The sequence below is a fragment of the Nicotiana tomentosiformis genome, chromosome 5, assembly GCF_000390325.3.
Source record: "Nicotiana tomentosiformis chromosome 5, ASM39032v3, whole genome shotgun sequence".
Taxonomy (NCBI): Eukaryota; Viridiplantae; Streptophyta; class Magnoliopsida; order Solanales; family Solanaceae; genus Nicotiana; species Nicotiana tomentosiformis.
The window spans coordinates 118,537,784-118,609,872 of NC_090816.1; the positions used below are offsets into that span (position 1 = coordinate 118,537,784).

Consider the following 72,089-nt stretch of genomic DNA (forward strand, 5'->3'; position numbering starts at 1 on the left):
CAAGTCCGATGGACCTCAAATTTTGCACACAAGTCATAAATGACATAACGGAGCTATGAAAACTTTCAGAACTGGTTTCCAAATCCGATATCAAAAAGTCAACCCCGTGGTCAAACTTGAAAATCTTTAGCCTTTAAATTACTAGTTTCCGTTAAATGGTCATAACTTGAGCTAAAGACCTTCAAATTAAATTCCGGGCATACGCCCAAGTCCCAAATCACGATACGGACATACTGAAACTGTTAAAATAATAATCTGGGTCTGTTTTCTTAAAATGTTGACCAAAGTCAACTCAGTTGAGTTTTAAGGCTTTAGTTCACATTTTAATCTATTTTTTCACATAAAAAATTCCGAAATTTTTTACGAACTTTGCACGTAATTCGAGGAGTGATAAATAGTGCTTTCGAGGTCTTAAAACATAGAATTAATTATTAGATTTAAAGATGATATTTTGGGTCATCACATTCTCCACCTCTAAAACAAACGTTCGTCCTCGAACGAAGTTAGAAAAAGTACCTGAGCTGATGAATAAGTTTGGATATTTACTCCGCATGTACGACTCAGACTCCCAGGTAGCTACCTCAATTGGCTAACCTCTCCATTGTACCCGAAGTGAAGGATAACTCTTAGACCTCAACTGACAGACCTGCCGGGCTAGAATAGCCATCGGCTTCTCCTCGTAAGTCAAATCTTTGTCCAATTGAACTGAGCTGAAGTCTAACACATGGGACGGATCACCATGATATTTCTGGAGCATAGACACATGGAACACCGGATGAACCGCTGATAAATTAGGTGGTAATGCCAGCATGTAGGCTACTTCACCCACCCTTTCAAGAATTTAAAAGGGCCCGATATACCTAGGGCTCAACTTGCCCTTATTTCCGGACCTCATTACACCTTTCATAGGTGAAACCCGGAGAAATATTCTTTCTCCAACCATGAATGCAATATCACGAACCTTACGGTCAGCATAACTCTTTTGCCTAGACTGAGTTGTGCAAAGTCGATCCTCAATAATCTTGACCTTATCCAAGGCATCTTGTACCAAATCATTACTTAACAACCAAGCCTCTCCTGGTTCAAACCAGCCAACTGGAGTACAACACCGTCTCCCGTATAATGCTTCATATGGATCCATCTAAATGCTCGATTGGTAGCTGTTATTATAGGCAAACTCCGCAAGTGGAAAGAACTGATCCCAAGAACCTCCAAAGTCTATAACACAAACGCGAGGCATATCTTCCAATATCTGAATAGTGCGTTCTGACTGTCCGTCTGTCTGTGGATGAAATGTTGTACTCAACTCAACCCGCGTGCCTAACTCACGTTGTACATCCCTCCAAAAGTGTGAGGTGAACTGTGTACCTCGATCAAAAATGATAGACACGGGCACACCGTGAAGGCGGACAATCTCGCAGATGTAAATCTTCGCTAACCGCTCTGAAGAATTGGTAACTGCTATCGGAATGAAATGTGCTGACTTGGTCAACCTGTCCACAATGACCCATACTGCGTCGAACTTTCTGAGTCCGTGGGAGCCCAACAACAAAATCCATAGTGATACGCTCCCGCTTCCACTCAGGAATTTCTAACTTCTGAAGCAAACCACCAGGTATCTCATGCTCGTACTTAACTTGCTGACAATTTAGATACTGAGCTATATATGCAACTATATCCTTTTTCATTCTCCTCCGCCAATAATGTTGTCGCAAATCTTGATATATTTTGGTGGCACCCGGATGAATAGAATACCGATAATTGTGGGCCTCTTCAAGAATTAATTCATGAAGCCCTTCAACCTTAGGAACACAAATACGACCATGCATCCGAAGAACTCCATCATCTCCCACATCAACCTGCTTGGCACCACGTGCCACACCGTGTCGTTAAGGACAAGCAAATGAGGATCATCATGTTGTCGCCCTCTGATGCGCTCATATAAAAAAGAACGAGCGACTGTGTAGACTAGAACCCGACTGGATTCTGAAACATCTAACCTCACGAACTGATTGGCCAAAGTTTGAACATCTGCAACTAATGGCCTTTCACCAACCGGAATATACGCAAGGCTGCCCATACTCACAACCTTACTACTCAAAGCATCGACCACCACATTGGCCTTTCTGGGGTGATACAAAATGGTGATATTTCTCTGCCTTAAATTGAGATCTTTTTGTTTGAACAAATATTGTAGACTACGCTGATCAGTAAATACATCACACGAGATACCGTAAAGGTAATGCCTCCAAATCTTTATCGCATGAACAATGGCTGCTAATTCTAAGTCATGAACATGATAATTCTTCTTGTGAACTTTCATCTGCCGCGACGCATATGCAATCACCTTACCATCCTGCATCAATACTATACCAAGCCTAACGCGAGATGCATCACAATACACCGTATAAGATCCTGAACCTGTGGGTAATACCAATATTGGCGTCGTAGTCAAAGCAGTCTTGAGCTTCTGAAAGTTCAACTCACACTCGTATGACCATCTAGATAGAGCATCCATCTAGTTCAATATGGTCAATGGGTTTGCTATAGATGAAAACCCTTCCACGAACCGGTGATAATAACATGCCAAACCCAGGAAACTCTGGATCTCCGTAATTGAAGTAGGTCTAGGACAATTCTGAACAACCTCAATCTTCTTAGGATCCACTTTTATGTCTTCTGCCGATACAACATGCTTCAAAAGGCAACTAAGTCTAACCAAAATTCATATTTTGAAAATTTGGCATATAACTAATTATTCTTCAAAGTCTAAAGCACACTCCAAAGATGCTTCTCATGCTCCTCTCGATTGCTGGAGTAAATTAAGATATCATCAATGAATACAACCACCAAAAGAATCTCAATAGGGCTTGAACTCGCGATTCATCAAATCCATAAGTGTTGTTGGGGCGTTGGTAAGCCCAAATGATATGACTAGGAATTCGTAATGCCCATACCGAGTTTGAAAAGCTGTCTTAGGGACATCAGATGCCTTAATCTTCGATTGATAGTAACCAGACCTCATAATTATTTACCCGAATTAACGAGTCGCATTTAACGCCACCTGGGCGGGCACCTACCTCGTAGGTTAAAACTCAATAATTACAACACGAATTTGGCAAGTATGCACATAGAATTTCATACAAGAATTTTCAAATAAGCCTAACAGGCATGACTCCCTATTATTGCTATAGTAAAAATTTAATTTCACAAGGGAGAACTTAAACACAAGAATTTTCCTAACAAAGATCTCGTCCTTATATAACTTCCACCGCAGCTCGTAGCCCGGTTTAAACATATTATTTTATATTAAAATACGAGGATCTCGTCCTCAGCTTTGAATCACAAGTAATATGCACATCGTGCCAATCAAAAATTTCCATTTTCTCCTTTTAAATAATTTTGGTTACACAAAATCACAACACAAAATGAACCCCACATTGGTAAGGCATATAATTTACGATTTGTAATTAATTATCCGAAAATTACATCAAAACTTTTCGATATAAGTAATAGAAAGCCACCTTTAGCCTCACAACTCTTATTAGTGGCCAACATGGATTGATAGGCGTAGTTATCTCCATATAATCTCCCAACATGAGTAAACACATAAGTAGATTATAGAATAACCAAGCTCACTCGTAAGTGGAGCATAATAGGAGGACTCATCTCGATACTCAGAACCGAATCAAGTTAGGGAAATTATTCCTTTATATTAAATCGAGGTCGTACCTATAACAACACCATCTGATGTAGCGACCTCTGCCATATCATAAAATGAATATATCAACGGCTGGGCCTCCACCTCTAGGATGCCTTCTAGCCGTTTGTCCTTCACCCCTAACTGGTCGTGTGGGTGGTGTAGTAACTGTAATGGGGCACATAGCCTGAGTGCTTTGATGAAATATGTCTCTCCCAAGTCTGGGACAATTTTCTCATGATGTGCCTAGTATCACCGCATTCATAATAACCCATTTGCGGGTTTGGCTATTCATATTGAGTCTGTGCCAGATAACTGGAATAACTATTATAGGACACTTATGTTAGTGGTGCATTAAAGGAACTTACTGGAGCACCTCGATTAATCCGATGTGTGAACTGGGCTAGCCGACTGCCCGAGCCCCCACCATAATGATTTATACTCGCATAGTAGAATCCACTGAATCCCCTAGAACCTCGAGATGTATTGGTCTCCTTAGTTTCCTTTTTTTCTCACCCCAAACACGTTATGATATCTTGGCAATTTCCACCACTAGTGGAAATGAAGTATCAGCCCGTAGCTCCCGAGTCATACAAAATTTTACGATCATAATTGAGTCCTTTAATGAGTGTGTGGACTCGCTCTCTGGATGTAGGAAGCAAAGTAGGAATATGACATGCTAACTTATTAAATCCGATGGCATATTATGACACCGTCATGGTGACTTGACGCAACCATTCAAACCCTATGCGCCACGCGTTACAGAGAGTACAGGAAACAAACTCTTTCAATAGCGTTATGAGAACTGAGCCAAGTGGGCGGTGTTGCATTGGCTGGTCTACCCTCTTCATAGGCTTGCCACGGACACCTGTGGAGAATTATCTCTCCCAAGGGCAATTTCTTCTTTTGTTATGCTGACTCATCAGTGTTGAGCTGACACATTTCTTAACATACTCTTCGTATCTTCTTTGGGGCAACCCTTACCCCTATTTATAAACAACGATCACAAAAGTAGAGCTCCATACATGCAAAACTTGGCACGAACCACATAGTCCAGAATCTCGTCAACCACTATACTTCCTCCGAAGCACCCCAAAATCCGCAACCATGACGTCCACGTTGAGTAGACATTATCTAAATTTAAAGTTATTTCTCTAACTCCTTTGATACTAAAGTATAAGATTATTAAGTAGGAGGACATACCGCAAGTCCCAACCTTATCCTATACAAAACTTCAGGCCTTAAACATGTGTAAATTTTTGGGAACCTTTCAGTACCACATATATACATTTTAGGCCAAAACTGATATAACACATGACCCCATAATCCATCCATTGATAGTGGACTCCCCCCACTCGGTGCGAAGTCATAGTTCACCACGTCCGATGATCGACAATAATAACCTTCACAGCTCGTATAAATCAACGAGATGCCAAGGTCCGTTGCACCTCCCACGCGATTCACTGGGTGATCTCTCAATACGTCCGCATCTTCAGTCGGAACCACACGTTGAGGAAATGATTGAGCATATGTGGCTCCCGCGCAGTCCATCTATGGTATCACGAACCGTCGACGCACAACTAATACCGAGTGCGCAATGTCATACATGAATGGATACAAAGGAATATGAGATATATTTTTCAAGCTAAATCAATGTCGCACGATAAGGAACGAAAGAAGTGGAATTATTTCAAAACTCTGTAGCCTCTGAAAAGATTAGTACATACGTCTCCGTACCGATCCTTCAGACTCTACTAAGCTTGCTCGTGACTCGTGAGACCTATGTAACCTAGTGCTCTGATACCAACTGTCATGACCTGAAATTCCCACCTTCGGACCGTGATGGCGCCTAACATTTCACTTTCTAGGCAAGCCAACGTTAGAATAATATTATCCATTTTAAAATAATTTTTAAATTTATTAATAACAAAGAAACAAATGCGGAAGTAAAATATGAAATGTAGTGAATAATCCATAAAAAAAATGGTGTCTAAATACCATCCCAGAATTGGTGTCACAAGTGCACGAGCTTCTAAAATAATACAAATACAGGTCTAAATAAAATATGCTGTCTGGAAATAAATACACAGTTAAAGTAAAGTAGACGGGAACTTCATAACTGCAAATGCCATGCAGTTATACCTCAAGTCTCCTCTGAGTAGCTGAAATCCGAGCAAGTCTATGGTACGCCGCAGGGACCAACTCCAAAATCTGTACAAGAAGTGCAGAGTGTAGTATCAGTACAATCGACCCCATGTACTGGTAAGTGCTGAGTCTAATCTCGATGAAGTAGTGACGGGGCTAAGGCGGGTCACTTACATTAACTTGTACGCAATATTAGTAACAACAATAAATAATAGAAATAATTAGTTAACTCATTTATAATAATTGAAGCCAACTCAACAGTCATAACCAATTATCATTTCCATCAATTTCTGTTGCAGTGTGCAACGCACTCTAACAATATATTCACATTCAATTCTATTGGGGCGTGCAACACGCTTCCAATATATTCATTTTAATCAAGTCTGTTGCGGCGTGCAACCCGATCTTTCAATATAGACTTTTAATATGTCTGTTGCGGCGTGCAACCCGATCCTCCAATATGGACTTTTAATAAGTCTATTGCGGCGTGCAACCCGATCCTCCAATATGGACTTTTAATAAGTATGTTGCGGCATGCAACTCGATTCTCCAATATGGACTTTTAAATAAATCTGTTGCGGCGTGCAACCTGATCCTCCAATATATCTATTTCAATCAATTCTGTTGCGGCGTGCAACCCGTTCCTCCAATATTTTTATTTACCAATTCTTATAGAAGAAATTTCCCCAATAAATACAACAAATAATATAAAATTATAAGACCACTAGCATACAATAATTATGATTTAATTATGAAACAAACAATGACAAATAGTAAATTATTATGGAAATCAGGGAGAAAATAGGCAGTTTAATATTTAATATGCTAAATGTCAAATAACAATTAAGACACGTAAGTCAAATAGCAATGTAACAATTAATGCTGGAATTCAAGAATTAATATTTGACAAAGACTAGGAGAGAAACAATTATTATAATAATTAATTCATGATTTAAAATGATTTATGATTTTCAAGTAATTATGCAAAGAATTAATTTGACGACGTATAAACACTCGTCACCTCGCCTATATGTCATTCACATGCATTTCACATAACAAATAGTTTAAGGGTTCTATTCCCTCAAGTCAAGGTTAACCACGACACTCACCTCGCTTTGCAAATTCCAATCAATTACTCGACCACAACCTTTCCTTTTAAATTTGTCTCCAAAAGCTTTAAATCTATTCATAAACAATTCGATATACTCAATATGAATCATATGAATTAATTCCATATGAATTTACTAAATTTTCCGGATAAAAATTCAAAATTTATTTAAGTATTCGATAGTGTGACCCGCATCTCAAATCCCGAAAAAAACTCACAAAATCCGAACACTCGTTCCGCTACGAGTTCAACCATACAAAAATTATCCAATTCCGATATCAAATGGACCTTCAAATCTTAAATTTTCGTTTTTGGAAGATTTTATAAAAGTCTATTTTTTCTTCCCTAAATTCACGGATTCATGATGTAAAATGAGTATGGAATCATGAAATATAATCAATATAGGATAAGGAACACTTACCCCAAGAATCATACTCTTAATCACCCATCATTACCGAAACTCGAAATTGAAGATTAGGGGTTAGAACCTTACCTCTTTGATGAAGAACTTGAATGATTTCTTGTTGGATTTCAAGACTTGAACAAGAATTTGATGAACAAAATACTTTATCTACTTCCTATATCTAGAACACTCCCACTTTTCTCTAAACAACCTTAGATAATTGCTCCAAAATAAACCCCAAAGCCTATTTATCAAAATAGGGGCGGGTTATGAAAATAGAAAAATTAACCCTCCGAACTCAGTTATGCGGTCGCACAATGAACTGCACAATTGGTGTGCGGGTCGCACAAATCGGTGCCCAGAACTGGGCTGTTCTGGACCATTTGCGATCATTTTGCGATCGCATAATGGTCGCATAATTGGTCGCAGAATCGCATTTTGACAGCCTTTGGTAATTTGATCACAACTTCTTGTAGGAATGTCCAAATGATGAATGATTTGAAGAGTTAGAAATTAGACACATAGATCTTTCTTTTGATAGTTAATACACCATATAACTCTTTATATCAAGAGAGGTATACTCGTTTGAAGTTAGGTCTTGTGCAAACTCACTTGAAACCTTAGTCTATTATGAAATTTTTAATTTCTACATTCGATGCCGAAACCTATCGAATTAAGTCCGATTAACCTCAAACTTTGCACACAAGTCATATATGACATAACGGAGCTATAAAAATTTTTGGAACTGGATTCCGACTCCGATATCAAAAAGTCAACCCCGTGGTCAAACTTGGAAATCTTTAGCATTTAAATTACTAGTTTCCGTTAAATGGTCATAACTTGAGTTAGGGACCTTCAAATTAAATACCGGGCATACGCCCAGGTCCCAATTCACGATATGGACCTACAAAAACTGTCAAAATACTGATCCGAATCTGTTTGCTTAAAATATTGACCAAAATCAACTCAGTTGAGTTTTAAGGCTCTAGTTCACAATTTAATCTATTTTTCACATAAAAATATTCCAATTTTTTTACGGACTTTGCACGCAAGTCGAGGAATGACAAATAATACTTTTTGAGATCTTAGAACACATAATTAATTATTAAATTTAAAGATGACATTTTGAGTCATCACAAAATGAGAAGAAATAATTGCATATTGTTATACAGATTGAGTAGCTTATGCTCATTCAAGAAAATCAATGACAGGGTATCTTATCAAATTAGGTGATTCTCTAGTCTCATGGAAATCGAAAAAATAAACTACTATATCCAGAAGTTCTGCTGAAGCAGAATATAGAAGTATGGCATCAACTGTTGCAGAACTAGTTTGGATACTAGGACTCATGGAAGAGTTAAAAGCTTAAGTTACCGGTTGTGATTTACAGTGACAACAAATATGCAATACATATTGCAACCAATCTAGTCTACCACGAAAGGACAAAATATGTAGATATAGATTACCATTTTATAAGGAAAAAAATAGTTCAAGGCCTTGTTTCAACTCAATATCTTTCTACAAGAGAATAACCTGCACACATTCTAACTAAGGAATTAAACAAGGTGCAACATGATATCTTACATCCAAGTTAGGAGTTCTGAACATCTTCACTAAATCCTAGCTTGAGGGGGAGTGTTGAAGACTGAAGCTGCACTATATGAAATTTAGGGACTAAACCGTACATAAAAGAACTTGTAACATAAATTAGGAAGTTAGTTACTTACCTACCCTAAGTTAGTTAAAGAGAAAGGTCACTCTACATGGTAATTGCTCGTGTATATATGCTGGCGATCAGCACATTTTGTAAGTAAGAAAATATAAGAATAATACACACTATCTCTCCTCTCAAGATCATCTTATTCTCTCTTCTTTTCTTCTTTATCCCTGCATTCTATATCGACCTTATTTCTGTATCTATGTTCTTCTAAAGTTCACATTGTGAACCTAAATCAGTTCAAGAAGGATACCTAAGTTCACTCCCCCCCCCCCAAAATAGATTGGAAGAACTGAAATGAATGTCTGAAACGAGCTTGAGTGCTTGAACATTTATTTGACTAGTAATTATGAATTTTTCATCTTTACCTTTGGAATTAGGAAATGGTGCCCCTTTCATATTTTGAATTAACTCACTTGGTTGTTGGCAGGGATGAAGAGAGGATATGAGACAAATGATGCTAAAATATTTGGAAATCAAAATCATGACCTAAAATATATTTTGAACATCTTTATCACTATGATATAAACTTTAATTCTGTTAATATAATTCAACAACTAATATATATACATCAATTTGAGAAGGCAGATTGTATATCACCTCAAAATTGAAAGTGGAAGTTAATAGAAGCAGATTGTTTGAAACATTTAAATGCATATCCCAAACAAGAATGTAAATTTATAAAGTGGAACATATATAAACCAACTATAAAAAACACAGTTGATGAGGTTTCACTTTTTAGTTTTCAAGTTTCCTCCCTACATTCTCTAGGTACTATTATAGGTCTGGAGGGTGCATTCTTAAAGTTTCTTTGATCTTCAACTAACTATCCATAATAAGTGGGAATTAGTAACATAAAGAATAAGATTGATAACCTGCTATAACATATTAAAATACATTAAAGGCATAAGAATTCTTTACACTCAATATATAATACTCCTACAAATTGAATCCTTTTTCTAATTTATTTCCTCTCCCATGCTTTAATATAGAAGAATATTTCACTTCATGGAATATGTTGGCCCATTTTTTTGAACTCAAACAAATACTTTTATTGGGTTGAATCAATAACCAATAAATTTATAATAAAACCAGGAGAATACTCCCAATAGGAAGGACTGACATAACTTTTAGATTCTTCCCGAGCAATGGACAACTAGATTTGCTTGTTTCTTAACCCAAACCAGAGAAATATTAGGATTTCTCCTTAACAAGAAACGACAATCCTATAAAAGAACTCCAAACTCTGTAAAATCTTCAGCTGAGGAGTTACAAGAAAGCACAATTTCCTGGGCATCGCATGCAACTATACTTGAGACACTAAAATATTAAATTAACCAGATGAGAGCAAAATGTGAACCCATAATTTCAGCATATGCCTAGCATTGATACAACTCGAAAAAACGAACAAGTTGCAGCTATAACTTGACCTGCTTAATTATGCACATAGTCCATGCTCCGCTATAGCCCGAAGTAAGGAAGACATTTATATCTATGTTGCATTTTTAGAGCCAATGTGGAGGCCTAGACCAAGACGGGGCCGCAACCCGAGTTGAAGCACTCACTAGACCTCTCAATCGCTTTTCACTCATGGCAATCTCCCATTCGCTTAAAAATTATAGAGCTTCGGATAGACATAAGTAGGAGAAAGAACTTTACCACACAAATTCGTTTCTCTAGCCCAAATTTTCTAAATTACTGAATTTAAGGAATTTGAGTCATTAACAACACGATTAAAGAATTATGTTATACTAGTGCGTATATGTCTAGTTCATACTGTCATGCCACCCAAACTTCTCTTGCCTTCTCCCAATCAAGAAATATATATTCAGGAGCCTCAACATGAGAAATATCACTTTTTTTCCGGGTCAAATTCCTTTAAAAGAAAATTCAACTAAAACTTCATTATCGTTAGCTAAATAGAAAAAGATTTAGTTAAAATAATAGAGTCTCTGACCAAAGATTGTATATGAATTTTTCCCGAAAAATGTTGAACCAAAATTTAATAGATTTAAAAAATCATGTATCTTAGAACATGTGAAAAAAGGAACGAATGTAATTATTAGGTGACAATAATAAGTTTTTATACGTGAAAAAAAAAATTGTCTAACCTTTTAAAGGTAAATGCTTCAATAAAATTCATCACCTATCAATTTTTGTGTAGCAATTAACTTCATTTATAATTTTATATTACACACGTTATCATGAATTTCATGTAACTTGAGACGTGTTATCATATAAGAAACAAACTAAAATACTTAAATACAACATAAAAGAACTCATCGAATATTTATGTTGAGGCAGTAAAATTTATGTTTAAAATAATTCAAGTAGCAGCAGATAAAAAAGTAATTCAATTAGTAACTAAAAGATGCATTTTTTCGATATTTGGAGTTTTGATCAACTCCAACTTGTCTGTGGAGCCATGAATAAATACCCCAAAAAGGTAAAAAAATTCCTTATTCTTTCAATTTAACTTATAAATATACATTGATAACATATAACAACAACAACAATAAATCTATATAACAACAACAATAACAAACCTAGTATAAATAACCTTACCCTTACCTTTTAAAGGTAAAATAATTATTTTCAATAGATACTCGGTTTAGAAAAAGCATATTGATAACATAATTTTTTTATATTATTCGATTTAAATAATTTACAGAATAGATAATGCATATAAATATATGGAGTAATTGATTAATCTAGAAAATAAAGCTATAACATAGTGTAATAGGTAAAAATACTAAATAGGACTATAATTTTCTAACACTGCAACATACTTAAGTGCCATTTTAATCCCTTTAAGTGACATATAAGTAACATAGATTTTCAAAGTTGACCATTTTGACAACACAAAGAAGAAAGGAGGATCCATAACCCAACCAAGGCACACCCTGTCACAGGCAATACATTTGTCCACCGTTGTCAACTACCATTAACCCTTTTTTTGTTCTCCCTATTATTCATTTATTACTTTCATTCCTTTCCTTACACAAATCTTTTTCATTTCCCCTCAATTTCTTTGCCTATTCTTTCTTCTTCTTGCAAAAGTTGAACAAGTCTTCACACCAAAAGAGAGGAAAAAAAGAAGATGGGTATGCCAAGAAACACAGGCGGGGGAGGAATAGCAGTAGTAGGTATTGATATGTTAAGTGAAAGAGCAGCAAATATGAGAGAAGCAGTACACAAGAGTCAGTCCATTACAGATAACATGGTTTCTATTTTGGGTTCTTTTGACCATCGTCTTTCTGCTCTTGAAACTGCTATGCGTCCAACCCAGGTAGCCCTTTTATTTTTCCTCAAAGGTTTGTTCTTTGTTTTTTATACTTATGTTTGTCTACTTTTGTATGTGATCAAGAAATAGTTGCAAAGTTTTAATCTATTTGTTTCTTTCAAATTGAAGATCCCTTGTTTTTGAAATTTGGATCTAGTTTCTGCTACCAAATATATTTGGTGCCAACCACCAATTACTAACTAATGTTCTTAATGGAGAAAAAGGGAAATAAAACAAAATGGAAAATCCCTTTTTATTTCAAATTTGGAAATAAAGGAGTATGATTTTTATGTTTTTTGGGGGGTGGGGTAGGGGGGTTTTACTTGCCTGGGAGCTAAAGTGATTTTTGCTTTAGAGGATCTGAATGTGGAAAAAGATGAGATTTTGGGTTGTGTTTCATTTCAAGATTCCATTTTGAGCTAACTGAGCTGATTGAAATTCTTACAACTGCTCTAATTTTGAATATGTAAAACAAAGTATCATATTTTTTTTTTTTTGGTGTTGGTTTTGTTGTTTTTTTCCCTCTTTTGGGTGGTGGTATATTTGCCGGGAATCAAGGTCATTTTTGGTTGAGAGGATTGGAATCTTGAAAAAGATGAGAGTTTGGGTTGTGTTTCATTTCAAGATTTCCATTTTGGGTCAACTGGGCTGATTGGAATTCTTACAGCTGTTCTAATTTTTGGTCAAGACATTAACATTTTTGGTCATTTTCAGTTTTGCCATTTATTGATTGGTACTCAATATGCTCTATGTAGATTAGGACTCATGCTATTCGGAAGGCTCATGTGAACATTGATAAGACTTTGAAGGCCGCGGATGTTATCCTGTCCCAATTTGATCTTTCTCGTCAGGTTTGCTTTAACTTCTGATTTTTGTCATTGATGGCGCTTTGTTGTTAGAGTTTTGTTGAATATTTTGGGATTTCACAATTAATGGTTCACTTGCAGTATCGAAATTAGTTAGTAAAAATAGCTAATCTTTCAGATGCTCAACAATTTGATTCCTAACTGACATTTTATATGGAGATGATATGGGTAGTGCCTAATTTTACAATAAATTTCAAATTTCACCAGTAGGAATTATCCATATGTATCCCAGAATAAAAAAAGAGAGTAGACCCCAATTGACTTTAGCTTTAACTTGTAAAAGATGTTAGCAAAAGAACAGAAAAAGAGTTTAGGATTTTCACTTATAAAAGTTGCCTTCTGTAGAATATTTTCGCTGGATAAATAGTTGCAGTCCTTTGTTCGATTGAATTTGTCCAAACTTTGTGGTTCACTTCTACTGTCAATGTAGTAGTATTGCTTTTAATTTTGGGATCTTTACATAAATAACCGGCCGGATTCATTGTTTACTTTTCTTCGCTGATATACGTAGATTATGCATTGATTATACACGGTTATACACATTATATATGGATTATATATATATTATACATCCACATGCTATTTTTAGTTTAAGGGCTTGGGTGAGCGCCTATTTGGATTAATTCTTCTTTGTTTTTTGATGACCAAGAAATCCCCGAGGTACAATGGTCACATAGTTTGAAATAAAGGATTTAGATGTATTGTTCTCCTTCATGAAGGCCTAAAAAGAGCACTTTCCCATTTCCAAAAGGGGTACCTCATCACCCTCACCTTCTTGACGTGCACCTCACTTTTATTTTTTTGGAGGGTTTATTCTCAAGGACACTTGTATGAGTTGGTCATTAATTCTTGTTGCCTGTACTGCTTGGAATAGAAAATATAGTTACTCGATACATTTGGGTCAAAGGAATTATTGTCACCATAAAAAAGGTAATCATGACTCCAACAGTTGCTATAGAACCCATATGAATTTCGTTTCACCGCTAGCATTATAATTTGGGCATTTAAGAACCCTGCCTCATCCTATTTTTTCAACGACGATCCTTTAGCAGTTTTTAGTAATTGCACTCGACATTATGGAATTGGAATCTCTACGGACAGCAATGAAAGAGGGAATCATGGGTGCTATTGCTACCTTTGACTAGTAAACACTACAGCTTTTTCCAGAGTCAAATGAGTTTCACTGGAACGTGGTTTCAAAATGGGGTTTTTTCTTTGTGCTAGAGATGTAGGGTAAACACAATCTTCTCTGGCGGTTAAAATGGAAAAAGGGAAAAAAAGAAAGATCCACCGTCGAAATGTAGTCCTTCCTTTCTAGTCTGATGCAAAGTTGGGTTACTTTTGAAATATTCTTTTTCAACTTGGAGCTGCTCAATTCATGGTTCCATCACATGTAGGCGGAGGCGAAAATACTTAAAGGCCCACACGAGGACCTAGAAAGTTACCTTGAAGCAATTGAACAATTGAGAAACAACATTCGCTTCTTCAACAACAACAAAAGCTTCAAGAGTAGTGATGGAGTGCTCAACAACGCAAATAGCTTACTTGCTAAGGCTATTTCAAAGCTTGAAGAGGAGTTTAAGCAGCTGTTGTCATCTTACAGGTTTGCTGGCATTCTTAACATTCAAAGTATCATTATTATTCTTTTTATAGAAAGTAAACCATTCAAAGTATTATTCTTTCTCATCCAAACAGAAAGAGTATATGTTTCATAATTTTATCTCGACACCTTCTCCTATTCTTCAATTTATTCCTTTTGTTTGTTCTCTCCATTCATAATTTCTTTGTCCTTATTTGTGAGGTTATCTATTTTTCAATATTCAATTATCAATGGTCATAGTGATTATAGTTTACTTCTTACCTTTCATGTAAATTATAGCTGTAACAATATATGGAAATAAGTATTCAGTTACTCTTCAAGTTGACCTTTATGCGGGCTATTATTGTGGCCTAATAGCATTTTTGGGTTTGAGACTCGAGCATTTTCTTACTAGTCTTCTCATAAAGATGTAACTGTCTGTTTCACAATCCTATTTTTGGGCTTATGTTCTCGATCTTCAGTCTGGTCAATGGATATACACTGAATATGTTTGGCCAATGAAGGTCTGTTCTAGTGGTAAAAGTTAAGCCCCAAAGACCTCAAGTTCATAGGCTGCGTTCTCCCTAAAAGTAGGGTAAGTTGTGTTGTGTATCATAGTAAGTTCTAACAGAAGTGTGGGCGGCTTTATATTTGTCTTGGCCATGCTGTTATTCATCACTTGCTTTGCAATAGTTTTGCATTGTACTCCGCTGCTCGCTGAGCAGTGGTGAAATGTGGAAGGCTTTATACTTGTCGGGGTGTATGCTGTTATTTCATTACTCGCCATGCTATTGTTTTGCTTTTCAATTGAGCTTTGACTAAATCTGAGTTCTGCTTTTTCAGCAAACTATTGTTTTGTGCTGTACTCCGCTGCTAACTGAGCAGTGGTGAAATGTGGATTGTGGGGGGCTTTATAGCTGTCTGTGTGTATACTGTTTCATTACTTGCGTGCCATTGTTTTACATTTCAATTGAGCTTTGACTAAATCTGGGTTCTGCTTTTTCAGCAAACCTGTTGAACCAGAACGTCTTTTTGAATGCCTTCCAAATTCAATGCGACCATCATCTGGATCACCAGGAGAATCTAACGGTAAGAACCATTTGTCAAGTAGTCATGCTGAGCATAATAACGGAACAGATAATACCGTCTATACACCACCAACTCTTATTCCTCCAAGGATCCTGCCACTACTGCATGATCTAGTCCAACAGATGGTTCAAGCTGGTCATCAACAACAGCTGGTAAAAATATACAGGTAAATATCTGTTATTTAACGATAGAAATATTGAACTATATGTGATCTTGAACAATCAGAATTTTATGTTAGATGATAGATCCACCCACTGCTGTGAAAAAGCTGAATCATTTCTTTATTAAGCCAGAATAAGGTTACTCGTAAACCTTGGGAAATTTAAAGAAACAAAGAAAAGGAACAAAATAATTGCTTTGGCTGTGATTCTAGAAATCAATGTTATATTTAAGAGATACAGCCTACTCATGAACCTAGTTTCAACGTACAAATTGGAACCCCTAGTCATGGAATGACATGATTCTTTTTTTGTGTGTTGGTGGAGGGGGGGGGGATGCAGGGTTGTAGTCTCTTTAGTGGAGTCATATAATGGGATACCGTTGTTGGATTGGTAGAATATGCCCTTTTCTGAGTTGATGGGAAGCATTTCGGTTCTGCCAATGTTCTTATATTGTGATTGACCTGAGATTGGAAGATTGAGTTGGAAAAAATAAGGGTGAGGTGTAAGTATCATTATCTTGAATTAACTCTTGTCAATGGACATGGTGCTTCCTTTTGCTATTGCTGTCTGTGTAAACAGTTTCTTGTGTTTTTGTTGATGAACTTCAATGTATTATTATGAAGATTCTTATATACATCTCGCATCAATTTTCTGTCAAAGCAAATTCTTCCTTTAGTTCCTCTGTTGCCTTCTTTTCTCATTCTTTCAATTTATAAATTGCTGCCATAGGGATACCCGTTCTCCTGTTCTGGAAGAAAGTCTTCGCAAGTTGGGAGTGGAAAAACTTAGCAAAGATGATGTCCAGAAGATGCAATGGGAAGTTCTGGAATTTAAAATTGGGAATTGGATTCATTTTATGCGGATTGCTGTAAGTTTTCTCTAACAACCTCAGTAAGTTGGGAAAAAATCAGCATTTGACTATCTTATGATAATAGGTCAAATTGTTATTTGCTGCGGAGAGAAATGTTTGTGATCAGATGTTTGAAGGATTTGAGCACCTCAAAGATCAATGTTTTGCTGAAGTTACTACTGGGAGTGTTGCTGTGCTGCTTAGTTTTGGTGATGCAATTGCCAAAAGCAAAAGATCACCTGAGAAGTTGTTTGTGCTTCTAGATATGTATGAAATAATGCGGGAACTTCATTCAGAGGTATGCACATTAGCGACAAGCTTTGATATATTAAATTGTGGTAAAGTGGAAAAGGTCAAGAGTAAAATATGGACTAAAATTTTCGTTAAACCTTTGTTGCTCAAGTCCTCAATCAGGTATCAATGTCTTAATTGTGGTGACAATTGACATTGGTTTAATTGCTACTGTGTATAGTTTAAGCAAGTTGTTAATAGATGTTTGCTACAGATAATGCTCTTTAATTGAGGGTGTTAATATATTACCTGACTCACATGATTGATAATTAAGCCAAAACATGCACCTGTTTCTTTGATAAGTAGTAACAGGTTTCTATACGGTTGTTCCATCTTACTTTATACTTGCAGGCTTAAAAGCTGCCTGCCATCCGGAAGATATAATAATCTCAAGTTATGCTAGTCTGTTGCTAAAAGACTACTGACTATTAAATGGATATGGTCCCAAATGAAATTTTGCATGGTCTGAAAACATGGTGATGCCATGACAATAACAAATGGAATATCAGTACCTACTAGAAAAGTATGGTGTAAGTGAAGTAAGCACACGGAATCTTAGTAGCTCAGTTGGTTGGCTACCTGAATTTTCACCTGGTGGTGAGGGTTCGATTCCCCACCTTTTAATCCCCTCCCCCATTTCCCCTTCCCCTGCCCCTATGTAATAATTTTTTTATTATTAAAAAAAAAAAGTGACAACAAATAGTAATACTGATTACTGAATTATGATCGTATGTTGCTTAAAACAGTTTGATCCATATATAACAATTAAAAGGAACAGTTTGATCCAGTATGTGTATATATATTTGCGCTGAATGTCGTTTGACTTATTTTGGCTTAAACAGTCCTCTCTTAGAGGTCTGCTGCATTTCTCTGGTTTCATCCTATATCTTTCTAATGAATCCCACAATGTTTTAGGTGTATTTGTTTTTTCATCTTTGTCAACTTTGTAATCTGTTATCAGCCTTCTGGTTTAATACACATGAATATTGTGGATTTCTGCAGATTGAATCACTTTTTAGAGGTAAATCTTGCAATGAAATCAGGGAATCTGCCTTTGGTTTGTCAAAGCGACTTGCTCAGACAGCCCAAGAAACCTTTCGTGATTTTGAAGAAGCTGTTGAGAAAGATGCAACCAAAACCGCCGTATCAGATGGAACTGTCCATCCCTTGACGAGCTATGTGATTAATTATGTGAAGTTCCTGTTCGAGTAAGTTATCTCAACTAAATGATGTTTTTAATATTCATATAATTGGAAGCTTCTTGATACTGCTAGACCAGTTTCTTCACTAGCTAGTGGAACAACTTGTAGTGTGCTTTACCCAGCTTTTCTCTTTAATATGCCATAAAATAAGAAGTTTTATGCAACTGGGAGAATTGTGTGGAACTAGTTCAAACTACCATGTCTTGCATTCTGGTTCTCTTGATTGTTGTTTGCTCTGAAGGGGTGGATGGACAAGATGTTCGATTTAAAGTTTCATGGATGTTGATGGTTTCACGAATAAATGCATTAGAAAGGCAAGTTGCAGATCTACTGATCTAGAAGCGAGGTGTATGAATAGCGAGCTTAGGTTTTGAGGCATCTAGAAATTTATAAAACACTAGTCACAAAAGCAGAGCACGAGGGTTGAGTGGAAGAATCTTTTAGCTATGTGAATTTACATGCAAAATTGATCATAAAATATTAAGGAACTCGCAAATTGCTGCATCACAAGATTGTAAAGCAGTTGTTGGAACCAAGCTTTTGGCTTGATGTGAGTTGGCTGGTGCCTCAGAGGTAAGGAACAGCTATGCTATTGGACGTAATGTTGTGAGAAAAGGAAACCTGAGAGTATGGTCTATCGTTCTAAATGCTTGTGATGTGGGTGCTATGGAGCAACTGCAGCCGCTGTATGTTTGCTAGTAAAGAACATGCAAGAATCAAGTGTTACTCGTGTATTATTTACACTGGTTTCTGTGGGTAGAGTAGCTATTGTTGCTTCTATTTAGTTTAGCGGCTAGAATGCTTTGTCTTCGTAACTATCTGATACGAAGGGAGATAAAGGAGCTTTTACTTTGTTAAAATGTTTGTTAGATGTGTAACTACGGAGATCTTGTCCTCAGCTGTTACACCTCTTCTCTGCTTAAACAATTAAGTATACTTCTGTTTGAAACTAAATATGACCAAACCTGACAAGTTGTGTGGCTCTTTCTGTTCAGCTATCAATCAACTTTGAAACAACTGTTCCAAGAGTTCGAAAATGGAGATTCAAATTCTCAACTAGCTTCTGTCACAATGCGCATAATGCAAGCTCTTCAAACCAATTTGGATGGGAAATCTAAGCAGTATAAGGATCCAGCTCTGACTAACTTGTTCCTTATGAACAACATTCACTACATGGTCAGATCTGTTCGCAGGTTCGTTACATGCTCGGTGACTGGCTTAGTAGTGGTATAATTTCTTGAAAATTGTTGCTTATAATTTGTTTTCTTCTAGGTCTGAAGCCAAGGATTTATTAGGTGATGATTGGGTTCAAAGACACCGGAGAGTTGTACAGCAACATGCAAATCAATACAAAAGAATTGCTTGGGCAAAGGTATTGATTTTCTTGCCTCTTTCTCCCCATTATTTCTCTTCTGAAAGAAAGGAAAAAAGGAAGAACAAAGAGACGAGTAGAAGAAGCAACAAAATTTTGAAATTTGAACTTATTCTCTGATCCGCAACATTTATTAATGCTATTCAAAGTTGAAGTTAAGTTAATGATAATACCATAAGTGATTAACTTTGACATGATGATATGTGACTATTATCTTCATTAATTTTCCCTTCTTTGCTGCTCCTTTTGTGATGTCTAATTACAGTCACTTGAATTACTTTATGTTTTTATGTAATTTTATCTGTGGTGGTATTTACTATTTGTTCTTTCTTTTTCTTTTCATGTTTCCGAAAATGTCTCCTACAAAGGGAACACTACTAAATATTACAAGTAATGCCTCTCAAATAGATAGAAGCATATTGGTGAAAAACCAAAACACTAGACCACAAAATATTTGGCACTTTCATATATGGTATAGATTATCTCTACATCAGTGAGTAAACTATGTGATTGTTGAAAAGTCGGCACATAAACTACCCATTCCTTTTCTTTTATTCATCGTCATCATCATCATATTTTGGTATTTTCTTCTTTGATATTTTCGTGCAATTATCCTGGTTATTTTGATTTGCGTTCTCCTTCCGGGATTCTAGGATTGAGTGAACTTATCTGAAAAGATAGTTTTTGCATAAACTAATCATAGTCAATAACTTGTTTTTATTTTGAAGTAGATTCTGCAATGCCTATCGATTCAAGGGCTAACATCATCTGGGGGCAGTAACTCTATGGGTGTAGACGGACAAAATAGCAGTGGAGTTTCAAGAGCGCTTGTAAAAGAAAGGTCCTTCATTTCTTTAGCTGAGGTTAACTTCATGATCAAATGAATATCTTCATTCCAGTCCGCTAATCATTTGGTCATTGTTTACAGGTTGAAGACTTTCAATATTCAATTCGAGGAGCTTCATCAAAGACAAAGTCAATGGACAGTCCCAGACACTGAGTTACGAGAATCATTGAGGCTTGCAGTTGCTGAAGTCTTACTGCCTGCATACAGGTCTTTCATCAAACGATTCGGGTATGATATCTTAACCAATTTCGTTTGTATTTATTTTTGGCATTATGGTTTTTGGAAAACACTTGATATGGAATCACAAGAGGATTGTTGATCAAATGATACATTTCGAATGTGTGATCATTAGCATCCAAAATTCGTTGCCTCAAACTTTATGTTTAGGCAGTTTGGCTGGTAATGTTTTTTGTATGTGAACATTACTTCTTTTGCTAGTAGCAATTATTCTTATTCTGATGATTGAATGTATTTTTTTGCAATAGGCCAATGGTTGAGAATGGTAAGAATCCCCAAAAGTATATCAGGTACTCGGCTGAAGATCTTGAACGTATGCTTGGTGAATTTTTCGAGGGTAAGACATTGAATGAGCCAAAACGATGAACCTCAGAATACAAAAGCTAGCTGCATTCGACACTATCTTATGCTGATTCGTGACGTAGTTGTTACCTGATTGAGTTCTTTTGCCAAGTTTATGGCAGTCCTTTGGTTCTTTGTTTACTACTTCTGTGTGTAGTATCTGCAGGTTGGAAGAAAAGTTTCAGGAAATAAAAGTGAGGAGTATATATGATATGAGAACTGTAAAATGTAGTGTTTTTTAATTTCCTCTAGTAGTACAAGTGTTTAACATGACGTGTAACATTTTGTACAGAAAAATTTGTCTTTATTCATTCATATAGGCTTTTTGCGTTTTTTTTTGTAGCGTCAGTTGTGCACGAGTGGGGTTGTCAGGTCGCTGATCTTGGTGCTTACACATTGCGAGGGTTCAACTTTTAAGATTTTCAGCATCTAAATTATGGTTCACTTATAAGATTTGTCGAGATTTTAGTAGGTTTTTACATACTATATATTTATATTTTGTGTAGAAAGTTATGGCCGGTAGGCTACACCCCTTTCCTCCCCTGGATAGCGGCGCAAAATGATCATATTTGTGTAAATTTCCCTTGGAATATTATTACTTGAATTTAAGTCAAATGTTAACTTAAATCCTTGAAATTTAAACGCCTGTCAAACATAACCTAAAAATGTTTCGTGGTGAGATAAAGATCTTTGCCGGGGAATTTATAATTTCCTTGAAATATGCCCTTTATTGTTCTTTAGGGCGTTTTATTTGGCAATTTGATTTGGTCGAAATCCCAAGTAATTCAAGAGAGTATGATTTCTTTTAACAAATTGTACATTTTTTCTGTACATTTCACCTAACAAATCGTACATTACTGTTTTTTAACAATTTTCTTTTCACTCAAGAAATTGTACATTACTAAGATAAGCGGGTGTAGTTTCTAGTATTTAATCGCCAAATGATGAATTGTACAAATATCCAAGTACTAGAAGGTGGACAAGACTTTAACACGAAAGGGTCAAATCATCATCAAATTAAGAGCGGTACGATATTAACGGTTCCTACATTCTTATAGCCTAGCCTATATGTCAAGCTTTTCTTTGGGCTAAAAGTGTTTTGGGCCAAAAATTGAGATTGTTTGGCCAAGCTTTTAGAAGAAAAAAAAAATACTTTTTAGTCAAAAATTGAGGTTGTTTGGCCAAGCTTTTAGAAGAAAAAAAAAATACTTTTTAGTCAAAAATTGAGGTTGTAGAGAAACAGAAAAAAGTAGATTTTCTCTAAAATCACTTTTGAGAAAATTACACTTAGAAGCAGTTTTCAAAAGTATGACCAAACACTAATTACTACTCAAAAGTGTTTCAAATTAATTAGTCAAACACAAACTGCTTCTCACCAAAAATACTTTTTTGAAAAGTACTTCTAAGAAAAATACTTATCAAAATAAGCTGATTTTAGAAGTTTGGTCAAACATGCTATTAGTACCGTAAGATATTTCGAGTTCAGCTTTGAAAAAAATAAAATAATTCCTTCTATAAGAAATGTTAATTTCATCATTTAGTGGGTCTTTGAGACATGCGAATCTAGTACTCCATAAATACTCTCTGTTTCATAAAAAATAAAATTGTTATTATTTGAAGAAGCAAACAAATTTTATTTCACCATTTGTTACGACCCAATTTAGGATCATGACCGATGCTTAGGAGCAAGTGCTCCCAAGTAAGCCTCATCGGTAATTTACAGAAAATCGGACAGAGTTTTTCCTGTTTTAGGACTATCCAAAAATAAAGTTGTCTTAGAAATCAACAACACAACCAAGTAATATCCACCAAAACAAGTTATAATCCTCATCCACGAAATATTTCCAACACAATAATACTAACTCAATCTCCAAATATATTATAGGAAAGTCTAATACGAGTCACAAGTCTATATCAATAAAAGAATACTTATGACACTCATAAAAATGACTATGGAGCGACTCTAAGAGTTTCAAAAGAAAAAAACGATAACAATAATTAAACTCTTCGCCCATGCGATCAAGTACGGGGCTCACCAGGATCTATCAACTCGTGTACTATAATTAACGAAATTCTCGCTCACGTCAACTGTTGTCTTTGTAAAAAAAATAGCGGAGAGTGAGCCGCTAGCTTAGTGAGTAATAACACTTAACCACAATCGTTTTTAATGGGGACAAGTCAAAAAATATGCTAGTATATTAACTAGAAAATATCAAAATAATGCCCTTTCTAAAACGGTAAATATAATCAGTCTATTCATGTATTTTATGTAACATAAATCAATTTAAGAAATCGGTAATAAACTCGGTAAACTCTGTGTCATAGCAAATCTTTATGTTTGGGAGGTTTTCAAGAAAGGATCATGTATGTATCACTGTATGGACCCCTTTGTAAAAGGAGTCGAATATAAATATAGGTCCCTACTCGAGGAAAAACTGTAACTGTATGCTAGTTCTACCTTCCCACTAGTGAGGGCTATAACTGTAATCGGTAATTCGTAAATACAAGATGCACCAGGTCTAACGAACCCGCCATTAGCTACGAGATCCTTCAAAGTCTCCTCTTATTAATACTCTTTCTTGTAAATAGTCAATACTCGTATGAAAGCATTTTCAAAATAATAAAGGGCATATCATTTCTTATCAAATCATGTAATTTTATTTTGGTAACGGTAAAAATATCTAGTAATAAAGAGAATATTTAAAACAACAATAATCATCTCAAATAACCATTTCGGTATCATATCGAGTAAAAGACGTATCCCACATGCAATTTTAAAATAATCGGTAACATATTCATATTAGAACTCATATGCAAATCATACAAGTTGTGAAAACACAAATTGCGGTAAGATTACTTACAGTACTCGTACCGAAATACCAAACACGTCTCCTCGAGCAATCTGTGCGCCTTCCTTCAATCAATCTATGATCACATCATATCGTTCTCGAATTAACTTTCTTGTTAAGGCTAATTTGTAACTAATTTATAATACCCAACTCTTGGAGTTTCATGTTTGATTATCAATTTGTCAAGTTGGATTTTTCCAGATCACGTGAAAATAGTTTTATACCTTAATCGCATTCCTTTAAGTCATATGTATATTCTGAGAGTAAGGCAAGTTACCGTAGAAAATATACTGTTCCAAATTGCTTTGAAAATTTTAAAACTTGCTTAAGTAATTAATTGCACCATATCTCTATCAAGATAGTTTCTTCAATGAATTCTTCACTCAAATATACACTAGTAACTCTATCTCTTTGTGGTATTTAAATAAGCTATTCACAATCTATCTATATATCTATATAAAGTTGGGACTAAAAAAGATGATATGACACATCTCATAAGCCATGAAAGTACCTTATCTTTTTTCTCCTTTTTTTTGGACCTTTCCCCCTCATTTGATGTCTACAAAATCTGGAGAATATTAAATACATCCTATTTATGTCATTCCTTATTATTATTATTATTATCATTTATTTCTTTTACACCCATGTTTCCTCCTTTATCAAGTCCTTTTCCCACTCTTCTTCTTCTTCTTCTTCTTCTTCTTCTTGTTTAGGTCTCCTTATTGACTTTTAGTATTCAATCATGTTTCTAATTATACAATCGTTACAATTCTTAATTTCTGTTTTCAATTGTGTATTGAATGATATAATAAAGAAGAATAGCAATAAAAGAACGAGAGAACCAGAAATGGAGAGAGCACCTTACTATGATAAGTCTAGTATGCAACATGGTTGTGTGAGAATTGTGTGGGTTGTCTATGCTATACCTAGCATTTCCAAACATTGCCAAGAAGCAAGGTTAAGGACAAGCGCAAACACTGTGTTTTTCCTCAAAATCGGATAACTATTAAATTTATTAGTGGTTTAAAGGATATGCGGATTAACTTAATACTTGAATGATAAATTATATTGCAATTAGAATAAATAACGATAAATTAATCGCAAACCACACGAATTGGATAATTGCGGCCTAGGAAGGCTTGCCACCCTCGGGCTGAATGTACTTTTATCGACACCAAGACACCAAAGAATACGAACTTAAAGAATAACGGTAATGTATTGCTTATGAATGTATGTTACCATATATATCATGAATTGTTAGGCCCCCTTTGTATATTAGAGGAGTCTTACTTTTAGGGTATTATTCTATTGTTCTATAAAAGGTAAAAAGTCATTGATTTGCTGACTGTTAGTCCCCCTTTTTTGTATGTTGCGTGATTTTCGCCATAATGTCTGGTTAGTTGTAGAAATTTCTTGTCGGATAAGCTGACAATATTTTTCTTAAGACAGTTATAACCGGGACCGTTTATGACCTCGGTAAACTCGAAGGAAAGTATGGTAATTTCGGTGGCTAATTCGGCAAGGCAGGAGTCGATCTCTGGGATTTTATCACCATCTCTCGATCCCGGCCTATCGTGTTAGGTGCTCGATCAAATCCCGAGTTTGATTTTACCCGTATACAGATAGTCCCCTCATTTTTCGGAGGGTAAATGACGAGAAACGATATGAGTTCCCGATTCTCACTTCGATAAATCATGACGTAAGCGACAAAAAATCATAACGTTAAGTCCCCTCATTTTTTGGAGAGTAAATGAGGAGAAACGATATGAGCTCCCGATTCTCACTTTGATAAATCATGATGTAAGTGACAAAAATCATGACAAAAGCGACAAGAATAGTTGAAACGTCCCGTCGGTCCAGTTTTTAAGGCATTAAATGCTTGTCAGTTACTGGTCGGCCACTCCCAGATGCGAACCGTCGCTTGGAAAACTATAAATACCTCTTCCTTTGTTCATTCAAATTTTACATTCAAACCTTCTGCCCTCGTGTCTAAGAGATTTCAACACTTCCAAGTTCTTTTATTCTAGTTTTCTGAGATCTTTCATAATGGTTCTTCATTCGCTAATCATCTATTGTTCTTCATTCAAACCTTTTTTTCTTTATTAATCTTCTATATACGGGTAAAATCGAACTCAGAATTTGACAGAGCATCCAACACGATAGGCCAGGATAGAGATGGTGATAAAATCCCAGAGATCGGCTTTTGCCTTGCCGAATTAGCCACCAGAACCACCAGACTTGCCTTCGAGTTTACCGAGGTCATAGTCGGTCCTGGTTATAACTGTCTCAAGGAAAATATTGCCAACTTAACTGACAAGGGTCCGAAATTCCCACAGCTGACCGAACATTACGACTGAAATCACGGAATATACCAAAAAGGGGGACCAACAGTCAGCAAATCAATGACTTTTTACCTTTTATAGAACAATAGAATAATACCCTAAAAGTAGGACTCCTATAATATATAAAGGGGGCCTAACAATTCATGATATATATGGTAACATATATTCATAAGCAATACATTACCGTTATTCTTTAAGTTCTTATTTATTGGTGTCTTGGTGTCGATAAACGTACATTCAGCCCGGGAGTGACCAGCCTTCCTAGGCCGAAATTATCCAATTCGTATGGTTTGCAGTTAATTTATTGTTATTTATTTTAATTGCAATCTAATTTATCGTTCAAGTATTAAGTTAATCCGCATATCCTTTAACACTAACAAATTCAATTATTATTCGATTTTGAGGGAAAACAGTTTGGCGCCCACCGTGGGACTGAGGATAGTAACAACAATTTTATACAAATCACCATAACGCACCATAAGTATTTCTGATTTCAGGTCAATATCGAAATATCAAACCCACAGTCTGTCCCTCAAAAGATGGACACGGAATCCAGCCACCATGGCAGGAACAACAATGTAGCACTCGACAATGGGATACCCCCGGTCGATCCCGGCAGAATCCCAATGGCAGTTCCCATCGACGCCTATTGGCAAGTGGCCATCGACACAAATCAGCCCACTGACCCCTAAAACAACGTACGGAAGGAAGTCCATTCGATCTCCTAGAACACACATGACGGTGAAAATGATGGGATCAACCTACGTATGATCTTCGAAATGCTACAGTCCTAACATGTGGCGATAACTCAATTGCAGAACCAAGGTTGAGCATCGAGCAGAATTGAACCCGAGCTCCCCAGGGAAGTCATCCACATGAATGATCTGATCACAGAGAGGATGAACGAAAACGAATAAGGATCTAACCTCGAGATCATAAGAATACTCGAAGAACTGATGAAACGGATAGAATTAGGGGAAAAGAAAATCGAAGCCAATGATAAAAAGGAGGAAACCTATAATTCCAGGGTCGACTGAATCCCGGGAGCACCCCCAATACTGAAGAGACTAGATTCTAAGAAATTTATTCAGAAACCTTTTCCCCCGAGCGCGGCTCGAAAGCCGATCCCCAAGAAGTTTCACATGACCTAGATTCCTAAGTACAATGGAATGACCGACCCAAATAAGCATGTGACCTCCTATACATGTGCCATCAAAGGGAACGACTTGGAGGATGATGAGATCGAGTCTGTCCTGTTGAAACAATTCAGGGAGACCCTGTAGAAAAGAGCTATGATATGGTATCACAACTTACCCCCAAATTCTATTGACTCGTTTGCTATGCTTGCAGATTCCTTCGTAAAAGTACACACCAGAGCTATAAAGGTCGAGACTAGGAAGTCAGACTTTTACAAAGTAAAACCGAGGGATAACAAGATGCTCGGAGAATTCCTATCCCGGTTCCAAATGGAACTGATGGATTTTTCCCCGTTTGCGGACGATTGGGTTGTTCAGGCTTTCACCCAAGAACTCAACGCTCGAAGATCACTGGCTTCACAATAATTGAAATAAAACTTGGTAGAATATCCAACAATCACTTGGACCGATGTACATAACCAGTACCAATCAAAAATCATGGTCGAAGATGACCATCTTGGGACTCCTTCTGGATCCGTACACCCCGTTAGGATCATCGACTAAGTAAAGAGAGACACCGATCACGAACCTAGATCAAACCGGGATCGGTATCAACCGTATAATAAGGATCGTAGAAGCAGTGGGTCCGGGCAAAAACCTATGAGAAATGAAATAATTAATGACCGAGGACAGATCAACTGAGGACTTATGAGCAAAAATAGCTTCGATAGGCCCATCGGGCCTAAAGAAGCACTGAGACTATCAAAGTACAATTTCAGCATCGATGCCTATGATATCGTGTCCGCCATGGGACACATCAAAGATACCAAATGGCCTCGACCTTTGCAATCCGATCCAGCCCAAAGGGATCCTAACCCAATATGCAAATATCACGACAATCATGGTCACAAAACGGAAGATTGTCGACAATTAAGGGAAGAGGTAGCCCGATTGTTCAATAACGAACATCTCTGATAGTTCCTCAATGATCGGGCTAAGAGCCATTTTAGGAACAGGGATCCTAATAAATGAATCAAACTAGAGAAACCTCAGCATGTCATAAACATGATGATCTGTGGGGTCGATATCCTCCAGGGACTATCAAATAGTAAAAAAGTAAAAAAAAGAAGAAAGGAAATCAGAGCTTTTATAGGAAAGAAATAATGAATGCGTGGCGTTTCACATTCGGTAACTACCAAGGATGGTCAACTAGAGGCTGACACGTGTCCGAAGTCAGAGCGACATGACTGATAGGATGTTTCAGTTCGCCAGCTTGCTTATGGAGTACGAAGGAAGGAACCAAGGTCAATTAATCACTTCTCGTCATTCCTATAAATCTACTCTCTGAGAAATGAGGGGGACTATCAATGTACATGTAAAATCGGGGATAAAATTATCCCCAATTTTTCGATGAAGAAATGAGAGACAACATGGTTCAACGCTGACTCAGGTAAAGCCGAGGGCGCCCACAGATCAGAGCCCGAGGGAATGAATGACACGTCAAGAATCAGACATCAACCAGATATCCGCCATCAAATATTCGAGGTTAAAGGGAGGGCGGTTAGAGAGGACGAACGAGGAGCCGAAATATCCGCCATCAACCAGATATTACGGCGCAGATACGCCCGATATCAATTGCAGATCGTGTTTTACTAGAAGAAAGGGATTTTTACCTTATTTAGACTTGTACTAGGATTGAAACTCCCCTATTATATAAATGGGAGAACATTTTCATTTTTTACCACTTTGGCACGCATATCAAAGCAAAGAAGTCTACTTTTGTCTTCTAGCTATGTTCAAAGTGTTATTTAGTTGTTCATTTCTTTGGTTGCAACCGAGCTCATCTCGAGTGCTCGATCGGAACCGATTTCCAGCATTCAAACTTAACGCCATGCTTAATTGTTTCATCACATTTGGTTTGATCACCAAACTATCCACACGAGGGAAAAATAGACTCGAGATTACATACCGGAAGGAACCTTATCATTCAACGACAAAGACACAGAAAGGATCGCACAACCCTACGACGATGCACTGGTAATAACAGTACTCATAAATAAATATCGAGTTAAACATGTGTTGATTGATCTATGTAACTCGGCCAACATCATCAGATCGAGGGTCGTGGAACAACTCGGCCTACAAGATCAGATCGTACCTGCAGTCTGAGTTCCTACGGACGACTTCCTTGGGGAGCTCGGGTTCAATTCTACTCGGTGCTCGACCTTGGTTTTGCAATTGAGCTATCACCATATGTTGGGACTATAGCATTTCGAAGTTCAAACGTAGGTTGATCCCATCATTTTCGCCGCCGTGTGTGTTCTGGGTGATCGAACAGACTTCCTTTCGCACGTTGTTTTCGGGGTCGGTAGGTTGATTTATGTCGATAGCCACATGCGAACAGGCGTCGATGGGAACTGCCACTGGGATTCTGCCGGGATCGAGCGGGGGTATCTAGTTGTCGAGTGTTGCATTGTTGTTCGTGCCATGGTGGCTGGATTCCGTGTCCATGTTTTGAGGGACAAACTCTGGGTTTGATATTTCGATTTTGACCTGAAATCAGAAATACTTTAAAGAACAAGTGTAAAATGGGGTGTGTTATGGTGATTTGTATCAAATTGCCGCTATTATCCTTAGTCGCACGGTGCGCGCCAAACTATTTTCCCTCAAAATCGAATAATAATTGAATTTTTAGTGGTTTAAAGGATATGCGGATTAACTTAATATTTGAACGATAAATTAGATTGCAATTGAAATAAATAACGATAAATTAACTGCAAACCACACAAATTGGATAATTTCGGCCTAAGAAGGCTGGCCACCCTTGGGCTGAATGTACTTTTATCGACACTAAGACACCAAAGAATAAGAACTTAAAGAGTAATGGTAATGTATTGCTTATGAATGTATGTTACCATATATCTCATAAATTGTTAGGCCTCATTTATATATTAGAGGAGTCCTACGTTTAGGGTATTATTCTATTGTTCTATAAAAGGTAAAAAGTCATTGATTTGCTGACTGTTGGTCCCCATTTTTTGGTATGTTCCGTGATTTCTGCCGTAATTTCTGATTAGTTGTGAGAATTTTGGACTCTTGTCGTATAAGGTGACATTATTTTCCTTGAGACCGTTATAACCAGAACCGGTTATGACCTCAGTAAACTCAAAGGCAAGTCTGGTGGTTTTGATGGCTAATTCGGCAAGGCAGGAGCCGATCTCTGGGATTTTATCACCATCTCTCGATCCCGGACTATCGTGTTGGATGCTCGGTCAAATCCCGAGTTCAATTTTACCCGTATACACACTGCATCCCAAAACTCTGAACTGTAAAAGCCAGGTGACACTAAATTAGCAGGCAACCAAATGTAGATTTCTCACAAGGTTACATAGGTTTTTTATTCCATATTTTTGAAATTGTATTTTATTCTCTTAATTTGGACAAATTAACGAGTGCATTCAGATTGGAAGGATATAAAGGAGGAGAGGTTTCAACATGACAATATAAGGATTTTAACGGGAAAAAAGTGGCAGTGTGGCCATATAGGAGGCAGAGGTGATGGCAGCAAAGGCAGAACTGCAGAGATGCGACAATCGATCTTTTCTTTTATGTGCTTTCTCCCTCTCTCTTTTGTTGTATTTTTACGAAAGAGAAGGATTGTATCTTTTTAATTTTGTAATTTATTTTTCATTTCAAATAGTTTACCAACGGTTGGCATCGGTTGGCATCCTATTAATTTTAAGCCAAAACCTTGTATATAAATGTGGATTCCGATTAATGATCGGAAGTTCTTACTCTTTCTCTTTTCTTTTCTTTCACAAAATTAATCATCTGTGACACTCCATACTTAGCTATTATTTGAATAGATTGTGTATATTTTAATTTGATCTCATTTTTACCCCACGGATCAGTGGGTTACGAATATTTTGAGATACCTCTTCTAACGTTTCGCTTTGTAACACTAACTTCTTTGTGATTTACTCTATTATCGTTACCTTTCTTAATTTATTTTAATTTAATTTTTTAGTCCATTTATTCTTTCTGGATTGTAGTTGAGGACATTCTGAGTAATAGCATATTTTTGCTTTTCAGAAAAATCACTGACTCATATTAGCATATGGTTGAGACTATAAGAGCTGGATCGATCTTCGATGAGTTGATATTGATTTTTTCCACCACTAAAAGTTATGGGTCTTTTTTCCTATATTAGTATGACAATCTTGAGATGTGAGTACCTTTTGTTATTTCTAAAGCATGCTTGGTAAGTTTTATTGCGATTTGGAATGACTCTAGTGGCTAAAACAAGTTGTTTTGGCGGTGGAATGTGAAGTGTGCTTTACTTTTCGATTTTGATTTTCTAGAACTCTTCATATTTTTACGAGTTATGAAAATTGAAAATGTATCAGCCTTAATCATTTTGAGAAACTCCTTTTGTTTGTGCATATAGAAAATTTTAAAGATTTTGAGGTTGCTATTACATATGGATTTGAATTCTAAGAAAATAATACACATGAGAAAATAATCTGGCTCAACTAGCAAAATAACTTCTTATACTTTTTTTTCTATTACCTTTTAGATTTTGATGGTTTTTTTAAAAAAAAAAATTTAAATTTGTAATTCAAAGTGAAAAGACAAATAAAAGAGTAATTCAAGTTAGTAAGAGACCGGTCGATATTACATAGAGAAGATGGAGGAAATTGCAACTAAAACATATGCATTGTCAGCAAGTGAAAACTTCTTTTCATATACAAGAATAGTTTCTAGAATTTTGCTTTAGGCCTTTTGCTGTTAGGCCGTCGTTTGTTTATACTTCCATTCTTACTTCTTTGTTTAAAACAAATTAACCTATACGTGATGTTATTTTTTTTGTTAATGTGGTTTTATTTTTTTTATTTTTAAAAAAATTTATTGTTGAAAAATACCTCAGACTTGAAGTAAAAAATTGGTACGTTTAGATTACTTAATTTTTGCAAAGATCTACTTTTGATTAGGTTTTGCAAGGATCTATTTTGGGTTATGTATGATTTTTTTTTGTTTCGATAAAATTTCAAGAATATTTCATTATTTTTGAAATTTTATAGATGTCTTTTAAGGCCGCGCGAAGCGCCGATTATTTCACTAGTCTATATAAATTGCTTAAATTTTAGAAAAGACGTTATTAAAGAATATGTCCACATAACTAAAATAAAAAGTTTAAATGGTACCCGCAATAACTACCCTTATTTAAATGTGAGGTGTTACACTATATTTTTTGTAAATAGTTTTTAAATTATTAACTATTAAATTGACATGGAACATTAATCAACTTCATAAAGATTCAAACAAATTGTGATATAAGTTAGAGAACCTAAATCCGGAAAGTGTCTTGGTTTAAAGTAGTTGAGGGAAAAGGAGAGCACTTATAACTTTTCAGCTTATAAATATTTTTAGTTTGACCAAGACGTTTACTAGTTTATCCTTAATAATATTTTTTAATTTACAAAATATTTTTTCCAACATAAATTTTTTAATTTTCTCTTCATTCCATATTCCTTGTTTATCATTTTCTCTACAAAGAAACTTTTTAATAATGTTTTGTAAAAACTTTAAGAGTATTTTAGTCTTTTTAATAAAAAAATAACTTATCAGTATTTTTTTACCAAACATATCAATAGCTTATTATCAGTTTCAGCATATCTATCCAAACACGTAAATGATTATTTTAAAAATTAATTTTAATATTTAAAATACTTTTTACCAATTCAAATTTATCTAACTATTTATAATCCGCTAATGATCACAAACACGAGAAGCAAATGAGACGACTCCAGAAATGGACGTTGTAGCTCCACGTAAAACACTAACAAATACGACTTTCAAAGTTCCATTCCCTCACTCCCATCATTTATCTGCTCTCTTTTGCTTTTCTCCATTCTTCTGCATAATACTCTCTTTCTCGAGCTACACCTTACACCTATTACTTTTCTTTTGTCAACAACAACATTAATATATTCCAACTCCCTCATATGGAAAATAATACTAACTCCAAAAGTATGTTGTATAGTAATTCTTTTGTTATGGCTGTTAATTAACATTTGGGTTTATCATTTTGTGTTGGGAATAATTTTGGTAATTTCTTAGATTTGAAGGATCAACAGACAGAAGGGTACTGCAAGGAAGCGGCGGCCGGTGATTATAATTCCTTAAAGCGTGACTCTGATTATATACTTCCCCATCTTCTCAACTTGTAAGTTTTATTTTATATTTCCCCTTTTTACTTGTTCTATTCTATTTTTTTTTTTTTTTTTGGGTATCAATGAGATATATTTTTAGGTGGTAGGGAATTTATTGTGCCATATGGTCGTAAGACCAATACTATGAATTTGTTCTCATTCCACATCAGTTTTAATTCTTATAATCTGGGACCTCGCTAAAGCCAATCTATTTGGTGTTTCTTGTATAGGATTTTCATAAATGTTGGGATTAACTTATAATCATGTTAGCACGTTTACTTTAGGTTCAATTAATGTTTGGTAGAAGACTTTCAGTGATCTTGTCAAAGATTTATATATCAGTAGAATGTTGACAACTTGTAGCATTGAGAAACCACAATTTTAGAATATTGGGCTGAGACAGGCTTAAATAGACTGACATAAATCAGGGCGGCCCGACGTATTTTGGGGCCTAAAGCCAAATTTTAATGAGGGGCCTTAATGTTTTAATTTTTTTATTATTATTTGAAGTCAATTTTTCTAGCTTTTTTAGATGCAAAGTTACTAATAATTTTCTTATAATCAATTTCTCCTAATAAGTCTTTCTCAATTGACAATATAGCTAACCCATTTAATCTCTCTTGAGACATTGTTGATCTTAGTAAATGTTTTATCAGTTTTAATTTTGAAAAACTTCTTTCCGCTGAAGCAACGGTAACTGGAATTGTTAACATTATTCTATAAGCAATATAGGCATTTGGAAAAGAATCAAGTCTCTTTATTTGATTGAGTATATCGATTAAACTATTATCTTCTACTTGTACTATTTCCCTTAATACTTTCAACTCAGAAAATAAATCTAAACCATCAATATCGGATTGATTATTATGCTTTAAGAAAAATTCAAGATTAAGGCAATGTGTTTTTAAATTTCCATCATTTAGTGATCTTAGTTTTTTACCACTAAATAGAAAACCAAAAATATTTTCATATGCTTCAAATTGTTCAAATCTATTTTGAAGTGAAACAATAGCCTTGTCTACAATGTATAAAAAGTAATCAACTCTAAAGGACTCTTCAAGAGACTTTGAGATTTCATTAGCAACATTCTCATCAAAAAATTTCTTCCTAGATATCACACGTTTCTTACGATATTCGGATTCAATATTCATTTCAAATGCAATTTCTTTGGCAGAAATCATAGCAGTTACAAATCCTTCTTCTCTATATTTGTTAAAAAAAGAAATCAAACCTTTTAATTGATCTATGGCAACATCAATATGCATGTCTTTTGACTGCATACTTTTGCTAACTGAATTAACAACAAATAATATATCATACCAAATAGTCATACCCAATAAAAATTCAAAATTTTCGAGTTCATATGTTACTAAGGAATTAGCTTCACTTTTAGTTTTTGGATCATCACTAATTTCTACTAATTTCAATAAAGCATCTCTTATTTTTGGAGTTTGAAATCTTATTGCTTTAATACTTTCAATACGACTTTCCCAACGAGTTTGTGACAATGATTTAAGAGTTAGACTAGGTACACTATCCTTTAATACTTTCCATCGCTTAGTAGAAGATGAAAATAGTGAATATATACGTTGTACCACTCCAAAAAATGATATAGCTTTTGTACAAGAATTAGCCATATCACAAAGTAACAAATTTAGATTATGACAATCGCATGGTGTATAAAATGATCTAGGATTTACATCAAGAAGTCTTTTTTGCACTCCTTGATGTTTTCCCTTCATATTTGACCCATTATCATATCCTTGTCCTCTTAAATTATCAATATCAAGTCCAATATTTTTTATTTCATCTATAATAACTTTAAAACGACCTTTTCCGCTTGTATCATCTACTTTTAAAAATTCTAAAAAATATTCATTAATTTTTATTGGAGTTGCCGAAATATCCACACTCCGCAGTATAAAAGACATTTGTTCTTGATGACTTGTATCTGGAGTGCAATCAAGTATGATAGAGAAATATTTTGCTTCTATAATTTTTTTAATAATTTTATTCTTAATTTCACTTGTCAATAAGTTTATCAATTCATTTTGTATTCTATGCCCAAGGTAATGACTATGAATTTCATCATGCTTAATTCGTCGAATATGTTCTTGCATGACAGGGTCAAATTCTGAAATCATTTCAATTAAACTTAAAAAATTTCCATTATTCTCTTGATATATCTTTTCATGTTTTCCTCTAAATGCTAAATTATTTTTTCCAAGAGTTTTGATCACGACAATAATTCTTGACAATACATTTTTCCAATGCTCTCTATATCTATTGATTTGTTCTTGAACATCTTTATCGATTGTTTTATCTTTTTGCAGTCTTATTTCTAAATCAATCCATGCAGCCATGTTAATAATATGTTCATTTGTTGTTTCATGAGTTTTGAGCTTAGTACTAATATTTCTCCAATCATTACTACCTTCACTAGCTAGTTTACTACTACAAGTTCCGGAACTCAAACTAAACAACTTACAACAAAAACAAAATACTTTATCTAAGTATTTAGAATAAACTAACCATCTTCTATCATGTCTTTCACCATTCACCAATTTTGGAATATAATGTGTAGTAGAAAAATGTCTTGAAAATGTATCATTCGGAAAATTTGTGTCAATTATTCTAATTGGCCCATTTTCTACCAATAGATCTCTCAACTTTGTATCTATATTAGTCCATTGACTAGGATCATATATATTTATAGGAGTTGAATTATTTATTTCATTCATAAGCATCAATGTATTATTTTGAGGATCTATTTCTGGCTTGTCACTTGTTCTTTTTCTACTTGAATATTATTAATTTTCGAATTATCTAACTCAACTGGATTACTAACTTGGTCATCTAGAGAACACTCTCCCAACTTTTCTGATTCAAGATTTTTATTATTCAATAAAAATTTGTCAAGAGCACCTTTTTGAGATTGTATTAGATTTTGAATTCTTCTCTTTTTCTTTAGTTTTTCATAACCAGATTCACACTTTCTATTTGACATACTTATCTTCTAATAATAATAAATAATCAAAAAATGCACTAAATAACAAAATATTAAATTTTAGATGAGAAAATAATAAAAGATAGAATAATAGAACCTGGTTAAAAAACGGATAGCTTGATATGAAATTAAATTTTCTGTTCGAGTATGCTTGTTGTAACTTGTAAGACTTGAATCTGAAAATAGAACAAACAAAAACACTCCACTATTTCTTGAATTAATACACTGAACTCTGAAGATCCAAAATAAAGCTTTGATCTTTGGCTATTGAAGAATGAAGAATGAAGAATGGAGTGTGATTAATTGAAGAATGAAGAACAAAGTATAAAAATATAATATAGTGGTATAGTCAATAGTGTTACTCACGTTAGGTATAAGTTGAACCGTTGAAAAATGAAGTAAAAACAAAATATAAAATATAATATAGTGTCATAGTTATTAGTGCACATTGCACAAGTTGTCTACTTGTCTTCACTTTGCTCAACAAAGTTTTGTGAGTAAGAACAAAATATAATATATAATATAATGGCATAGCTATTAGAGTATTAGTGCACAGTGCACAATTGCACAATGCACAGTGCACACGTTCTGCTTGTGTTCACTTTGCAAACTTTGAGAAAGTTGTGGACTCGTGGTCCACTATTTTAAATTTGTGTTTAAACTTTCCGTTTCATTTTATATATTTTTTAATTTATATATATAATATAGATATAACTAAAAAATGGGCCCCCCATAAATGTGGGGCCTAAAGCAACTGCTTTACCCGCTTTATGGATGGGCCGCCCCTGACATAAATAAGAATTCATATAGCCGACTCTCACTTGTTTGGAATTGAAGCATATATTGTCGTAGTATTAACTGCTCAATTTTTCCTTTTTCACTTATTTTACTTCTGTTTTTTTTTGGGTGGGTGGGTGGGTGGGGTGGGGGGTTGTGTGTGTGTCAGTGTGTGTGTTAATGTTTGATGGTTAAAATTGAGGCATAACTTTTAGCATATGGGCAGAAATATAGTAAGGTTTTAGGTGCAGAAAAGTCTTATCTAAGCAGGTTTTGGGCACCATATTACCACTAATTATGCACAATATTGATGTCTTCCATAATTCTGTTTATATAATGGATGCATACTTTCGATGGTTTCTTCATAAGCAACTTGTGATGACATGTCATTAATTTGTGAACTGAGAATTGCAAATTCTGAATCCAAATCTATTTCTGCCTTCATAAGGGGATATTTTTCTTGGTAGATTTGTGTTTCCTTTTGTTGTGATATACCTTTCTTAGTGAACTTCTCATGTCAGAAATAGGAGTATAAGAGATGCTTGTTAGATCCTTTCCTCAAAGGCGGATCCGGAATTTTAAGTTTATGGATTCTACAATGATAACTGGACCAATGAATTGGGTTCCAAGCTAAATATTTTTGTACATTTAATGATTTTTTTGTACAAATACAGGGTAGGGTCTAGGCAAAAGTTACTGGGTTCACGTGAACCTATAACCTTTGCACTAGATCCACCCCTGGCTTTCCGTATAGGAGCACCAGTTTTGTCTCGCACACCAGTTAATATATCATGCATATCATCTTTCTTTGAATAGAATTATTGATTCTGTTATCCTCTACAATTGTCAGTTTATCAACATTTCATTTGGTAATGAATCATTTTAATCACTATATTCACTTTTTGCAAATTATTTTTCAGATATGCGTCACGTGCCACAAGGCAAGATTTTGAGATATATGCTCCAAATGCAACGTTTGAAGATCCCCTTATGCGTGCGCACGGGTATACTTGACTATCTTAGTAACCTTGTTTAGTACAAACTACAGCCATTTAGACTTGTGACTTTAATTCATGGGGGATAAGAGCAAGATTTAAACATTGTCAACGTAGTTAAATTAGCAGAATTTCTCTGTTTATAATCATTTTACTTGGTAAAGGAAATAATGGGAGATTGTGTATTCTCCTCAAAGTTGCAGCTTGACAAGCAATCTGGGTCAAAGTTCAATATTCACACCTAGTGATTGGTAAATTTGTAAGTCAAGCATTTATGTTTTTCAGAATCAGAAGTAACTTGAGTCCTGCCCTTTTATGTAGATGTACAAGTTTACAAGGAAAATCATATCAAAGTAGATTTATCTTTTGAATAAGTGGGATTTAGTACCTGAATAAGATTTATATCCCACTTTTTTCATGCTTAATGATGATATGTTGCCTTAAAGAAGTGGAGCCTGAATTAGTCTTCATCACATTCCTCTTATATATGAAATTAGGAGAATAAAAAAAAAACAATTTCAGTTATAAACAGTTGTTGGAGTGAGGTTAATTCTAAGTGAAAATTCAGAGTAGTGCTTGCTTTATGTTGTCTGCCTTTCATGCATCTAGTAACTAGCTTGTTCCTTATTTCCATCTCTAAGTCACTTTTAATCTCTCTTTTTTTCGTAAGTCTGATTATGAATTTTACTGTTGATTGCAGGATAAAACAGATAAAGTCGTCGTTTTATTCGCTTAACAAGGTCTAACTAATTTCACTTTCTCTCTGTCCTATTTCATACTAACCTCCTATTTATGCTAGATTGATACACTTCTTGGTGGAAAGAAAAAGAATAAGAATTAGGCGAGAACTATCTTAGTAAATCAATTGCGCGATGCAGTTTTAACAATCAGTTTTGCTTCTTAAAGATGGCAATCATAATTTTGTTCTTGAAACTCATTTCTCAAAAAATATAAAAAAATACATTATAATTATGTTGAGGATTCTTCGCATATTGAGTCAAGAAACATGAAAATTGTTTACTCCTGTCTGTGTTGCCATTAATGTGCATTTTCCACATTGCTACAGCATAGTGATAAGTTTACTGTCAAGTGGTAAAAATGTTTGTGGAAAACCTTGCAGCACTACTAGTTAAGTTTGTTGGATTCGTCCTACGATAACCTACCGTCTTGTCCTCCATTTTTTGGTCAATTCCATGTTTTCCCCGAATTTCATCAGTTCCGGTTCCTGAGCCTGCTCATCTATCTTCTATCCAAGCAAAGCCGAACATATTCATTGAGTGACTGTAACTACTATAATTTACCGTCAATAGTTCTTAGTGAACCCTTTCTTTTTTGAATTAAAATAATTGATCATCGTATTATGACTTCTTCATGAAGGGCTTGCAATTCTTGTATATGAATAATTCAAACTGTCGTTTTTGTACATTTCAGGTCTTCAGTGAATCAAGAATCGTGGAATACAGCATTACAGAGAAAGAAATATCTCCAGGAAATCATGAGGTTCGAGTCCTATTGTGTCCACCTTTTGTCTTTGTTTATTCCTTTGCTTTAGGACTCTTGACATTATGGTTAATGGCTTCAGATTTTAATTGACACAAAACAATATTACAAATTCTTGGGGAAAGACATTCATATGATATCGCTGATCAAGTTGTACACGGAAGGAGGAAAGGTTACTCGTCATGAAGATTGGTATGTATATATTTCGCATCCCTTGTACTTGAACTTCATTAGACTTATCTGAATTTACAGTTCAATAAGGATGTTGTTGAACATATTCTTTTGTTTCCTTGCCGCGAGGGCGTAACATTGTTTTGTCAGTATTTACGGATGTGAATGACAATTTGTAAAACTATGTTGTACTTATTAATAAGTGATCTTTAAGCATGATCAAGTTCCCTGCAATTCCACTTGCTTGATAAACTGAATCCTAAAATAAGATGCATTGCTCATACTTGATCAACAGAGTTGCATGCATTCATTTTAGTTGGACTAGATATGCAGGCTTGGCTAATCTCTCTTTTAGTTATAGCTCGGCTTTCTAGTCATATGGCATAATTTTACCAAAACGAGTGAGGCTTGCTAAGTTGTGGCTCCCCCATTGCTACAACGTGACTTGACCCCTCGACCACATGATTAAAGTTAGAGCGTCTAACCAACTGAGCAACCCTCACTTGTCTTGCCAAACATATTCTATATAATGTTTACTTGTAGTATAATTTTTTCCCTATTGTTGACTATTCGCGTACAATGTTTGCAGTTGGGATAAGAAACCTTTACGGAATAAGGACACAGTCAAGGTACCACTCGTTGGGCGTATGTTGGAGACATCTCGCAGAGCTTCAATGCTTTTAACTCATGCTCTAATGGGGTTTGGAAAAGATCCCTCCATGTAAATTGCTGTGAACTCTAGCTGCAGCTTTATAATTATGTAACATTAGATATATGTTTTCTTGAGAATATGTAAGATAATTATTCATGTTGATCCGTTTGGGCTCTGTTGCTATTTAGGTTGAACCACAATTGTTTTGTATTATTTTGAAAACCTCTTGTGATGTGATTCTGATGTAGATATTCTCCTTTTTGTGATTTGCATAATTTATTCCTTTCTCTTTTTCCCTTTTAAGATCATGAGTTGATCTTAATTTCATGTGTTAAATTTGTCGGTTATGTTTTTTCCATAATCTTATTTTCCTAACTCCAGTTATGCAGGCGAAAAATAATGCTACGGTTTAGGGGCCATCAATATATTTAAATTTTCAAAATTTTACTAGTCAATTCTTACAGAAAAGCAGTAATATTAAAGATCTAATTAGACAAAATTAGTTTGTGACATTGTTATTTATTCTTTGCTAATTCGTATATTTATATGACTATTACAGTCATACCTCTCTATAACAACGTCCTTATATAATAACACTTCACTATAAAAGTTAAGTTTTTTCGGAATCAAATTTCTTGTTCTATTATAATATATGTTCTCGATAACATCAATTCGTTATATCATCCAAAATATCCAAAACAAATGAGTCTGTTATAAAGAGGTTTGATTGTATTTAGAAATGACACTTATGTGGGACGAACACTTGGGTGGTTAATTGTACATATAAAGGTAAAAAATATTTAAATTCAAAATCTCAAAAGATATGAATATTTCACAAATTAAATGCTAAAGAAATCTAATACATTATTAAAAAAATTCATAACTAAACGTACAAATATTTAAACTCTAAGGCACACAATTAAATCTTTCAAGATTGATGGAAGAACTCCATAATTGTAACTTGTTTCGTAGATTCCAGTCTCTTACTAGTGGTATAACGCTTGAATCGACGAAGATTTGCATCCAAACTTTCAGCAAAAGAGTATCACGTGTAAATAAAAAATTATGATGTGCATATCTTAAAAAAAATATGAATATATTACGTTTACATATTATTGGCATTTGTCCAATATAAAATATATCATGTGTAGATCTTCAAATAAAAAAGAATGATATGCATATCTTCAAAAAGTATAAATAAATCTTTTAAGTATCTTTTGGCATTTTTCTAATGAAAAATATATCATTTGAAGATCTTCAAAAAAACGTAATAATAATGTGCATATTTACATGGAACGTACTGTTATCTTTAAGATATATATTTCTATTATAAGTTTTATATTAAAGTTATAAAATATTTGATTAAAATATTTAGAATTATTATTAATAATAATTTTAGAAAATCTACATGGTTGTTATAGAGGGGTAGTTTTACAAAGAGCGTACTGTCATAGAGATGGTTGTTGCTGTTATAGGTAGAAAGTTGTTATAGAGAGGTAAAATATAACAAAAAAATCGATTCAGAGAAAAATTAGACTTTTATAGTCAATGACGGTTATATATGGATAATGTTATAGAGATTAATGAGTATTGTACTAGTATATATTTGGGGCTATCTGATTGGTCAATGGACACGTGTACTTTCTTTTCCGCTACCAAAATTACTGATTCTGGCAGCAATCAATTTCTTGTCTTATTGCAATTTGTATTGGTTGCTCGAGTCCGGGACCGAAGTGTGGTTCTTTTGGATTCAAAAGATAAAAATAAGTATAAAAAAAATTGACAATCATTTTATATATAGTGCGGTTATTCACCGTGCTATGCCTTAACGGCACGTTTGTCCGTTAAGGTATAGTGTGGTGAATAATCGCGCTATATTTGAACTCAAAAAGGACGGGATGTATAGCGCATGTATAACATGCGCTATACCTATATAAAAAAAGTGTCATCTCCTTCCCACACCAGAGCGCGAACTCCATTGGAGCCCACCCGTCCCACAAAAATGTATCTTCTCCGCATTGTAGCAAGATAACACCGGATTCAAGGCGTTGTCGTGTAGTGGATCCCGTCGATTGCTCGTTTCGGCCCCTAAATCATCAAATTTTTATATTTCAAAAAACTTTAAATCGAGGTATTCCGACTTACTTTTTGGTAAAACTCATGTATATAAAATGCTTATTAGTTGTTATTTACTATGGGCTATGTTTTTTTGTTATCGTTTTGTGATTTAATTAATTTATTATTTTTTATCCGGATTAGATTATTTATGTACTAAAAAATTAGTAAAAATATATATTGTTATTTTATGAATAATTATTGTTATATGTGATTTTATTGTTGTACGTATATTAATATGTGACTTTATTATTGTTTAGTGCCTTTTAATGTTATATTGTACCCTTAATTATTATGTAGTGCCCTTTAGTGTAGTAAAACTGATAATAAATTTTACCTTATGGTAGTTGACTTTGTTCATGGTCATTTAGAGTAGTGTTATTTTAGTGCCTTTTAAGATTCCGTTATGTAGAATAAAAACTAGGTGCTCTCCTTAACAAACTCGGATAAAGTACTCAATTATGGATTTAATGTATCAGTAGATAATTATCAAATATTAGATAAAAATCATAAAATAATCATTTACTGGTAAATTTGAGCAAAATATGAAAGTTAACAAACAAATCGTTACGAATGAAATAAATTCAATAGTATTTACTATTAAGTTTGTAATATTTTTTATATGATTAATTATTGAATAATTACTAATTTATCTTTGTAGTTACTGAAATTAATAATTTAATTATCTGTTAACCTCAAAAATATCTGGAAAAAAATGGTAGTTCATTTAATTATATGCATCCCGGACCTGTATCTCGAGAGCTACTGTTGCTACACGGCAATCATAGGTCTTCACACATCTTGGATGGTGTCCCAGATATTCCGCCCCAGACGTATAGATGATATGTGGGAGTTCATTAGGGACCACCCACTGCATCCCCGTATAGTTAGACGCCTTCAGGATACGGGTTTCTACAGATCCATCGACGGTTGTTGCTGATCGTCCGATACGAGAGGTGCATAGTGGGCGACGACTAAGTTATGGCTCATCACCAAGGGATGCTTTTTAGGTCGACATAACAATACACATAACACATATTGGTGAGGCGTTATGTTTCGCGTGATAATGATACTTTCGGGTACAAGTGGGTCCAGCTTTTTCAGCTCGACAACTTTTTCAGATCGACAGTTTGTTCAGGTCGACAGCTTTTTCAAGGGTGCGTACAAGATGTTGATGAAGAAGATGAAGACAGTGACTAGGGATGCTTATCGGGCGGATTGAGCGGTTAATTACTCTTAACAATTTGGTTTAACGGTTATCGAATTTTAAATGTATTAATCCGCTAGCCACCCGATAAGATATCGTGCGGATTGGTAACGGTTTAGCTCTTATCGGGCGGTTATTGGGCGGTTTATCGGCCTAATTCAATCTATATTGCCTTCATTAATTGTTTGTTGACCGCCTAACATACAAAATTAGAATAGGAAATTACACATTGAGTCCAGACATACATGTCTGTTAACGCCTACATAAGAATGATGTAGTGTGTCATGTGTTGTAGAGTGAAAAAAGTTATGGCACAACACTGTTGTTCTTCTATTAAACATAGACAACATGCATTAGTTTAAAAAAATAAAAGCAGAGGTGAACCATAGACAACATCTTAAACAATCTTGTTGTAGGGTGGGAGAATAAGCTAAGTTAAGCCAAGCCTGTGATCTTCTGATGCATAGTACGTAAGGGTTCTGATTATTTAGGAATTAGGTGTTAGAACTTAGAGATGGAGTACTGGAAGAAGTGAAAGAGTTTTTGATATTTAATATATATATATATATATATATATATATATATATATATATATATATATATATATATATATATATATATATTCTTAACGGGTTAACGGATTATCTATTACGAAAATTGAATAATCCGCCCCCAAATCGATAAGCCGTTAATAAAAATATTTCAATCTGTTCCCCGTCTGTTAAACCGTTAACCCGATACCAATAAGCCATTAAGTTTCGGTTTCGGTTCGATTTTCGGTTTCGGTTCGGTTTTGAACACCCCTAACAGTGACAATGAAATAGTGTCAGCCAGTGATGATAATGGCGAAGGACAATTGTTATTTATTTCCTGGGGTGTATGTTAAATTTTTGTATTGAATCTTTAATGCTAAATATCAATTAGATTTAACCCCATTGGAAATATAATTTTATTTCATACATTTTGCAAACAGAACATTTACAAACATTTAGTACAACAAAATTACCGCAATAAAACACTACGTTTATCCTTGATAATTGGGCATATTGGATAAACTGTCACCTGGAGCTGAATTACCACCGCTTTCCAAATCAGCTGAAAGACATTTACGACGGTCGTGTCATGTTTGGGAACATATGCCACATTTACGTGCATAACGGTATCACCAACATCCATTTGGTTCTGCATACACATTCTTTTTTGCACTTGCCATTGACGCACATAATCCTTGTTACACACTATTTTAAATGGTTTCAGCGGCCAATAATGCTCAGCACCCACTGGCTGCAACTATCCACTATAGGTGTTTAAGTATGCAGCAACACTATATATTTTATCAGCGTACCTCGTTGCCGCGAAACCTGTATGTTGAAAGCACTTCATGCCATGTGAGCATGGCAAGTGATAGATTGACCATTTTTCACAGGAGCATAATCTTCTGGCTTCATTGACAGTATGTGTATTATTCCCGCGGTTATGGTGCAGACCAGTGCGAACTTCAAAAATATTTCGATCGTTGCAATACTGCAAAAATGAATGCCATTGTGCTCGCTTTCTATATTTCTCAAATCGTTTCATTGGTTGCAGCATAAATTCAACACCCATTTCCATCAATGATGATGCACCTATAGATCTTTCAAAAAACCTCTCCGCCATCTGCTTTAATGACATCCGCACCATGGCAGTGACATGTAATCCACGTGCAAACTTCAATAACCCATTGAAAGATTCTGACACATTTGTAGTCGGAATTCTCTTTCTTCTACCACCATCCGCATGCAAAGTCCACTTGTCAAACTCATGTCGCATCAACCAACGATAGGCTTTGGGGTCTTTCTGCCTAATCAATCCATCCGCCTCCTAAATTTACACTCTTGTTGATCTGTTGCAGCCATCCACATTAAATCATGTAAGTCCTTGTTCGGATAAGCCCTCTGGAAGTTGGCCTTCAAGTTCCTAACACAATAACGGTGGTAGGCATACGGTTCCTGCCATGCACGCAAATTTTGTACAGAACTTAAAATACCGCCATGCCGATCAGATATTAGATAAATACCTGAACGTGCTCCTTCAATTGGTTCAAAAACAATGTCTACGTCTCTTGGCTTTCATTGGCACAAATAGCAAATGCTAGGGGAAATATACTTCCATTAGCATCTACTACAACGACGATCAACAACTTAATATCATACTTTCCATAGACATGAGTGTCGTCTATGGATATTACCGGCTGACAATGCACAAAACCATCAATGACTGGTTTAAATACCCAAAAAACATATCTGAATATGTATTCCGGTATTCCCGGACTCCGACAAGCTTCCATTCAACAACAGTCACAGGGTTAAAGTGTTGCAATGTATCCATGTACCTGGGTAGAGCGGCAAAGGACTTATCCCAGTTACCATAAATAATTTCAAACGCACGTTTACGCCCGAGAAATGCCTTTGTTTTGGTAATGGTACATCCATATACCTGGTGGACATATGTTATACACTCTTTGATCTTGTATCTTATGGACGCTTTAATGTGTGAAATCAAGACAAGAGAAATCAAGTCAACATTCAAGTTAAAATAATTCTTACTGAATGTGTCCATTTTATAAGTGTGGGTGCCAATATATTTCTCCCACAATCCACATATTTGTTTTCAACTTTCTCGCACACAGTATCCAATTACAACCTTGAAACCATCTACGACAAATAACCTTGTATACTTCCATAGATGACTCATGAACCACGATCTCACAACACTCTTTTATGCTGTACATTCTCACCGCCCTGCATAGGCGCGCTTTATTAGCAAAAAATATGCCCTTTGACAGTACCATTGCTCTAGATTCATCCCACATTGTTGTCCAAATTTCGTTAAGATCCCTTGTGAGGGCATCTACATCCGGCATACTTGGCAACTGATCTAGGTAGGGAATTTCCCTTGAATGAAATAACACATGGGACTTGTACACTCTAGGTCTAACGGGAGGAGGAGCATGCTCCCTCGTCAAATCAGGTTCATCATTCTCGTCCTCATCATTATCACCCTCATCAGGGAAGGGTGTGTCATCTCCAGACTCATCAACATTGTTGTCATAATCACTATCATCTTCCTGACTCTGCGCATTTGCCAGATCCCTATTAAATATGTCGTCTTCAGACAATTGAGTAAGGACATTACCTTCAAGTTGCTCGTTTTCACTGCACAACTAATAAAATAATGAATTTCTCAAATTCATCCAAACAATACATATAAACTTTATCACTTCACTTATAAATCATAATGTGTTGATATCCCATGATGCACATTATCCTGTTGATGATAACTCCCGGATGGGCCACCATGATCCAACACACCAAAACTATGCATATTCCAACTGTTTGTTGGTTCATAACTTGTAAAATTTATATATGGCCGGTAACCCTTGTGGAATATATGAGTGTTAATATAAATTCAATACATAAAAATAAATATCGTAACACAAAGAAAAATTAAAATTTACCACTCGACTTGTGTATTATGTAAACTTGAGGAGAAATTATGTCCTCGCTCCGTATTCGCCCGTGGAGATAATTTTAGATCTGGCCAAACTCTTTCACCCGGAACCTGTTCGTATAAAATTGCTCCAAAAAATCACCCGATGATTGAGGGATATCCCTACTTTGTGGAACCTCATTATTGCAAATATCTTCAACTTTGACGTACATTTCCAATATTTTTATCATAAGAAGTTACCGGTGTTTATCCGGTGTCCTCAAAAAATCTGTCAGAGTTTCATCGTCTTTAATGTTAAACTCAACATAACAAGCAACCCCTTGTTGAGTAACAGAATACAGATATCTTCCGGTTACTTTGATATTCACCGAAGTTTGCTCAAACTCATTTTTTTACATAACAACGATACCAATCTATCGTATTCCATTGTCAGTGGCAACTTAACATGACACTGTGGAGAACAACTATAACGTACTGAGTTATTCTCCACCACAACCTTAAACCCTCCCCCCTCCAATATAATGAAACTCTAATTTTTCGCTCTTCGGACATTATGACAAAATACAAAATAACTTAACGAACAAGTATTTCGGAAGACCTGAAGGATACTGAATGGATTAATACCTAATTCTGAAACTCCTTAAATAAGAAAAAAACTTGTCTGGGGGTTACAATAATTGAGGTATAGAGCATGCATGATAGGCGCTAAATATATAGCGCATGCATGATAGGCGCTAAATATATGTCACGACCCAATTCTCCCTCCATAAGATGTCATGACGGCACCTGGTCTTTACGACTAGGTAAGCCTAACAAAGATGCGGAAATAACAAAAATGAAAGCAAAACTTAACAACTAACTGTAACAGATAACTAAATAACTGATAACAATCCCGGTTGGCATTTACAACAGCCAACACTCTAATAATACACAGTATTCCCAAAACCCGAAACATCATAAGTCACAAGCTACACGAGGAAAACTAGTATCTCTATACACCAGAGTCTAATAAAAAAAATAAGGAAGGTAAATGACATATAAGGGAATAGAGGGGGACTCCGAGGTCTGCAGAAGCGACAGATATACCTTGAAGTTTTCGTACAACAGCAAGCACTCTCAGTTAGTAGCGGGGCTGATAAGAAGTACCAGGATCTGCACACAAAACATGTGCAGAAGAGTAGCATGAGTACACCACAACAGTACCCAGTAAGTGTCAAGCCTAACCTCGGTAGAGTAGTGACGAGGTCAGGTCCGGGCCGTACTGGTATATAATAATAAGACAGATGCTATAATAAACATGAAGTAAAAACGGGGAAGACAACAACAAGTATTCACAAAGCAATAACAACACCGCACAATGATATAACAACATGGGCGCTCCTGAGATACCGTCTCGTAGTCCCAAAAGTAAATATGCAGGGAGAAATCCCGAGGAACCGTCTCGTAGTCTCAAAAGTAAATGTGCAGGGAGAACTCCTAAGGAACCGCCTCGTAGTCTCAAAAGTAAATGTGCAGGGAGAACTCCCGAGGAACAACCTCATAGTCTCAAAATTAAATGTGCAGGGAGAACTCCCGAGGAACCACCTCGTAGTGTCAAAAGTAAATGTGCAGGGAGAACTCCCGAGGAACCGCCTCGTAGTCTCAAAAATAAATATGCAGTACATGGGGATCTTTTGAGTAAACGCCCCGTAGTCCCAAAGTAAATATGCAGTACAAGGGGATCTCCCGGGATACCGTCCCATAGTCATAAAATAAATACGCAACTCAAACAAATGAATATAACAGTTACAACAAGAAAACCTATAATTTAGGCTAAGTACAAGTAAAGAAAGAAACAGGACTTACTAAACATGCTGCAAAGAGTTCAAATAGGCAATTAGGACATGTAGACATGCTATTCTATGCTAACAAGATAACTACACATGCTAGTATACTCAAGATAAGATGAAAAACAAGCTATTACTCAATAAAAATCAGTTTTTTTCACAAATAGCCCGTGTACACACTCGTCACCTAGTGTACACGGCGCTCACATATCATAACAACACCAAATCCTAATGGGATTTCCCCCAAACAAGGTTAGGCAAGCCAATGACCTCGAACCAAGCTCAAATCAATCTGTAACAATATTTTTCCCACGAATATCCGAATCTGAATGGCCCAAGTCTAGCCAAAATCAATTACATATCATAAATATAACTATAAGAATCTAATCTAATTAATAAAATCAAAGCTAAAGCGAGAAATTAGAAAATCGCCCAAAAAAGTCTCACTGGGCCCGTGTCCCGGAATCGGGTAAAAGTCACAAAATATGAACACACATTCCCTCATGAGTTCACTCGTACCAAAATTATCCAAATCCGATATCAAAATCTCAATCAAAACCTAAAATTTTAGTTGAAGAACTTCTTCCCATTCTCCCCAAAATTTTAACCCAAATCCGAAATTAAATGATGAAATCAACCATAGATTAGTGGAATATAACCATAATCGCCCAATCCGAGCTCTCAAAGTCCCAAAATTGAAAATGAGACCAAACCCTCGAAATTTTCTTTTTTCTGCCGAGCGATCTCGCACCTGCGGTTCAAGAATCCTACCTGTGCCACCGCACCTGCGGAATTCCCATTGCTGGTGCGGATTCCTCTTAAAAACTCAGCGTCCGCATTTGCGATCAAAGGGTCGCACATGCGTGTGCGCACCTGCGGACCCATGTCCGCTTCTGCGGTCTCCCCTTCCAGCTCATTCTCCGCATCTGCGGAACTTCAAGCGCATTTGCGGGCTCGCAGATGCGGAAATTTCCTCGCACCTACGACCCCTGGCCATCTCCCCAATCTCGCTTCTGCGCTTGGCCACCCCACCGCAGGTGCGATTAAACGAGAAGCTTGAAAGCTTTAGCAATTATATAAGTTCAAATTTCGATCCATTAAACATCCGAAACAGGCCCCCGGGACCTCAACCAAATATACCAACAAGTCCTAAAATACCATACGAACTTAGTCGAGCCCTCAAATCACATCAAACAACGCTAAAAATACGAATCACCCTCCGATTCAAACTTAATGAACTTGAAACTTCAAATTTCTACAACCGATACCGAAACCTACCAAACCACGCCCGATTGACCCCAAATTTTGTACACAAGTTATTTTTAACATTACGAACCTACTCCAACTTCCGGAATCGGAATCCGACCCCGATATCAAAAATTTCACTTTTGGTCAAAATCTCCAAAAATTGGACTTTCACCATTTCAAGCCTAATTTAGCCAAAGACCTCCAATTCACATTCCAGATAAACTCCTAAGTCTAAAATCACCCAACGGAGCTAACGGAACCGACGAAACTCCATTCCGGAGTTATCTTCACACAGTTCCAACTACGGTCAAAATCTTAAGACTTAAGCTTTCGTTTAGGGACTAAGTGTCCCAAAATACCCCAAAAACAAAACAAAACTTCCCGGCAAGTCACATAAGCTGAAATAGATACGGGGAAAGTAGTAAATAGGGTATCGGGGCTATAACTCTCAAAACGACCGACCGGGTCGTTACAATATATAGCGCCTATTATGTATGCGCTATACCCATATGAATTATTGGTGGGTCAGTTAAGTGCAGATGAATTATTGGTGGGGCAGGACATTTTATATATTGCGCGGTTATTCACTGCGCTATACCTTAACGGACAAACGTGTTGTTAAGATATAGCGTGGTGGATAACCGCGCTATATATAAAATGATCGTACCTATTTTCGTCGTTTGAGTCCAAAAGAACCCACTTTTGTTCCGGACTCCTCCATTGTTGCTTGTGCGAACTGCTCAGTGCTCTGCTTCCTTGTTTCTTTAGCCTTCACCATTTGCCCGTTAAGGAGTAAAAACCGACACATTTCTGACAAATAATCCCACCCGGGTTCTCTAATTCTTACTGATTGTTTGTCCCTATGTTCTGATTCTACTTTAGTTTGGTTGCTTCTACTGCTGTGCTCTTTCCAAGAGTTCGTTCGAGTTTTTTCTCCTCTTGCTTGGTGTATTTGCGAGTGTTACACATGCATACACCTGTGTATTTTTGCTGGTTCACTATATATTTTTTGATTCCCTACGTAAGTAATTCCCAGCATAAATAAATGTGAATTACTTTTGTACTCTTCTTTTTTAAGTGAGGTAATGAAAGGTTAGTGAGCAGAGAAGTATGCAAATCAAGAGCATAAACTAGAATCAGGTAAAGCAAGAGAATATCATAGAGAAATTAACTTCACATCGAAAGTAAATGGCGATGTGTTTGATTGTGTATTTAGTTTTTTTTGGTGAAAGAAAACCAATTTAATCTCCATTTCTAATGGCATAACTGTTACTGCAAAAATCACTTAATTGCACTTCATATACAAAATATTTCTAATCACAATGTGCCTAATTATATTATCTCTAAAGCACCCGGTAATTGAGTGTTGAGTTTACGTAGTTATAGTTACAACTTTATTGATGCATAAGATATATGGTAAAGATTTCTTCGTGGTATTGTTTCTTTCTTATGTATTTTTGTGCAAAATCAAGTTCATATAATGACTTTTACTACTGCCGCACTATCAACACTCTAATTCATCTGTCAACAACTCAAAAGGTACACTATTTACTTATATCCTATACATTATCACTCAACAACATTTGTAAGTGTGTTAAGGAAATATGTCTCAAATGTATGCCAGTTGTTCTCATTTGTCTTTCTCTTAGAGTATTTTACCCTTTTTCTAACTTTGCGTAAACTAAAATATTTGATATAGTGTATAATTTTCAGATTATACTTTTCTATAAGATTAATTTAAACTGTAAATTTACACCAGAGAGCTAAGAGGAATGCAGAAGAACGAATTGCTGATAAAAATTTAAGCCGTCGTACTAGATATGCACAAATGGCACCCGAGAGAAAATAATATTATTGTCCCAACTACGAGATAAAAGAGCTGAATCGAAAAAACAAAGACTCCTTCAATATTCAAGTAATACAATCTCATCTCTGAAAGTTGATAGCCAACCTCGAAAGCGAAGTGCTCTTACGATTATCAATCCTTCATTATACCTTCAAGAAGGTTAGTAAACCATATTGTTATCTTCCTTTTCTGAAATATAAATTATAATATTTGCTTATACAAATGATGTCTTGTGCAAATTCTGCAATTGTAGTGTCTATAGGCTTTCTTATAATTTGCATTTGTTCTCATTTGTTTATGTCTTAGAGTATTTTACCTTTTTTCTAATTTTGTGTTAACTAAGACATTTGTTCTCATTTGTTTGTCTTGTAGAGGTTTGTTTTGATCTAAGCTTGAAGTGATTTTAGTCACTTACTTTCCTTGGTTAACTTTTTTCCCTAATGTAAAAAATATACAGGTTATAATTTCTAGAACACTGGGTTGTCAAAACAGTTAGGAGCTTCCTAAAAAACTATACCAAAGATTATTACTTGGTGGTGCTACAAGATTAATACTTTGGATATTCACTATTCCAGAGGAGCTCAACTATTTTCAGTTATGGCTTAATGAAATTGAAAAAAATGGTGTAATTGTTAATGGGGTAAGCCCTAGGTTGTAATCATATAAGAAAAATGTTTAGTACTTTCAATAGAATGCTCATATATTTACGTTCTTTGTGTGATAGTTGATATATCACAATTCAGAGAGTTTGATAGACAAATTGCTAATATTGTGGTTTTGTAGTTTTAAACTCTAACTTCTATAAAGTTTAGCAAGCCCTTTGCTATGATTAATCTTTATTTAGTTGCTTGTCTATTACCCACAAGAAAAATAATAATTTTGGTACAGATATTAACGTGTTCTTTGATATTGGGCTTGGGCCTGTGCACAGTACGGGCAAGGCCCTACTAGTTAATACTTAAACGGAAGGAGGGTTAAAAGAGTAATTATAATTTTAGACTGTTCTTGCTGTTAAACTTTCCCAACAATTCTTATTGAAAGCAGATAAAACGATAGTAAAAATAATGTAGTGGATGCCACGGCAGCCTGAGTTATTGTCCAATTATACCCAAAATTCATTTGGATTAAAATGTGTTAGGTCAAAATGGGTTAAACAATGCATTGTAACTCAACCTGTTCAAATTGACCCAAATCTTTGTATTATTCTGAATTTTTAAACAAGTATATCTAGAATATTTTCATATATATAACAATAATTTTTATTACTACTTTTTGTAAATATCATTTTGGAATGGTTTATGATGATGAAATATTTTTTTTTCCCTTTTTTTTTCGTGTTGCTTCTAGTCTTATATTTTGGAGTAAATGTCAATTAATGGCTAATGATTTCTTTCCTCAATTTAGATATAAAACTTCATTTGATAGTTCTTTTTATTTTATTTTATAATACTAACAAAAATCAAAATAACAAAAAAAAAAAGAAGTAAAATTAGAGCTTCCCACCCCACTTCCGAACCCTCACCTTCACCCTAAATAAAAATATTATTTAGAATACTTTCTTTTCATGTTGTAGACAGAGTATTTTCTTTTTCATTTGTAGAAAAAATATTTTTTTTTTATGATGTAGAAAAATATTTTCTTTCATTTCATCAAACTAAGTACTTTTTCTTATTAACAACAGCCATAACAACAACGACCCAGTGTATTCCCATAAGTGAGGTCTGGGCAGGGTGAGATGTACGCAGCCTTAAACCCTACCCTGGACGGTCAGAGAGGCTGTTTCCGATAGACCCTCAGGTAGAGAAAAGATGAAAGAAGCACTGATATCAAGTAATAACAGTATAAGATATTTAGAAAACTGAGACTATGATAGAAAGATACAAGATGAGAGAAGCACTGATAAAAAGTAATACAATACAAGATATGTAGTAATAACCATCTAAGGGTAAAATAATACCATACAAACACTAATACTACTGAAACAAGAAGACATGGGGAAACACTCGATTGCCTACTAACATTCTACCCGAATCCTCAAACTTCACACCCTCATATCAAGGGTCATGTCCTCGGTTAGCTCAAGTTGTACCATGTATCGCCTGATCACCTCTCCCCAAGACTTTGGCCTACCTCTACCCTCATTTGTCCCTCCAAGGACAACCTCTCACACCTCCTAACTGGGGCATCTGTGCTTCTCTTTTTAACATGCCCGAACCATCGAAGCCTCGCCTCTCGCATCTTATCCTCCACGGGGGACACTCCCACCCCCTAATAACTTCGTTCCTAATTATATCCAACCTAATATGCCCACACATCCATCTCAACATCCTCATTTCAGCAACTTTCATCTTCTGGACATGGGAGTTCTTGACTGACCAACACTCTACTCCATATAACATAGTCGGTCTAACCATTACTTTGTAGAACTTACCTTTAAGTCTCAATGGCACATTCTTATCGCATAAGATGCCAAAAGCGAGCCTCCACTTCATCCACCCCACTCCGATACGATGTGTGACATCCTCATCAATCTCCCCATCACTCTGAATCACAGATCCCAGATACTTAAATCTATCCTAGGAATGCCTTGAGTATCAAGTCTCACATCCACGTTTGCTTCCTGGGTAACACCGTTGAACTTGCACTCCAAGTATTCTGTCTTGGTCCTGCTTAACTTGAAACCTTTAGACTCAAGGGTATGTCTCCAAACCTCTAGCCTCTTGTTAACACCACCCCGTGTCTCATCAATCAGAACTATGTCATCTGCAAATAACATGCATTAGGGTACCTCTCCTTAAATGTGTCGCGTCAATGCATCCATTGCCAAGGAAAATAAAAACGGACTAAGTGTTAATCCCTGATGCAATCCCATCTTAACTGGAAAGTACTCCGAGTTTCCTCTTGCCGTCCTTGATCGTTTCTTAGTTCCCTCATATATGTCCTTGACCCTCTAATATAGGCTATAGGCACTCCCTTAGCCTCCAAACATCTCCATAGGACCTCTTGCAGGACTTTATCGTAAGCTTTCTCTAGGTCAATGAATACCATATGCAAGTCCTTTTTCATCGTCCTATATTTCTCCACCAACCTCCTCACAAGGTGAATGACTTCCGTAGTCGACTGTCCCAGCATGAAACCAAACTGGTTGTCGGAAATGAACACGCTCCTCCTCATTCTCCCTTCTATTACCCTTTTCCAAACTTTCATCGTATGACTTAACAACTTGATACCCCTATAGTTGTTGCAGTTTTGGATATCCCCCTTGTTCTTGTACAGGGTAATCATCGTACTCCATCTCTGCTCCTCATACATCTTCTTCGTCCTAAAAATGACGTTAAACCACCTAGAGAGTCATTCCAAGCCTGTCTTACTCGCGCTCTTCCAGAATTCAATAGGGATCTCGTCTGGCCTGGTCGCTTTACCCCTACTCATTATGCGTATAGCTGATCTATGTCGAATCCTCACTCAATAGTGAGTGAAAACGGTCGTTTGAAGAATAGTACCTAACAAGAGTCGGGGTGGATTTTTACAGGGTGTTTAATATGGGTGTTAGGGGTATACACTTGGCGAGTGCAAATGATATAACTAAATTGCACTTCCAAACAATGGGTTTTGTTTTCTACTTCAAAATTATCACTAGCAACTATAAACTAATGAGAAGAAACTAGAAAGTGAAAGATTGTTTTTGTTGTTTTTACCAAATGGTTAAAAAGCCAAGAGATGTGACCTTCACCTAGGTGTTTGCCTAATGGGGTAAGTACGTTAACACTTGTTTTGTTGATCGGGGTGTATTATAGCTCTCAACTCTAAGTTACCCACTCAATACCTCTCGGTCATAGAGTGATTTTGCCTAATTTGGCTTTCTCAAGCCCGAATGTGTATCAATCTAAATAGTTGATATCAACTCAAGCCGGATTTTCCCTATCTCTAGTTCAAACTCTTTAATTAAGCTAATCAAATTTTTAATTAGCCTAATTTCTTGTTAGCCAAGCTTTCCTAGACTAGGTCCCCCTTTCTCAAGTAAAGACCAAGTCAAAGAGAATAAATCAATATTTGCAACCATTAATTCTAAAATTAAAGCATAAATAAGGCTAAATAATCAACAATCAATCATAAACAAATATTAAATTAAATACCCATAAGGTTTACACAATAGAGTTGGGTCACATCCCTAGTAAGAGTCTAGCTACTCATAATAAAAAATAAAAAAATAAAGAAGAAATACTAATTAAACTCATAATCTAAAAGTAAAATGATAAAATATGATGTTTTAATCCCAAAATAGTCACAAACTTCCTAAAATAACAAAATAAAACTGCTACAGCTGCTCAAACTTGAAAACTTGACCTAAAAATATGATCCCCGTTTATTTATAGTGGCCCAAAATTTGCTGATAAAAATGTCCCTCGGGAGATTCTGCGGCCGCACAATTCCATGTGCGGTCCACACATTGCTTCAGCTTGCAGGGACTTGGAATCTGCATCCAAATAATTTGGTCTGCAACTGCAATGTAGCTTTTGTGGTCGCACAATTCTTGTGCGGTCCGCACTTCAGGCAAGGCTTTAAGTCTTGGTCACTTGCACACTCTCTGAACTTTTGAATTCTCTGTCAGTGCGGACCTTGTTCTGCGGCCGCACATCTGCTTGAAGTTTGATGGGCTTCTTCACTAGTTCGGTGACCGTTTCTGGTGTTTTAGTCACCTTTCAAAAGCTCCCTTAATTATGTGCGAGAAATTACCTTTCTGTGGTCGCAGAGGTAATTATGTGATCCGCACTTTCTTTTGCGGCCATAGAAATACCTCTATGGACCACACTTTTTATGTTATACACCCTTCTTGCCTTGTGAGTCGGAACACTCCATTTTGAGTCAGAATTCTTCATGAGAGCCCAAACTTCCAACATTCTTACAATTAACATATTTTCATTAGTTTTGGGAACATAAATCAATACTTTCGGACTAAAACAGAAGCAAAAAGGTGCTAATAAGTGGTCAAAATTCACACTTATCAACTCCCCCAAACTTAAGTCTTTGCTTGTCCTCAAGCAAATAAATTAGTTCCTACCTCCTTAAAGTTAAAGGTCATTTTGACGAGTCAATGGTGAGCCATTCATACTCAGTTGGGACCAACAATTACCCACACTACTGATGCATTATCAACAAGGTGACAAGTTAAATATTCATGCACATATAGTTCTAATGTGACATTTAAGCTTCAAGAATTGACTTTACTCATCAAGGACTCTTGTTCTATCATGTAGGTCATGGTGGACTCCAAACTATTCCTCCTCTACCTTCCAATTGCCAAGCTCACTTAAAAAGTTAGCACTCAACCTTATAAAATATAAAAGTTTCACTCTTCTCTCACAATAGAATGTCACAAGTACGACTTCAAGTACCATAGACTTGCCCCTCATGTAGATCACTACTAATGTAAGACCACTCGATTCGAAATCAAGTATGACTTCTTTTGGGTTGTAATGAAGGCTTTTGGGTAGGATACCATATGGGTAAGTGGTTATACCTTTCCTTAAGCACTCCATATTTTCATTTCTCAGCTCACAATTAACAATTCTTATAGGCATTTTCTTTTCATTGAGGGCTAGAGAGACTTGACATCACTCTTTATTATTCATTTCCTTTCTTTTCTCCCTTTTAATGCTCATGTTAGGGATCATTACCTCTTTTTGAATCCATCAACCCTTCCACTTATTCTCTTTTTTGTATTTTTCTTTTTGTTCTTTTCTTTTCTTGCCTTCTCTTTTCATAGAGATTATTTCTTTTCTCTTTTTCTGCCTTGATACCCTTTTCAAATTCCTCATATATCCCCCAAACATATGCTTTAAGCCACTTATTTCACAAGAGTGTTAAGGAAAATCCGGGTTCCAAGAGAGGGTCACGACAAAACGGGTAAAGGTTTATAATATGGTTATCAAATGAGAAAGGCTAGAGGCTCAAAGGGGGTTGACTAGGGATAATGACATTGATTGGCAATAGAAAGCTCAAATGTGCCAAGGAAAACCTATGATCACTTCTCAAATCAAGCAAAACTTAGGATTTCGCCTTGAAAAATATTCGGGGCAAGTTCTATACCATTCCCACGGATACTTGGACTAGCAACAATTCATCTCACCCCTCATGAAACTAGATCGTAAAAGAGGATAGAGTCGAGAGCCTACAACAACCACATTCAAGTTTAAAGATCATTATGGTCCAATGAACCACTCGATGATCGCCAAGTCAACTCAAGAGTCTCAAAGTCACCAACTAGATCTATTTCTTTCAAAAACCTTATCTCTAACCATAAGCACGTAGTTAAGTGTGTTGGTGCCAAATAAAGCATGATTAACTCTTCGAGAATGATTTAATTAGGCCTTTTTATTCATTACTACTACTATTATTATTAGTTAAACCCAAAAACGGACTCATTCCCTTAAGAAGGTTGTCACGCCATATTAGGACGAGTCACCCGGTTCAAACAAAAACTATCTTTGGAAAGAACCGTGGCATTAAAAAAACCAAAGGCTTATTATCTACGAAAGCATAAAAAAAAGTTACTTAACAAAAAAAGAAATAAAATGGAAAAATAAAGAAGCTAATGAACAATAACTACAAAAGATAGATAAATACAAATAAGAAAAGAAAGAGAATCATCAAATTATTACAGTACAAATGTATCCAAAATGTGCCAATGTATCAAATAAACTCCCCCTCCCCCCGAATAAAAGTAAGCATTGTCCCCGATGCTTAGCAAAATAAGAGTGAAATAAAAGAGGGTGAAGAAAACTCCCTAAGGATCCTTGGACATCCCAGTGTCCCCAGCAATATCATCTCCCTTAGGATCAGCCAACTGTAACTCATCATCATCAAATCTTGGCGTGGCTGGGTTGTCGAACATCGCATATACTGCCTTAGCAGTGTCAACAGCAAGGTCTGGCTCGTCAGACTGGCCAGTTGGTGCTACCGATGCAGATGGTGATGATGGCTGTGGGACGGACTGGTGCGGGTCAAGTAGCATATCAAAAGGAAGGTCTCTAGATGTGGAAAGTCTAGTCACCTTCTTTTTTAGCTTATCCACTTATTTATTGCTTACCCGGGACTTCCTCATCTTCGTCACTTCCTTTTCCAGCTCCTCAATAACTGACACGTGTTGTACCAAGGTGTCCATGATCATCTTCTGGTTGTCCAAAATCTTCTTGAACATCTCATCAATGTCAGAGGGGGTATGTGGTGCCTGTGTAGTGGACTGCACTGCAATAGTACTAGATAGATTAGACAACTTAGAAGTAGCTGTCTTCATCCAGTTGTTGAGACTCGCCAATGTCTGGGAGACTCACAGAGCAGATAGTGGAGTTGTGGGCATGGGTACTTGCCTCAGAGCTATCCTAGGGTCTGTGGTAGGAGCTGAGGATGATGGTGGAGGCATAGCAGCGGCACTGGAAGAAGGCTCAACAGAGGTGGATGAAAGATATGTCATCTCAGAAACTACCACTGCTGGCTCATCAGACTGCCCTGTGGTGGTAGAAGGCTAGATTTTCTTCTTTGGGTTGGTCGCATCCATTAGTAAATGCCGGTTAAATGGATTATTCGCCTTCACCTTGGTGTTAAAAGATCTCGGCTCTACCTTTGCATCGGTGAGGTACTCTGTGATAGTGTTGGGATAAGGTTAGACCGAGCTATCATGTCGTGCTATCAAGGAAATGTTGGCCGACATCATGGCACCCACATTAATTGGGTACCCGACCATGATGGATGCCACAAGAACAGCCCGAGGAATAGGAAGATGAGTCTCATTATGGCTCGGATCCAGTATGCTATAAACAAAGGCCTGCCACCCCTTCGCCTCAAAAATCAAAGTGCTCCTGTGGATGGGAACCCCAGCAGTAATCCATGGTGGTGGTGGCCCCAGTGGTGCTAAGATCTCAGCCAACCAAGGTCGGACTTCCTCCTACATTGCACATTTCTCCAGATACTCCTTTGGCTCAACATTCACGAAGCCCAAGTATGTGTTTAGCGTATACTGATCAAACCTCACCTTGAGGTTGCGCACTTTGGTCACCTTCGTCCCCTTCTTTATGTGAGTAATATTAGCGTAGAACTCTCGGTCGAGGTATTCCTTGGCATCCTCAACTCTCTCAGTGAATCACATCCAACCCTTTCGTGCTTTGAACTGCCTCAAGATGGGTTGTATGTCTCCAAATCATTTAATAGGAACTATCTCTCAAGAGTTAAAGACCTCATCGGCCACCACATATGAAAATTAGTGAAGGCGGCCAAGCTAACAAATCTATCTTCCCATACTTCCTTCTTCTTTGATCTCTACACATCTTTGGCTGTACCATCTCCCCCTATACCATCATCGGGGATCTTCTCTATAGTCTATGCCTCTGTGACAGGGGTAGTTGATGGCTCAGATACCTGGCTAGCACTCTCCAACCCCTCGGAGGTGCTATGAGAACAAGAAGAAGACTCATCCCTGAACTGGTATCTCTCTTGTGGCCTGGATTGTGTGGCTGCCTGTTCCTCCTGAATAGAGGCTGAGTTTCCCTCTGACACTTCCCTAGACGGGACATAGGTGCTAGACTCGGAGAGGTCTGTACCTCTCCCTCTGCCGGTTGTGGTTTTCTTCCTGATGGTATTAGGCTGGCTAAGGGGCAAGGTACCTCTACCTCGACCCCGAGAAGATTTATCCCTTCCCTTTTAAGCATCGCCTCAGCCTCTCGATTAAACCATTGTGTGTACCAAAGTAAAGAGGCTTGTTAGTTGTAACTCATTGTTCAACACATTCAGGACTTATGTAGGCACAAGACAAACAATTGGACACAGTAGGGTTATGAATATAACACATACACGCGGGTAAAAGGGATGTGCGGCCGCAGAAGGCAATTGCGGTCCGTAAATATTTGTTGTGCTGCCGCATAAGGGAAGTGCGGTCTGCACATTTTAACTTGTGGCCGCACTTCTGACTCTAAAAAATATAGAGTCTCTGAAGACAGAGAAATGGCCTATCTGCGGTCACAGAGGAAAATCTGCGGTCCGCACATTTTAACTTGCGGCCACGGATCTCTTCTTCACTAAGTTTCCAAAATTTCCAATTTGCATACTCGTAAAGTCAAGTACTGCCGCAGATTTCAAAATTTACGAACAAACAAATTTTTTTCTACCAAGATTTTTCAATTTCTTCCACAAATAGACATGGCAGCATGGTAAAAACATGAAATATCACTAACCCAAATTGAAACATGAAATATTAAGTTTACCCAGTTCAGATCTACCCCACATGGACACATAATTAAACTCTAATAACATATGGCCTAAAAAGAACTAAAAATCTAAAAATTAAACTAACACAAAAATTTTAACATGAGATTGAAGCATACCAAATAAAGTGAGTGCAATGAGTGAATAATCAAGGTGGATGTGTGTGAGGACAGTTAAAATCTTCCAAGAAAATCAACAGAGCAACATTATTTTTTTTCAGAGAGGGAAAAATGTATAATGAGCTATATTGTTCTATTTTAAACCAACTGTTTGAGAGGGGGAAAGTTTCATGCGTGGTCTGCACCCTTTCATGCGCGGTCCGCACCCTATCACCTAGGTGTTCATTCTCAGAACTCAATATGCGGTCCGTACATTTTCTTGTGCGGCCGCAGATCGACCTCCGCACTGACAAAGCTCAAACTTCAGAGAGTTGGTGTTTTGACACTTTTTCAACATTTCAAATGTGCGGTCCGCAAAAGATATGTGCGGCCGCATTGCTCTTCTGTCGTGGCTCATAGAAAAGTACGGTCCGCACAATATTTTGCACACTTAGCCATATTTTTGTTCACCTTTCTTGTAAGTCACACTAATCCCTGTAGCACATTTAAAATCAAGTTAGAACACAAATAACACCTAACTACAAAAGAAAAAGGAAAATAACATGGGTTACCTCCCAAAAAGCACCTGATTTAACATCACGTCAAGACGCAAAATACCCTCAAGTGAAGTGAATGACCGCCACCACGTGGCTATCTCCAACCATGCCCAAGTAATGCTTCACCCGGTGACCAATGACTCGAAATACTTCATTGTTTTTGTTCTTCAAGTCTAATGCACTAAAAGGCGTCACACCAACAATTTCAAAAGGACCACTCCGCTTGGATTTTAGCTTCCCCGGAAAAATCTTCAACCTTGAGTTAAACAATAACACAAGATCGCCCACCTTGAACTCTTTGTTCCAAATGTATTTGTCATGAATATATTTCATCTTTTCTTTGTACAAGGACGAACTTGCATAAGCATGGTATCAGAACTCATCCAATTCATTTAAATGTGCAACCCTCAAGTTAGAGGCTACATCCCAATCAAGATTCAACTTCTTTAGAGCCTACATTGTCTTGTGCTCTAGTTCCACCGGAAGATGACAAATATTTTCAAACACTAACCGGTATGGCAACATTCCGATAGGTATTTTGTAAGCCATCTGATAAGCCCATAATGCATCAATCAAGCTTCTTGGACCAATCTGTCCGATTAGCATTCACCGTTTTGGACAAGATACTCTTTATCTCCGAGTTGGAGACTTTCACTTTCCCAATAGCTTGTGGGTGATAGGGAGTCATGACTTTGTGAGTAACACCATACTTTCTAAGTAAAGTGTCAAAAGCCTTGTTGCAAAAGTGTGATCCCCCATCGCTTATAATTGCACGTGGAGTACCAAACCTTGTAAAAATTTTCTTCTTCAAGAAAGTCACTACACTTCTCGCCTAATTGTTGGGTAAAGCGACGGCCTCAACCGATTTGGACACATAATCCACCGCGACCAATATGTAGGTGTTTCCATAAGAACTCATAAAAGGGCCCATGAAGTCAATGTCCCACACATCGAAAATATCAATTTCCAAAATGGTTGTGAGAGGCATTTTATTTTTCTTTGAGATTCCATCGGTCCGTTGACATTCATCACATCTTTTCACTAACTCACTAGCATCCTTGTAAATAGTGGGCCAATAGAAACCACAACTAAGTACTTTGGCTGCCGTTCTTCCTCTACCATGATGACTACCATATGGCGAAGAATGACAAGCCCCAAGAATATCACCTTGATCTTCTTCCGATACACATCTTCTAATCACCCCATCCGTACAAATCCAAAAGAGGTATGGTTCATCCCAATAATAATTTTGACAATCCCTTTTGAGCTTCTTCCTTTTGGCTTGAAGAGAACTCATCAAATTGATTCCACACACAAGAAAATTTGCTAAGTTCGTAAATCATGGCACCTCTTTCATTGCAATTGCCAAAAGTTTCTCATCGGGGAAGGAGTCATTGATTTCAATCGATCATGCGACCTCTCCTCCTCCTCCAAATGAGACAAGTGGTCTACCACTTGGAGCCCTTTTTGCTCATAAGATAACGAAGCGTCGCATGATTCGTGTGGACAATAACTTTTGCACCCATCAAGTACGGGCGGAACTTCTCAATTGCAAACACAATAGCAATGAGCTCTTTCTCCATAACGGTATAGTTGACTTGGGCACTATTCATGGTCATGCTAGCATGGTAGACCAAATGAAAATCATGTTGATACATTGCCTCAAAATAGCCCAACCGCTACGTCACTTGCATCACACATGAGTTCAAAAGGCACACTCCAGTTTGGAGCGGTAATGATGGGTGTAGTTGTCAACTTGAGTTTCAACAATTTAAAATCTCTCATGCAATCATCAATGAAATTAAACTTAGAATCTTTCTCAAGAAGCTTGCACAACGGGCTCACCACCTTACAGAAATCTTTGATGAAGCGCCGGTAAAAACCTGCATGGCCTAAGAAACTCCGCACGCCCTTCACCAAAGTTGGGGGTGGAAGCTTAGAAATCACCTCAATATTTGCCTTTAAACTTCAATTACATTCATTGAGATCTTATGGCCAAGGACAATACCTTCCTCAACCATGAAATGACATTTCTCCCATTTGAGTACCAAATTGGTTTCTTCACATCTAGCCAACACTTTGTCCAAATTTGCAAGACAATCATCAAAAGAATCTCCAACCACCGAGAAGTCATCCATGAAAACTTCAAGGTATTCCTCCACCATGTCCGTGAAAATAGCCATGATACACCGTTGAAAAGTCACTGCTCTATTCCAGAAACCAAATGGCATCCGCTTGAAAGCAAAAGTACCATAGGGACATGTAAAAGTTATTTTCTCTTGATCTTCCGGAGCAATAAGAATTTTTGTTGTATCCCGAGTACCCATCATGAAAACAATAGAAAGCACGACCGACCAATCTATCGAGCATTTGATCTAAGAAAGGAAGTGAAAAGTGATCCTTCCTTGTGACTTTGTTGAGCTTGCGATAATCCATACACACCCTCCAACCATTCACTGTTCTTGTAGGAATCAATTCATTCTTGTCATTGGTGACCATCGGCATGCCCCTCTTTTGTGGGATACATTGATCTGTAGAAGTCCATGAATTATCGGAGATGGGATAGACAACCCCGATATCCAACCACTTGAAAATCTCCTTCTTGAAAACTTCTTGCATAGCCTCATTGAGTCTCCATTGATGTTCAATAGATAGTTTAGCGCCATCCTCCAACTTGATCTTATGCATGCAAAAGGCGGGGCTTATACCTCGAATATCTGCCAATGTCTACCCAATAGCCTTCTTCCTCTTTTGTAGATCTGCCAATGTGGAATCTACCCACACGTTAGTCAAACAAGAGGAAAGAATAACCATTAAAGTAGAACAAGGGACAAGAAATTCATACAGAAGATGTGAAGGCAATGGCTTCAATTCCAAGGTAGGTGGCTCTTCAATAAAAGGCTTTGTAGGAGGAGGAGTCCTATTTTCAAGATCTAAGGACAATTTTTGGGGTGCATAGTTGTACGACCTCATTCCTTGCAAAGAGTTCACACATTCCATAAAGCCATCCATCCCGTCATCATCAAAGTCGAGTAAGATGACCTCCAACATATCACCCACATTGATTATAGCACTTGTATCATCAACAATGACATCGGTCACCAAGTCCACAAAAGAATATACCTCATTGCTATTTGGTTGCCGCATGGACTTACGGTCACGTCCCAACCTCAGGGAGCACAACCGACGCCCAACTGAGATACCTCGGTTAAGCAAGCCTGCTAGATGCCTTCTACCCAACCTTGTCCATTAACAATATAAGAATCAATATAAGTGATAGACATGAGAAAAGTCAAGTGTTCCACATTTGTTTCCATTACTCAAAGGATATTGATTTATGATTCTCCAAAATATTACAAGTTTATAGATATAATGAAAAACATGTTTGCCAAATACCAACATTTCTAGTTTAATTCCAAACATCAAACACCACCCACAACCTATCTGCGGAGCCTTTAAGTACAACAGAAGAGTAGAATGGAAGTGTCGGCGACAAGGCCCCGCCTATATCTCAAACACAAAGTACCACATCAAGTGACATCGGGCCCGGAATAGAGTAGGGCTCACCAAAACCTGGTGAATAGAGAGTATTTGCTAACAAGGATCAAAGTTGCGTGCTGACGAACTACCTGCATCCATTAAAGATGTAGTGCCTCTGCAAAAAGGACGTTAGTACATATAAAATATTACTAGTATGAATGACTAAACACCCTCTCAATAGAACGAGTAAATAAACAAGGGAGAATAATCATAAAATCAATGGGAGCCTCAAACAATACCAAGACATCAAGTTAGGAGCAAGATAAGGTTTTCAAGCAAGTTTCAATACTTTTAAGTTGGGAGATCTTTAGTACCAATCGGCTAAGTCGTCTCACCCCGAGACATCCACTCACAATACCACCATATATGCGGCATGGCGTCCGATTGGCTAAGCCACCTAACCACAATGTCGTGTGGGTCGACGCCACCTCATAATCCGCTAGCAATCATCTCATCCCATTTAAGGGGAATTATCTCAACATATCAATCTCATCCCATATTCGGGGAAAACTCTCACCACCTCAGACAGGGATTTTACCCCTCACTCTCTCCTACACCGGCACGTGTAGTTTTGGGGTTAGGTTATTTCAACCTACCCTTCCTCGGTGACTAAACGATACTCCCAAAGCATTTATTATTTAAAGGATTTTCAGCTCATTTCATAGTCTTTTACTCATCTTTTTATTTCATTGGCTCTAGTGGCCACAAATGTAATATCATTCTTGGCACGTCGGTCGTATCTCATAGTTCATGTTCCATACTTTCATTTCATAACTTTCCATGATCATCATTACAAACATCAACATATATAATATTTTGGAAATCATAACTTTAAGTTCATCAATAGTGAAGGTTTTAAACACAATAGATTCCTTTCCAAGGTATGGAGCACAATGATTTGTAATTGCAACACAAGTTAAAAATCATGAACGAGTAATATACTGTATATTTTTGAAATACATCTTCCCAAAAAGTCAATACACAATTTTAACTCATGAGTATGTAAGATATCAAATCATATTGGAAATATTTATAAAGGAGAGCATGATGATTTACGATTTAAACACGAGTTCAAATCAAATGCACTAGTTACCACAACCATGGCCACGTTTTATATCTCACTCATTTCTTTCACTTTCAATCATATTTGTAGATCATCATCAGTAAGAGCATTTGGAATCAAGGCCTTAAGCATAAATATGAACAATAGAGGTCTTAGGCGCATTGAGTTTTCTTTCACAATTGGGCATAACAACTTGTAATTTAAACATGATTTGGAATCATACTATCTCGACATATTGGTCATACTAGGATACATTTCGACGGATAACATAAGGTGATAGGAAATTTCGGTGCACATTTTTAGTATATATCTTTCAACACAAGCTTATTTGGAATAGTCAAATATATAAGGAATAACTCGGAACATAGGAATTAGAAACTTGGGCCAACCATAGTTGAAACTTACGGGGACATCATGAAATTCGATTCTAAAAGAGAAGTTTAGCCAACATACCTTGCTTGAGATTTCCTTAAGTACTACAATGTCCCAACACTTCTAACAACATCAATCTATATGATGATAGCGAAAATCGAATAATAATTAGAGGGATTCCCATGTTGTAACTCTCTTAGGAATTTTATCAAACACCTAGTATGCAAAATAGACTACAAGGCTCTACAATGGTAATCCTTTCCTCCCTCAACCAATTTCAATAAGAAACTACCCAAAATAGTTTATTAACCCCACATACTACAACCTATTATCACATGCATGGCCTATTTCCAATCCCACAATATACTTGAACTCATAACCTCTTGCATGAAAGCCTAGGAGTAGGGCTTACCCGGATAAATGATAATCTAGTGATTGGCTTCCTTGATTCTTGCAGATTGGTGCAAGAATGAGTGATTAGAATGCTCGATTTCCTCCTCCTCTCTAAAATCATCAGACATTTTCTTCAAAATGAGCCCCTAAGGTTATTTATCAAAATGGGAACGGGTTATAAAAATAGAAAAATGGACCCTCCAAACTCAGGTATACTGTAAGGCCCCATGAAAAATTTGGGCAGAAGAAATGCACTTCATCGGCCCACTATGCAGCCGCAGAATCACTCTGCGAACCATATAATGGTCGCAGAGTGAGACAGTCTTTTGGACTATTTTTGATGTCATTTTCGCAGCCCATTATGCGACCGCAAAACCATTTTGCGGGCCGCACTCTGATCACATATCCAGCTTTGAGATTTTTCGGAGGGAGGTTCTGCGGCGCATTATGCGACCGCAGAACAGGTTGCGGGCCGCATAGTGACCGCAGACCCAGGCAGATTTTTTTTAGTTTTTGGCACCAAATTGTGCGGCCGATATGCAAACCGCATATCTATTCTGCGGTCGCATATGTGACCGCATATCCTGTTCCGGGACTTCATTTTTGGGGTTTTTATAACCCGACCCTACTTCTTTATATATACGCAAGAGACCATATTTTGAGCAAAAATCTGATATTTTGAGGGTGAGAGAGTGTCCTAGAGTGGGAGAGAGTTCTTCAACAATTTATTCATCAAGTCTTGCTCAAATCTTGGAAGATTAACAAGGATAACTCACTAGGTCTTCATCCTAGAAGGTAAGACTTTACACCCTAGCCCTTAATTTCGAAATTTATCTAAGAATGGGTAATAACAAGACAATTCTTGGGTATAGGAGTTGTTTATTTTGCATGCATGTGTTATCAAGGGTGTAGGGAGAATGTGAGCTAAAAATGGTAAAGAGTGGGTTGTGGGATGATGGAATCCTCCATAAAAGGACCTTGAAACCTTAATGCACACCTAGTGTTTGATAAAATGCTCAAATGAGCTAGAACCGTGATCATCTTCCTAATTTTAGTTCAATTTGTTATATTTCTAAAATAGATTGAAATGGCTAAGAATTCCGGAACATTTTAGATTTTAAGGAAGCTCAATTGAGGTATGTTGGCTAAACTCTTCTTTAAGAATTGAAACCCCAATATCCTTGTAAGTTCCAAGATATTTATTACAAGTTGAGTATTTCGAATAAGTTTTGTGACAAAGATATACGTTTAATTTGTGTTCCAAATGCTCTCATGATATTGTATTAAAAATTGAGGATGTGTTTCAAACTATGGATTGTGTATCTACGGGTTATGATTCCAAGTCGTGATTTATGTGGAAAAATATTATGCCAAATTGTGTAGAGAATGTGATTGGGGTTACACCTCCACCCGCATATATTGGGGTGAGACGGCAGGGCCGCTTTGTATATGATTTTGGTATTGTTGTTTCACCACCACCCACATATATATATTGGGGTGAGGCGGCATGGCTGCTTTGTGTAGGTATTGGTATTGTTGATGCATTTCCACTCGCATATATTGGGGTGAGGCGGCAAGGCCGCTCTATGTAAAAATAGGTATTGTGTTTACACCTCCACCCGCATACATTGGGGTGAGGCGGCAAGGCCGCTTGAGTAGAGTTTTGGTATTGTGTTTATACCTCCACTCACATATATTGGGGTGAGGCGGCGGGGATTCTTTGTGTGGAAATGGTTATAGAGGATCTCATCTTGAATTCTATAAATGTTACTGAAAACTCTTGATAAGCTTGATTTGGTTTAACCGGCTACCTATGTTATTCTATTGTCGCCCTGGTTCATCATGTTCATACTGTATTTCTGAGTTCTTAAATTGGTGTTTGGTTTTCATACTAGTACTATTCGACATGTACTAACGTCCCTTTTGCCGGGGACACTGCATCTTTAATGGATGCAGGTGATTCCACAGCGGAGGATACTGACTAGTGATAGCAGTGCTCATTCTTCCCAGCTAACTTGGTGAGCCCTATATCATTCTGGGGTTGTGCATTTTTTGTTTCGTATGAGTTATCGGGTTTTGAAGTATAGCCGAAGCCTTGTGGTCAGCACTATCATTGTACTCTTTGGTATTTTTAGAGGCTCCGTACACTAACTGTGGGTTGTATATGGGTATTGGGAATGTTAAACAAGTTGTGTTATGGTTAAATCACTCGTTCCACTTTGAACCATGAAGGTGTGTGTTTTTTTTTTTAGAATTATTAAATAAGGTAACTAATGAAATGATTTAGTATTCTGTACATGATCTCCCTATTGTCTAATTAATGAAAATATTTATTATCCTTATTCATGGATGAGCTTGGGTAGAAGGAAATCTAGTAGGCTTGCTCGACCGGATTCACTCGGTTGAGCGTCGTTCACGCGCCCCGAGTTTGGGGCGTGACATCTACGGTCACATAATGGACCTAAGAACAAGTATGTGGCTCGCAAAATGGACCACGAAAGTGATACCAACAACTGGAATGGTCTGGACCAATATGCGACAGCTCTGCGGTTCGCAGATAACTTATGCGGCCACAAAGTGGACCGTAGAATCACTCTCCAAACTTTTTCATACCAAATCTGCGACGAATGTGCGGATCGTGAAACAACTATGCGATCACATAATGGACCGCAGAACAACCTTCAAAATTCAACAAGTTCTTGCTCAACCCCGCGATGATTATGCAGCCAATGGAGTGGTTCTGCGATCGCGAACTTGACTGCCGAACTGTCTTCTCCTGCCAAAAAATTCCATCAACTCCTCAGTGCATTCTTCAACCCAAAAAGTCCGTACTGCATCCTCAAACACATAAGCCTACCTTGGCACCACAAAACCTTAAATTCCTTGGCGAATTTTTACGGGGACTTACACTTACACACATGGAATACCACTTTTTCATTACCAACCCGGAAAGTGAGTTCTCCGGCCTCAAAATCACAAAGAGACTTCCCCGTTGCAAGGAATGGTCTCCCAAGAATAATTGGCACTTCATAATCAACCTCACAATCTAGAATGACAAAATTCGCTGGAAGAATGAATTTATCGATCGAGACCAAAACATCTTCAATCATACCCAACGGCCTTTTCATGGTATGATCGGCCATTTGCAATCTCATAGAGGTGGGTCTTGGTTGCCCAATTCCCAAAGTCTTGAAAACTGAATAGGGAATCAAATTTATACTTGCCCCAAAATCATAAAGAGCTTTAGCAAACTCGGCACTTCCAGTTGTACAAGGAATCTTGAAAGCACTGGGATCCTCTAACTTATGAGCCATGGAATGAACAATTGCACTCACTTGATAAGTGACTTTGATGGACTCAAAATTCATTGACCGCTTCTTTGTCACAAAATCATTGATTGAAAGAATATTCATCATTTGAATGAACTTCTTGAATTGATTCTCACCATTTTACTTTTCAAGTAGTCTTTGAGGGTACGGAGGTTGAGGCTTAGGCAATGGTACCTTAGCCTTTTGCATTACCGGCTTTGGTATGTCAATAATGTGTTATCTAGACGGGTTCACCTCCTCTTGAGTCTCTTCCCCGCTATCATCAATATCAATCTGAACTTCCTCATTAGGTTGAACAACATTGTTCAGGATCTTTTCTTCTTGCATCACTTGATAATCATCAACAAGTTGCCTTCCACTTGAGGTGGGTGAATTCCCACCTCTTCCACTTCTTGTGATAACACCATGGCATGCCCCGTATTGTTACCACCCTTTGGGTTTACTACCATATCACTTGGTAGTGCCCACTTAGGACGAGAATTTAGAGCTTGAGAGATTTGTCCCATTTGAACTTCTAGGTTGCGGATTGATGTGTTGTGTGAGACAAGTTGGGCATCCGAATCGGCATTCTTTTTCATTATTTTCTTGAACATACTTTCAGTACGTCCCATCTTATTATTTAAAGAACTTGAACCATGGGAAGGATAAGGAGGTGGGTTGCTCGATTGTTGGTACACGGGGGCCTTTGAAAACCCGACCACCGGTTGACTTGATTGTTGCTCCATCCACCTTGATTGTTGCCTCCCCAATTTCCTTGGTTGTTTTCACTCCAATTCCCTTTATTGTTGTTTCCACTCCAATTTTCTTGATTGCTGTTGTTATGCCAATTCCCTTGATTGCTAGAATTTCTATTTCCATGATTGTTTTGTGATCGCCATTGTTGTTGGTTTGGGCCTTGGGAGTTGTTTCTTTGCC

The 72,089-nt window shown here is 36.7% G+C and overlaps 3 protein-coding genes across 5 annotated transcripts; 2 read left to right on the forward strand and 1 right to left on the reverse strand.

The window, feature by feature from the left end:
• Window positions 1–12,027: 12,027 nt before the first annotated feature.
• LOC104115237 (exocyst complex component EXO70A1-like) lies at window positions 12,028–21,525 on the forward strand. The gene is made up of 12 exons (XM_009625819.4): window positions 12,028–12,362; window positions 13,112–13,207; window positions 14,620–14,825; window positions 15,808–16,056; window positions 16,781–16,919; window positions 16,987–17,199; window positions 18,195–18,400; window positions 19,390–19,587; window positions 19,667–19,766; window positions 20,498–20,607; window positions 20,695–20,841; window positions 21,099–21,525. The coding sequence occupies exons 1-12, from the start codon at window positions 12,174–12,176 to the stop codon at window positions 21,214–21,216; spliced, it is 1,971 nt and encodes a 656-aa protein (XP_009624114.1). The 5' UTR covers window positions 12,028–12,173; the 3' UTR covers window positions 21,217–21,525.
• A 10,155-nt stretch (window positions 21,526–31,680) lies between these two features.
• LOC104115236 (uncharacterized) lies at window positions 31,681–41,108 on the forward strand. 3 transcript variants are annotated; one of them, XM_070175257.1, is made up of 7 exons: window positions 31,681–31,780; window positions 33,640–33,745; window positions 38,436–38,519; window positions 39,211–39,250; window positions 39,942–40,010; window positions 40,093–40,202; window positions 40,771–41,108. In XM_070175257.1, the coding sequence occupies exons 1-7, from the start codon at window positions 31,774–31,776 to the stop codon at window positions 40,904–40,906; spliced, it is 552 nt and encodes a 183-aa protein (XP_070031358.1). In that variant the 5' UTR covers window positions 31,681–31,773; the 3' UTR covers window positions 40,907–41,108. The 3 variants fall into 3 exon arrangements, with proteins under 3 accessions (XP_070031358.1, XP_070031357.1, XP_009624113.1); XM_070175256.1 differs by having other exon boundaries at window positions 31,716–31,746; XM_009625818.4 differs by lacking the exon at window positions 31,681–31,780 and adding an exon at window positions 33,315–33,549.
• On the reverse strand, window positions 34,198–36,472 carry LOC138891699 (uncharacterized). Its single transcript, XM_070175452.1, has 3 exons — window positions 35,494–36,472; window positions 35,119–35,286; window positions 34,198–34,896 (listed from the first exon to the last, which is right to left on the reverse strand). Exons 1-3 carry the CDS (start codon window positions 36,470–36,472, stop codon window positions 34,232–34,234), a joined length of 1,812 nt encoding a protein of 603 aa, XP_070031553.1. The 3' UTR covers window positions 34,198–34,231.
• Window positions 41,109–72,089: the final 30,981 nt, after the last annotated feature.

Coding starts and splice junctions, on each gene's coding strand:
- LOC104115237 (XM_009625819.4), top strand. CDS start 12,174: ATGGGTATGCCAAGAAACACAGGCGGGGGAGGAATAGCAGTAGTAGGT. Junction 16,057..16,780: donor CAGCTGGTAAAAATATACAG/GTAAATATCTGT, acceptor TTGCTGCCATAG/GGATACCCGTTCTCCTGTTC. Junction 18,401..19,389: donor TATGTGAAGTTCCTGTTCGA/GTAAGTTATCTC, acceptor CTTTCTGTTCAG/CTATCAATCAACTTTGAAAC.
- LOC104115236 (XM_009625818.4), top strand. CDS start 33,525: ATGGAAAATAATACTAACTCCAAAA. Junction 38,520..39,210: donor CCCCTTATGCGTGCGCACGG/GTATACTTGACT, acceptor TGTTGATTGCAG/GATAAAACAGATAAAGTCGT. Junction 40,203..40,770: donor GTTACTCGTCATGAAGATTG/GTATGTATATAT, acceptor CAATGTTTGCAG/TTGGGATAAGAAACCTTTAC.
- LOC138891699 (XM_070175452.1), bottom strand. CDS start 36,472: ATGAATGAAATAAATAATTCAACTCCTATAAATATATATGATCCTAGT. Junction 35,287..35,493: donor TGATAATTTAAGAGGACAAG/GATATGATAATG, acceptor CTTCTACTAAGC/GATGGAAAGTATTAAAGGAT. Junction 34,897..35,118: donor TGATGATCCAAAAACTAAAA/GTGAAGCTAATT, acceptor TTTCTGCCAAAG/AAATTGCATTTGAAATGAAT.